General features: G+C 61.3%; 3 protein-coding genes across 4 annotated transcripts; all 3 read left to right on the top strand.

Moving 5' to 3' along the window:
- Positions 1–15,994: 15,994 nt before the first annotated feature.
- TNNI1 (troponin I1, slow skeletal type) lies at positions 15,995–26,397 on the top strand. The gene is made up of 8 exons (XM_065873066.1): positions 15,995–15,998; positions 19,089–19,118; positions 19,837–19,840; positions 21,533–21,574; positions 22,386–22,517; positions 24,538–24,627; positions 25,875–26,051; positions 26,287–26,397. Exons 2-8 carry the CDS (start codon positions 19,108–19,110, stop codon positions 26,392–26,394), a joined length of 564 nt encoding a protein of 187 aa, XP_065729138.1. The 5' UTR covers positions 15,995–15,998; positions 19,089–19,107; the 3' UTR covers positions 26,395–26,397.
- A 9,925-nt stretch (positions 26,398–36,322) lies between these two features.
- Positions 36,323–50,975, top strand: LAD1 (ladinin 1). The gene is made up of 13 exons (XM_065872031.1): positions 36,323–36,360; positions 43,120–43,257; positions 44,348–45,149; positions 45,601–45,705; positions 46,448–46,491; positions 47,537–47,609; positions 47,697–47,834; positions 48,105–48,191; positions 48,426–48,497; positions 49,032–49,207; positions 50,031–50,374; positions 50,471–50,622; positions 50,874–50,975. The coding sequence occupies exons 1-13, from the start codon at positions 36,323–36,325 to the stop codon at positions 50,973–50,975; spliced, it is 2,271 nt and encodes a 756-aa protein (XP_065728103.1).
- Positions 50,976–55,913: 4,938 nt separating this feature from the next.
- Positions 55,914–66,770, top strand: TNNT2 (troponin T2, cardiac type). Of its 2 annotated transcripts, XM_065887636.1 has the most exons (15): positions 55,914–55,951; positions 56,732–56,742; positions 58,837–58,861; positions 60,654–60,724; positions 61,082–61,114; positions 61,920–61,953; positions 63,061–63,121; positions 63,315–63,431; positions 63,815–63,892; positions 64,346–64,456; positions 65,194–65,199; positions 65,450–65,559; positions 65,950–66,040; positions 66,417–66,457; positions 66,725–66,770. In XM_065887636.1, exons 1-15 carry the CDS (start codon positions 55,914–55,916, stop codon positions 66,768–66,770), a joined length of 873 nt encoding a protein of 290 aa, XP_065743708.1. The 2 variants fall into 2 exon arrangements, with proteins under 2 accessions (XP_065743708.1, XP_065743715.1); XM_065887643.1 differs by lacking the exon at positions 58,837–58,861 and having other exon boundaries at positions 60,659–60,724.
- The last annotated feature ends 924 nt before the right edge of the window (positions 66,771–67,694 follow it).

Raw genomic sequence — 67,694 nt, 5'->3', positions numbered from 1 at the left:
CTGTGCAGCCCTTCCTCCTTGGCCCTCACGATGGCCCTGGGCACAAAGGGGAGGGAGGCTTAGGCCCACCTTACAGATGAGAAAACAGAGTTCAGAGAGGTGGAAGGCTCTACCCGAGGCCACCCTGGGGTTCACGCCAGCGCTGCTGTGGGGACAGGACCTGGGTGCCTGTCTGAGTGTATCCAGAGGCGCAGGCCATCTGAAGGGTGGGGAGGAAGCCCTCCTCCCATCCATGGCTCCACCTTCCCTCTGCTTCCCCTGCCGCCTCCACCTGGCCAGGCTCGGCCTCTGGGGCCCAGGCTGAGCCTGCAACATCCCGGAGAGGGGGCCAGGGTCCCAGCCAGACAGCTCTCATTTACTCAGCTTTTCCTTGAAATTCCACACACTCTGGGCGTTTGGCGGGAGCCTGGAATGCTCTTCATCTGAACAATCTGTCTTTCAGGGCGCCTGCATCAATCACCCCATTGTTCCTCCCATTTCCTGGACCGCTCAGGCTGGGGGGCACCCGGCGCTGGCGAGGGGGGCGCCCCCTGGTGTCCCCATCTGGAGGCCCTCATTGCAGTGCCGGAGCTGAGCTGGTGACAGCGGCCTGAGGGCATCTTCCGACCTCTGGGAGGGGAGAACCCACGACGCAGGCGGTCAGGCACTTCATGAAGAAGGGGTGCAGCTGTGAGAAAGGACACTCCCCGGGTCCAGGGCCAGGGTTCAGCCTGAACTGCCCCCAACATCTGTGCGGCCTTAGGTGACTCGGCATCCTCTCTGGGCCTCGGGGGCCTTAGCCATAAATGAGAAGCTATCCCGGGGCTGGCGCACACGGTGCCGCAGTCGTGGGCGGGGCCCGGAGACAGTGCACATGGGGCTGCAGTGGTGGGCGGGGCCTGGGGCTGGTACACACGGTGCCGCAGTCGTGGCTGGTCTGAATCCCCGCTCTGCCACTTGTTGGTCAGGTGTGGCCGTTTGCCTGGATGAGCCTCAGTTTCTTGCTCTGTAAAGTGAGCTTACTAACAGCCACTGCTCATTATTTGTGGAAGCCGTATTCGCAGATCAGCCCCCTTGCTAAAATTTATTTGTAACCCCTGATCACTGCTCACGGGGCCTTTATGGTCACTCACGTGCAGGGGGGTGAAAAGTGTCACCTGCGGCACATGTTCCCAGCTGGCATTAAGCAAGACGACGTCTGCCTTCAGGTTTCCGTCTCATACTGTAAACAAGTATCTGGTGCCGCGTTTTTTGCATATTTGGGATTTTGTCGGTGATTCCAGTGTTTAAAATGGTCCCCAAGCTGATGCTGCAGGGCTCTCTGGTGTTCTGAGCTCAAGGAAGCTGGGACGTGATTTTTGGAGAAAACACGTTAGATGGGCTTCGTTCAGGTGTAAGATCTAGGGCTGTTGGCCACGAGTTCAATGTTAATGAGTCTTCGGTACATATTAGATAAAGTGTCTTTAAACAGAAATATACATAAAACAAGGTCATGTGTTGACAGGTTGGTGAAAACGCTGTGACCAGAGGCCCCCAGGAGCCCAGCCCTGTGTGTCCCAGGCACCGTGGCTCAGGGTTTGTCAGGTGAGAGTTCGGTGATGCTGGAACAAAACCTCGAACGACAGGGATCGATGGCACTGGTCGCGCAGGTCCCGGAAGCCCTGAGGCTTGGCTGCATCCAGTTGGCCAGTAGCTCTGCAGTTATTCCTGCTCCATGACGCTGGAGTCCACAGGTCCTTCTCCTGACCTCTGAGCCTCCTGTGGGGTCAGCTGCCTAGACGTGGGACCACCCGCCTCCCACTGCCAAGGGCACACGTGGGACCTCACCGCCGGCTTCACTCAGGCCTGGAGCTTCCAGGCAGTGCTTACTCCATCTGGTTTCAGCACGAGGCCCTCGGAACCCTCGATGCCCACAAAGGCTCTCCTCGGACGTTATCTCATTTCATTCTCGCGACAACCCGTGATGGCAGCCTTTTTAAAAAAAATTATTTATTTTTACTTTTGGCTGCGTTGGGTCTTCGTTGCTGTGCGCGGGCTTTCTCTAGTTGCGGTGAGCGGGGGCTACTCTTCGTTGCGGTGCACGGGCTTCTCTTTGCGGTGGCTTCTCTTGTTGTGGAGCATGGGCTCTAGGCACGTGGGCTCAGTGGTTGTGGCACATGGACTCAGTAGTTGTGGCTCACAGGCTCTAGAACGCAGGCTCAGTAGTTGCGGCACATGGGCTTAGTTGCTCCGTGGCATGTGGGATCTTCCCGGACCAGGGCTCGAACCCGTGTCCCCTGGATTGGCAGGTGGATTCTTAACCACTGCGCCACCAGGGAAGCCCCCGTGATGGCAGCTTTGCAGTCCCACTTTACAGACGAGCCTGAAGTTCACGGAGCCTAAGTGGCCCGTCCAGGGTCACCTGGTCGGTGGGTCAGTTCTGCAGAGTCAGGAAGTTCCCTCCTCCAGGCTCCCCTGTTAAGACTTCAATGTTCTGTGCATGGTCAGGGCCACACCTGCTCACTGACACTTTAGTGACAATGAAGGCATTGAGGTCCCCAGGAAACTGGCAGAGAGCCACGAGATAAACGTCTGAGCACCCCTCCTTATGCCTCTGCCTCCGCCCCGGGCAGCGGGCTTACAGCTCACCCAGGGCACCCCACGACTCTGCCTACCCTTTGCCTGTAGTCCTGGTGGGCTGAGTCTCCAGCCCCACGGTCACCGTGGTTACCTTCCTACACGTGATGTATAACCCCCCTCCCCCCTCCCACCCGTCCCTCCCACCCACGCCTTCTCAGTGAGTTTAGTTTTTATCTGGTTAAATTAAAAGTCTTTACATAATTTGACCATGTAAATACTTTTCACAGCAGAGCCGGAATTATGATTAATATTAATATTATGATTAATATCCCCTTTTTCCAGCACCATGATTTTCTCTGAAGCTTAGTTCTGCCTTGTTTACATTTGCTGGGTTGTCTGTGCGTTCACGACTCAACGGGCTTCCGTTTTTCTGGTGGCAGAGAGAACTCAGTTCATCGGAACCCACGGGGGATCTGGGACAGTTTCCTGCTCCCCTCTCCCTCCTTTCTTTTCTTCCATGACTCCCCCGCCCCGCCCCTGCTCTAACCTGTGCTGGTCATGCTGGTCCTTGGCCACAGCTGCTGGTCACTGGGTACTTCCTCCCTACCGACCTGGGACTTCCCTTTGCCTCTGCCCTAGTGACTCCCTGTTCCTGGCACCAAGCCCTCCCCTTCTGTGGGTTGTCCCTTCATTTTGGTGAAACCCAGCCTCCAGCAGCTTCTTGAGAAAACAGACAGGAGAACTCGGAAGCTTCACATATTTAAAAACATCTTTCCTCCACCCTCCAGGTCAGTTGATGGTTTGGCTGGGCACCTGAGGCATTCTAGTTGGAAATCTCCCATAGGATTTTGGAGGCATTTCCTATTGTATCCTGGTTTCTGGTACTGCTACTGAGAGGCCTGTAGCTGCCCGAGTTTTCAGGCTTTTGTGTGTGACCACTTTTCCCTCCGGAAGCTGGTCTGGTCCTCGGGTTTTTGGCCCTCATGGAGCTGGGCTCATCGCTTCAGTTCTGAGAGGTGTGGGCTCAGCGTCTCTGGTGACTGACTCCTAGGCTGTCTGACCCTCCATAGCTCCAAGTAGTAAAATACTGGGCCCCTTGGATGGGCCTTTAATTTTCTTACCCTTCCTGATCAATTTCTTTTTGTACTTTCTGGAAGATTTCTTCCACTTTCCCATCCAGCCCGTCTACTGAATGCTTTATGGTTGCTATCGTGTTGCTGACTTCCGAGGGTTCTTTTTACTTTCCGAGTGTTCCTTTCCTTTTTTCTATAGCATTCTCTCCCATTTCATGGGCACGGCATCTCCTCCATCTGGTTTTGAAGTTTTGTTCCGTTCCTTGCATTTTGTGCTTTCCCCAGATTAGTTTTGAATGTTTTAGTTCCCTTCAAGTCAGCCGTTTTTCTCAAATATCTGGCCGTCCCTCAATGTTCATGTATACAAAGGAATCGGAAGCACTGAAAGGCCGTTGGAAGCTCTGTGTGTGGGTGCGGCTGGGGTCCTGCGGTCTAACTCCAGGGGTCCCGCGGCCTCACTGCAGGCCTGTCAGACTTCAGTGCTTTCCTCGGGATGGTTGCTTTTCCTGGATCCGAATCTCCACCCTCTTGCCAGGGCGTCTGAGGCTGGCTGCCAGCGTTTCCGGAGCAGAAGTGGGAGGGGTGGCTATTACCCCTCCGTCTGTGAACTTTGCTCCATCCTCTTGTTTTCAGTGTGATGCCCGTATCCTGAGCTATGCCTGCGCCTGTGTCATTGACTGTGCCGACACCCGCTGTCTTCCCTGCCTTCTAGGGTATCCTGCTGATCTCGTTCTACCCACATCTCTTTATCTCCTCCTCTGAATTCCTTCCCCTGCCTGCCTTTGCACGTCCGACCCCTCGGGGTGTCATCCTCCCCCTGTCTCCCCCCTCCCCCTCTTCTCCTATCCCCACACCCTGCCCGTATTCTCCAGGCCTTCGCTGGATGCACTGGTGATTCCCAGTCTGCCTGTCCAGGTACCATGTCACCCTGGAGCTCTGCACTGGGATATCCACCTCCCACCCCCCACCCCCAGCTACCGGCCAGGCTGCTGGTCCATCCCCTGAGCATCTTGGGTGCCGTCTGTCCAGTGTGGACCTCGTCAGCTTCCTCCCAAACCAGCTCTTCCTCTGTGATGTACTTCTGCTTCCAGTTTAAGGCACCATCCTGTCGACTGAGCCGATTGGTCTAGATTCTTTCCTTCACCCCCCACTGCCTCTGCCCCTCACCTCCCAGCACACAGCGTCAACAGCTAGAGCTGAAGACCATCCTCCGGACGGCCTCTTGGATCTGTTTTGCTCATAAAAAAATGTTGTCTGCCATTCCGGTAACAGCAGCCCCTGCAGCCGGGCCCCCATGCTGCGCCCTGAGGGGACTCAGGATGGAGCAAAACAGGATACCGGCCCTAGAGAGCTGAGATGCCTATCTCAGGAATAATTTCAGTGAGCCCAGACTCTGGCATCTTCCCATCCATAGAAAGGTCCCCAAATATAACGTAACTCATAACTTTTAGGTCGTGAGGTTTTCCTCGGTCGAAGTCTCGTCTGTTTCACGGCACTGCTGCTGCCTTAACTCAGGTCCTCCTCAGCAGCCACCCTTATTATTATTATTGCACTGTTGTATTTTATATGACTTATAGTTAAATCTTTCTATATTTGTTTATTATCATTATTATTGTAATTGCCTCTGAACTGGTCGCTTGGTCTCCAATTCTTCCACCCTCGGATCCAGCTTTTATTCTGCAGTCTGCATGAACTTTCTAAAATTCACATCTTCCTGTGTCACCTGGAAGTTCTACAGCCCTTTAACAGACCTCTAGTAAATGCACGGAGTCCAGGCTCCTTGGCACCTGGGGCGCAGACCAGGTTTGGGGACTTGTCATCACCCCACAGCCACTCCCACATCACCTCCTGCTTGTCCCAGCTTAGTCCTTTACACTCTAGCGAGAGCAAGCTGCCTATATCCCCCCCCCCATGCATTTTCCTGCCACCGTGTCTGCTCGGACCACCCTGGGTCTGTAATGCCCTTTCTCCTTGGTTGCCTGACAAACTCCGATGTTTCCTAAAAACCCTGGTCTCCTCTCAGAGAATTCATCACACCTCATCAGAACTACGATGACGCACATATGGTTATTACGATTGTTTGGGGAGCTTTTTATATATTTGTGTGGACAGCAAAGCAGGAGGTGAAGGCTCCCGTCTGTCTAGATTTTAGTCTGAATCATGAAGAATTCACATTTATGGAGGTCGGGGAGAGGATAATAGGTGAGGTGTAGCAAGTGTGTACTTCACCCCGGGTGGGACCCCCTGAATTGTTGTGAGGCGATTGTCCATGGGGGAAGGTGTTGGTGAGAATGAATATCATTTTGTCACAGGCTCTGAAATACCGTGGTTCCCTGGCCTCCATGCTGCTCTGGAACCTTAATATCCTTAGTGTAAAAGCAGCAGGAAGTTTCTTCATACCTTTGCGTCTTAGGCATCAGAAAACGCCCACTCCCTGCAGACCCCGCTCAGCAGCGCCCTCTAGTGCCGGCCCTTCCCCTGCAGCCCTTTCTCAACATCACCCGGTCACCCCAGAGAGGAGCCGGGCGCAAGAGTCCCCTCTCTGGAAGGATTGTGAGTCCTTGGGGACAGCTGTGTACACACGACTGGATCGGACCCCCCCCCCTCCGTGTGTCCTTGACTGGGTTTCGGAGGGTCTTGGAGCCCCCAGCCTTGGTGTGCCTGTGAACGTGGATGACTTCCGAATGACGTGTGTGAATGTTACGGATTGCAAAACTTTCCAAAGGAAGTTCTAAGTCCCCCCAAAATAAAGAACCCCTTAACCACTTAGATCCTCAGGGGGACTAAGACGCAGGTACCCTCACGTTAAGGAAGGTAAACAACCACTGTCAAAGCAGCTACATGGGGGTCACAGTAACTGCACTGCAAACGTGTCTACCATAAGCTGTGTTTGTTGGTCTCCGGGTTTAGCGCTGGGCTCAGCCCAGCTCACCTGTGTGGACACGTGTGGACAGCAGGGAAGGCTGAGCGGGTGATGGATTCGGACCCGACTGGGGACGCCTGACTGTATCAGCGGGGTAGGTGGGTGGGGAGGGATGAAGTGTAGAGAAGTAACACAAACGACCGTGTGTACGTGGTCGCTGGGTCACGAGTAAGTCACACACACACACACACGCGCACGCGCACACACACACACACACACACACACACACACACACACACACGTCCCGTTGCGCCCTCTGGTGGCGAGGATGAGAACTAGAATTTAGGCAGTTTTCTCGCCCAGAAGGACTGAAGTGAAAATCCCAGTTTCAAGCTGTTCCTTATCAAAGTCTCCCTAACTTTAAGGCACATTTTGTGAAACCACAAAGCCACAAAATCCCCAGGTTAGCCATGGCCAATCCACACACAATAACTTGGCTGTTAAGAATTTCTTAATTATTCCTGTTTTTGGCTGCCACTAGACAGGAGCGAAAATCATACTTCACTTTTTGTTGATCATTTTTCTATTTTTAAGCTTTATTTGATAGATGAAATAAATTAATCAGGATAATAATAATCTGCTAAAAACAGAACAGTGGTTCTCACACTTTGGGGGCTCAAGACCCCTTTACTTTACTGAGGGCTCTAAAAATCTTTTGTCGGTCATGATTACCAATATTTACCATATTAGAAATGGAAATGGAAAAGAATTTCAATATTGATTGAGTTATTTAATAATCAGAATAATAAGCCCATCTTACATCTTATTATGTAAGCCCAAATAGGTTTACATAATAAGCCTGTGTAACATAAAATATTTTAAATAATGTTATAAATAACAAATGTATAAATACAAATAAAATACATTATCATTAGTTACTATAAATAATAGTTTTAATAATAAAATTACAAAGCAAAAATATCTAATAAGGGACTTCCCTGGTGGTCCAGTAGTAAATAATCCACCTTACGACGTCAGGGGACGAGGGAACTAAGATTCCACATGCCACGGGGCAACTAAGCCCGCGTGCCGCAACTACTGAGCTCGCGCCTCAACTAGAGCCCGCGTGCCGCAAACTACAGAGCCCACACGCTCTGGAGCCCGCGCGCCACAACTAAAGAGAAGCCCGCACGGTGCAGTGAAAGATCCCGCATGCTGCAACTAAGACCCCACGCAGCCAAAAATAAATAAAATAAAGAAATAATAAATAAATCTTAAAATATATATATCTAATAAAAAGAGTGGCACTGTTTTACACTTTGACAAATCCCTTTAATGTCTGGCTCAATAGAAGACAGCTAGGTTCTCATATCTGCTTCTGAAGCCAATCTGCTGTAATATGTTTTGTTTGAAGTTCACAAACAGTATTCAGACTTACACAGATAGGTAGTCGGAAAAGAGAGAAGTAGAATATTTGAATCATCTTTTCAGAGTGCTGTGAATACTCTTCTTGGGTTTCTGCATCAAAACTCAACAGGCGGGAGTTTCCTGAAGGTTAGTTCCGACGTGGAATCTGAAACCATATCAATGAAGTCTTCATTCTTCAACGAAGTTGCACGAAAACCCCCGTTTATCCTGCACTTTGAATGGATCTCTTACCGGGGTGATTCTCTAACGCTGCTCATTGGTCACTTGGAAGACATGCAGATCTTCCCAATGTGAACACGGTTCACACATTACACCGTGAGTCTGTAAAACTTTCGTTCTTTGACATCACTGCCAATCTTATCAGAGAGGTTTACGTGCTTGGGAAACTGTCCAGCTCACAACGGCAGATACAGATTTTCCCAGATTTGCGTTTTCTCCTGAAAGCTTGAATTTTTTAATTGGCAGCTGTTTCCCTCGAGGTGACAGGCCCACTGTATTCCCTTTTGAGAAACAATCTACCAACATTGAAGTCCGACTAAATACAGTTTTCAGTCAAGTGAAAATGACACGCGAAAGTGGCGGCTTCCACGTCCTCACACCTGCAGGCAGGCAGAGGACCAGCTCCCCGTGTACCAGCTGGATTCAACAGAGCTCCCTGAGCGCTGTCTTCTGCCTCATCAAGGGCGCTGTCACGTGAAACTGGCTTTTCCCCAGTGAGCGCGTCGCCGGCAAACAGTCTGCTGCCGCCACCCTGATTCCTGCTGTGACATCAGCAGGTTTGTCTGCTGCCGCGACCTTGATTCCTGCTGTGACATCAGCAGGTTTACCTGTGTCTGCCTTTGCTCCCGTTCAAAAGTCCATGACGGGGAAGAGGTGGGTCTGCCGGCAGGATCAGGTTCATCTCTGCCCTGCTGGTTTCCTCAGCCTCCATCGGGGTGCAGTTCTGTGTCTGCAGCATCGTGTCCCCTGCTGGACCAGCCAGGAGCAAGGCGAGGGCAGGACTCCGGGCTGTGGACCCTCCTACACACAACCCCTCTGACAAGGAGAGGAGACGTGGGTGGAGGCTGTGAGCGGACCTTTGGCTGGGTGTCTGCACTGGCGGGGGGAGGGACACACACAGAAGGGGCCTCCGCTTTCCCGAGGCCGCTCCCACCCCTCTGCCCCAGTGTGGAATGTATGGGACCCCCGAAGCCGGCCCCAGAAGGAGGTGCGGGGCTCTGGAGAGGTCATCTCACTCTGGCTAGGTTTTGAGGGAACTTCCTGTAGAACCCCTGATCTTGAGAAGGCCCCTCTCTAGCCAGCTCCGCCCCAAGGTGCCTGCAAAATCCTCCTGGGGTGAGAGTGGTGGACAGAGAGAGTGCACGGCCCTCTGCTGCGTTGGCACCCGTGTCCCCCTGGCACTCCTGGCCCCGGCCTGGACGCGAGATGGAGGGGGGTGGACATAGCCCACGGTGACCTCTGAGGGCTCAGTTTCACATCCACAAAGGCCCAGCTGCCCAGCTGCTGTCTCTATGTCTGTCTGAGCTCATTGTTGGAGGGGAAAACGGTTCATCACCTGTGTCAACGTCAGCGAGAGTTTGCGGCTGCTCCTCCCTGGGGGAGGGGGCAGCTGGGGCCTGGACACTCCAAGTGCCAAGAGCATGAACGAGAAGCTTCCCAGCCGACCCTTCCCCCAGGCCCCTGGCCATGGGCACCCCGACCATATTCCAGGACCCCAGGAAATAGCAGGATCCCTCCTGAGTCCTAAGAGGCGAGTTCCTGCACTGTCTTTGGTCAGAAGGCTCCTCTCCGTGTTCCCATCGGTCCTCTCCTTTGCTCCATGAGCACTGAGTAAGCACCTACTGTGTGTCAGGCACCGTGCCGGGCGCTGAGTATACAAACAGGAGTGTGACGTGGGGCTGACACTCAGGTTTCTCCAGGTGATGAAACAGATGACGTCAACGGGCTAAGTGCAGGGAAAGACGGATGCACCGGGGCCTGGACGAGGGCTCCTAGTCCGGTCAGGGTGGTCAGGGCAGGCTTCCTCGAAGAGGCAATGTTCCACTGATACTTAGAGGGGGGTGGGGTGAGAGAAGGGCCTTCCGAGAAGCATCTGTGGCTCCAGGAGCTTTGAGGAGAGGGTGTGTGGAGGTGGGGAGGCTGAGAGGAGGCCACAAAGGGCGGGCGAGCCCCCTGCGGGGTTTCTGTTTCATCCTTGAGGCCACAGCTGGAGGAACTGGGGACGGGACCGTGTCCTCATTTTAGGAGGGTGGTTCAGGTGGCCGCAGGATCCCGGAGAGGTTGCAACAAAGTTGGCAAAGTGGGGTGGCTGAGCAGAGACGGCAGAGGGCAGATGGGGGACTCCAGGCAGGGAGCAGGGCAGAGCTCGGAGCTCCGCTGACTGTGGGGCGGGGGCGGGGGATGGCCCTCAGGTTTCTGGTCTGGCGCCTGGGTGTGGCGATGCCATTTTCTGTGGCGTGGTGACCAGAGGAGGGGCAGGGGCCAAGGGGACGTGTGGAATGGCCGCTGGGCACACGGGCCACACCTCGGGGCCCTCGGGCAGGAGACACAGATTTAGTGCCAGGGAGGCTGGAACTCTGTCCCCACTGACTCATCCTCCCCTCTTAGCTCCAGGACTAAGTTCGTCCCTCTGACGAAGACGAAAATCATTTCTGGGAAGAAGGACCAGAGTGAAAGCGGTGAGGGGGGTGTCAGGGCACCCAACAGCACCCTCTAGGCCAGGCTTGCTATGGAACCCCAGGCCTGGGTCAGTGCCTGGGATGCAGGGGGCCTCCCGCAGGTATAATGAAGGAATCAACGAGCGAACGATGGCGGGGAGTGTGGGCGCCCCCAGAGTTCAGGCTTTGGAGAGTTGGGGGCAAAGGCAGGCGATGGGTCAGGGCAGTTCCTGGCTGGGCTGTCTGTGCCCGGCTCACGGGCTCTGTGGCGGGTGGCAGGCGGACAGCACAGGCTATTGTCCAGACCTCCAGCCCCAGGGTTGAGTCTGCCGGGGGGTGAGGTTGGGGGTGCCGACTTGGTTTACCTACAGGGGTTCTTCAAGTGTGGTCCCCAGACCTGCAGCTGTAGTAATATCACCGAGACCTTGTTAGAAATGCAAACTTCCAGGCTCTACCCCGGACCTGATGAATCAGGAGCTCTGGGCCAGGGACCCCAAATCTGCATTGACCAAGCCCTGCAGGAGTTCTGAGGCCCTCAATCCACTGGGCCAGCGGAGGCCCGGGCTGCTGTACACCACGCTGTGCCCTGAGGGACAGAGAGAGGTTAGAAGCCCCATCACTGGGGAGGGAGTTGGGTGTGGGGAGGTGACATGGCGGGTGCAGGCTTTGGAGGAGAGAGTGAGGAATGCTGACGTCCAGCTGAGCAGGGACTCACCCCCTATCTCCCGGCCCGTCACCGGCCCCCCCAGGCCTCCCGGGAGGGGAGGGAAGGGCCCCTTCTCAGGCGTCTCAGCACTGAAAACTCTAAAACAAACCTCCTACAATTTGGTAGGAAGAGGATCAGTGGGTAATTCGGGACATCACTTGTGGTTTTCGTGCAGGGATGAATTATACGGGGCTTGGGAGCCCAGGGCTGGTCTGCTGCAGCCAGCACACTGGCTGGGGACAACACATGAAGGCAGTGACGGTGGCTCCTGTCTATTGCCGGACGTCGCAGGGTGGGGCTGGCGAGGGAGCACAGAGGCCTGGGTGCTGGTCTCAGCTCTGCTTCCGCTTCGCTCTGGGGCCTTAAGTGAGTTGCTCAACCATCCTGGGCCCCGTCTCGTCATCAATAAGATGGAGCTCATCGCAGCCCCTGCCTCAGGCCGTTCCTGGGGGGCTGCTGTGAGAACGTCCCGGCTGACTGCTGACGTTTGTTAAGCGTTGGCGAGGCCCTCTGTACAGGTGGCCTCATTACGCCTTGCAGGGACCCCCGAGGTGGACGCTTTACCCCCATTTCCCAGGTGAGGAAACGAGGTGCAGACGCTACCCTGATGGGCATCCATGTGAGTGGCAGAGCCGTCTGCCTCTGCGTTGCCCGTCCACTCACTGTGTCTCCAGTGCCTTGGGGTGGAGCCTGGTCTGCGGCAGAAAATTGAGGGGCGACTCCTTTTCAGTTCTTCGTTCCTTCTGCCTCACCTCCTCTGGGCTGGCCTTGGGCCAGCGCGTGGGCTCAAGACAGGGGTGGGGGTGGGTGGAGGAGCCAGGAGGGGCTTGCGGGCTGTCCCTGAGGGGCCCCTGGCAGCAGGGAGGCAGGTGGGCCGGGCCTCGGCCCTTGCTAAGCTGGGTTCCTCCGCCTTGCAGACCAGAGCCTGGCTGACGGGTGTCGGCCATTGAGGTGGGGGGGGGCCATGGCCCCCAACCACGGCCTCACCGAGCTTTGCTCCCCTGGTCAGACACTTCCTTCCTCGCCTTGTGGCCTCCCACCCTGGGGGACAACAGCGACACTGGAAGCCCGCGGACCGAGGCTGCACCCCCTGCGGGTCACCTCCCTCCCCCCAACCCCGAGTGGCCCCTCCCCCTGGTCCTCAGCCCTTTGGTCTGACAGTTGAGCCGCCAAGTCACAGGTCTGAGAGGACCCCGGTCACACAGGCCCGGCTTCTGGTCGTGGCTGCCGCCGACTCCCCCTGGACTTTAAAAAGAGGCCCAGGGGAGGCTGCCAGCCTCACCCCGAGGCTGCCAGGCCTGGTCCGGTCACCGTACATGGTGAACCCAGTTTATGGATGAGGAAGCAGGGGGTCGGGGGACCCCGTGCAGCTGGGTTTTAAGGTGCGGTGTGGACGGCCTGCAGCTGCGGGTGGGGTGAATGTTGGGGGGGGGCTGAGGCCAGCCCCCTACCCCGGGCCCAAGCAGGGGCTGTTGATGAGGCTGGAGTAGGCACAGGATAAGCTCTGTTTCAGCATCTCACACAAAACAGCACAAAATGGATTTCTAGAGGGCAAGGGGCCGCCTCGGGAGACCAACAGAGGGACGAGGTTCTAGGGGTCAGGGCTGGGGCTGCGGTGTAGACGTGTGGATTACTCACCTTACGGAACAACCGGGCAGGCCTGAGAGGGGCCGAAACGCTGGGTACTGGGCGCGGGGTGGGGGTGGGGGGCGGGCGGGATGCTGCATCCGCAGGGAGGGGTCTGTGGGCCGTGGAGTCAGTCAGGTTACTGTGTCAGGGTTAGGGTGGTGCTTGGGTCAGAATTGGGCTAGAGTTCAGGTCCAGAAGTGACCGGCTTTGGGGCAGTGTGACAGGAGCCTGGGGCTGGGGGTTGGAAGGCCTGGCCCCCGCCACGCAGCCTCTTTTCTCTGGGCCGCTGTCCGTCTCGGGCACAGTGACCGGGCTGGACGGTCTTCCATCCTACGATCCTCTCGGAGGTACCAGAGCTGGCCAGGGGAGGCCAGGCCCTGCGGGGGGAGCTGGATTCTGGCTGGGAACATGGGAAGTCACTGGGCCTGGGTAGGCTCTGCTGTCTGAGCTCCCCGAGCCCGCCTGAACCGTGACCACGGGCCCTGCCCAGCATCCCAGAGGGTATTCATTTCCTATTTCCAAAGCTACACAAATTTAGTGTCTCACATTTCTGGAGGTCAGCAGCCCGAAGTCATTCTCACTGGGTGAAAGATAAGGCGTCGCCGGGCTGCTCCCTCTGGAGGCTCTGAGTGAGAATTTGTTTCCTGCCCACCTGGGCTGCGGCCCCTTCCCGCTCACACCAGCATCCTCCCTTCTCTGGCCTCTGCCTCTTCCGTCATCCCCCACCGCTGACCCTGATGCTCATGCTTTGTCTCCTAAGGACCCGTGTGGTTAAGTGGGGCCCCTATGGACGATCCAGGAGAATCTCCCCGACTCAAGCTCCTTATTTAATCTGATTTGCCAAGTCCCTTTTGCCTCGAAGGTGACATAGTCCCATTTTCATTAGGACATGACATTATGGTTTTTGGGGGGCGGGTGGTGCACTGTTCAGCCGACCACGGGGAATTCTGCCTGCGCCTCTCCAGGTCACAGACCCTGATTGTGGCTCTGTGTCTGGGGAGGCGTGTCTGTGCCAGACTTGGCCTCATAGCCCCAGGGACAGCTCCTGTCCGCAGGCAGGATGGGAGGGGATTGACCTGGCCCCTGGGCAGATGAGTTCTGAGGTGGGGGGACCTTTTGAGGACAATTTTAAGCAAGCGCAGGGGACAGGCTGCAGAGGCACTGGGACAGACAGCGGAGTCTTGGGGCTGCTACTTCCAGTGGGGGGCCTCACAGCTGGGTGTGGGCAGCCTGCAGCCGGAGATCGCGGGCCTGCGGGTGGGCTCCGGGGCCTCTGCGCCCACCCCACACAGAGGAGCAGGTGCTAGGGCAACAGGTCCTAACAGCCCCATGTTTGAAGGCCATCTCTGGGCAGAGAGCAGGAGAGGCCCGGGAGAGGTGGGTGGGCGTGAGGGTACGGGCTTCCTTCCATCTGTGGCTGAGCGGGGCTGCAGGCCCGTGTGGGTCTGAGGGTGGAGGCAGGTGGGGTGAGGGAGGTGTGGGCGGAGTCAGGACACGGGGGCCTGGGACAGGGGTCCCCATGCAGCCTGAGGATGAATCGAGCCCCGCTGAGGCCGCGGTTCCTGGTGGTCCCTGCGGAGGGGAGTGTCCGCTGGGAGGGTCCCAGTCACCATGTCTTTCTGAGATCATCTGCTCGCCTACTTTTTAGGTCCTTTTGCCCCTATTTCACTCTTCTATTTGTCAATCTGTTCTCTTTGTTTTTCCTTTTCAAAAAGCGGGATAATCCACGCAGACGATTCATTTTGTTTTTGCACATATTAAGGTTTTGTATGAAAGTTATTGCAAAAGTTATAAACCTAATAAACCAGCGCAATTAACTCCCATAGACTCATCCCCAGCCCCCAGATTCCTTCTCTGATCCCCAGCTGCTCCTCTGGTTTCCATCCCAGCCCATCCGCCTGGGATCCTGTACCGCCCCCCAGCACCCCCCGCCCCCCATATAACCTCCCAGACCCCGTTCTCCCTCCCTGGCAGCCTTCTTGCATGGAGGCTTCCCAAAGGTGACCTGACCAACGCAAAATCAGAGCAACTTCTGCTGGCCCAGAGGGAGGCGCCTCTACCACTCCCTGGCACTTGGGTATGTCCCCAGAGGACAGCCCTGTCCACGAGCTCTGTTCCCACCCGACTGACACTTGGCTAGAGCTCCCCAGCTTCTTGCTGCTGACAAGACCTTTCCTGGCCTCCGAGAGGGGTCAGCGTCCTGCTTGTCCTGCCCTAGCCTGGGCTCCCGGCCCATGAGATGACTAACAATAATAGCCGCTGGATTAACATAGCAGGCATTGTCTTCCTCTGACCATAGGGTGGGTATTAGGTGTTCATCCATCATCCTAAAAATAGCCAGTGAACAGGTGCAGCCCCTGCACACCAGCCCCCCGGATGCTGTTGGCATGTGGCCGTGACAGAGGGTGGGTCAGGGGACAGAGGGAGTTAGTTTCACCAAGTTCCAGGCACGGTGTGTGGGGCGCCGTTTGGAACCTGGGAAACCCACCAGGAGAGGGTGCAGAGCAACTGTGGACCCTCAGACGCCATGAGCTTGAAGGTCAGCTTAGCCCCAGGACCCTCACTGGACCCCCTCAGCACTGTTTACGTCACCCCCAGGTCCAGGAGTCTCCCTGGCGCACGTGTAGCAGAGCCTCAGAAGATGCCCGAATGTCAAGCCTTTTGCCCTCTTGGAGCCTGGTTCCCGCATTCCCTTGCGAGAGATGCAGGGCCAGCGAGACGGCCCCCTTTCCCCCAGGCCTCCCGGTGCCCTGGCGCCACCCCTGCTTGGAGCCCCATCCAGTCGGCTATCCATTCCCCCTTTCCGGGGCTGCCGTCTCCTAGGTGGTGGCCGCTGTGTGCAGAGGCGCCGTGTCCTCCTGAGCCGGGCACACGTGTGTCTTCAAGCCCGCCGGCTGCTGTGCCTGCTGCGGTGTCCCCTTCGCGAGGCGTGTGTGTGGTGGGCGGGGTTGGGGGGAGCGGGGAGGCGGGAGGGGCTGCGTCTGTTCTATTTTTACCCGCCAGTTGCTGTGGGCCGTAGTTTTCATAGCTTCCCCTCCACTTGCCCCCTACAGTCTGCAGTCAACCGCAAGGCGAGACCATCTCACCCACGGAGACCCAGGAAGGTGAGTGTCCACCGCCCGGGCAGTGGAGCTGGGGCTCCAGACTCAGGAGCAAGTGAGGGCTCGGATGGCGAAGAAGATGGTCTTGCCTGTGCCACTGGGTTTGTTGGTGGACGGTCCTGACAGTCCCACAGCGTTCAGTCCGTAGGGCGGCCTCTGCCCTGCAAGACTGTGGCTGGAGGTGAGCCCCCTGCCCGTTCGGAGCCGCGAGCAGGATTTCCCAGGCTGCCCAGGGGGCCGCCGGCAGGGCCTCGAGGATCGTTTTCACACCGCAGCCCAGCCGTCCCAGGAGGGAGAGGGGCGCGTTGGGGACCAGAGGGGGCAGAGGGGCTGTATTTGGAAGTTGAGGGGGAGCTTGGTGAGCAGTGCAGGGGGTTGACGCCCGGGTCAGAGGAGAAGGAGGGAGCGGGGGCAGGACTCGGGGGCTGGAAGGCTGCACCTACGCCCGCGCCACCGACCAAGGAAGCCGTCCTGCCTCTTTGTTCTTTGTCTTTGACAGCTCGCTTGGCGCCCTTTGCTGTCTGCACAGTGGACAGCAGGTGCGGGCAGAGCGCCAGCCAGCCTCCTGGCTCTGGCGCAGAAGGGGGGCTCTTGGGGGAAGGCAGGGGGGACAGCACTGGGATGGGAGCTCGAGAGCCTGTGAGCACATCAGTGAGGACCCGAGGCGGGGGTGGGGGGGTGGAGGGGGAGGGTGTCGGGCGGGGTGGGCTCTCTAACGGGGGGGCGGGGCCGGGAGACTGTCCCCAGCAGCTGTAGGCGGGCTTTCCTGTTCAGAGCTCAGGGTGCTGGGGGGTCCACAACTGCAGCCTTGGGAGCACAAGCCTTGTCAGCAGTCAGTCAGGGAGGACCGAGATGCCCTTGAACTGAGGTCCAAGATGGGGGTGCGAGGAACACAAGCCTGAGTAGCAGTTTGTGGTCCCTTCCCTGCTCACACGCAGTCACGTACACACTCACGCTTACACACACAGGCCCACACACAGCCTCAGTCTCGGTCTCACGGCCTGGCTGGCCTGTCCCACCCATGGGGCCTGGGGGAGGGTAGCCCAGGGACCCCCACCTCCCACTGTGGGTCCCGTTATCTCCCTCTTGCTGTTGGGGGCCGGGAGCGCGGCTCTCCCACCCTCTGAGCTGTCCGCTCCATCCTGAGTTATTATCTTGTCTCTGCTTGTCTTCCAGGGGACCTGTCGAGGGGTCCCGTCTGGTGGGTGTCAGCGCAAGGCTGGGACCCCTTGGCCTGGTGATTGTCAGCGGCCGGGCCGGGGGCGGGCCCGGAGCTCGGCAGGACGCCTGGCCTGGCCGGACAGGTAGCGGCTGTCTAGGGGGTGTGGACACGGCCGGAGGCCCCACCCCCCAGCCCCCAACCCCGCCCCCGACCGAGGACGAGTACGTCCCTCCTCAGTGAGATCTGTGCCCCCGGGGACCGTGCTGCGGGGGCTGGGGGTGGGGAGGGCTCTTCCCCAGCTGCCCTTCCTCTCTGGACCTCCTCGGTGTCTTCAGAGGAGTGCGGCCCTAGAATAAACAGCTGGCGATAAAATCTAATTGCAGCCAAGCATCTCGGGAATGTGTGGACTGTTTCTACTCCCCTCTGTGCCCCAGGGTGACAGCTGAAGCTCTGGGTCACACTCCCTCCACCGGGCCTCGCCCTCCCCCCACCCCCGAGGCAGCGGCAGATGGGGCGTGGTTAAGGCTTTCGCGTGGGAGATTCAGGCGGGGTGGCTGAGCCCCACCCAGGCTTCCCAGCAGGAGGGGAAAGGGTGGCGTCGCGGCAGAGGCGGAGGCGGCTCTGGAGGAGGTGACGGCGGCCACTTTGCACTTGTCCTTCAGGATCAGCCTGCCCCACCCACACCAGGCTCTGGACCAGATCCAAACCCCTGGCTCTGTGCTCAGCTCTCCCCTGGCTCCATCCCCTCCCTGATCCTTCACTTCATAACCCAGCTCGGGCTCCCAACCCCCCGCCCACACACCGGCTCCCACCCCAGCCGTGCCCCTCCCTCCCCGTGTCGTTGGCCCAGTGCCCACCCCCTGCACTGGAATGCTGTCCAGCCGGGGCCAGAGGGTGGTCAGGCCTGGCTGTGGACCCCTCTACGGCTCGAGGCCCTCCTCCTCCGTCTGAGCCCCAGACTCTCGGACTAAAAGGGGTCCCAGGGTCACACAGGTCAGGGGGCTTCATACTGTGCTCCACGGGCGCAGGACCTCACGGAGGAGCACGGGGGTCCTGGGCTAACGCCCCTTCCACCAGGGCCAGCCGCTCTATTGATTGGACTTGCTTTGAACAAAGGGTTCAAGACCAAATATTAAATGGAAAACAAGTCCTCTAACCCCCGATTTTGCAGAGGGAAAAGCTGGCCCGGGGAGGGTTAGGGTGAAGACCAGAGTGGGACACGGGGTTTTGCCCTGACTCCTGGCCTGACCCCCCTCAGGGCCCCTCACGGACCTGTCCCAGCTCATCGCCATCCACGTGAACGGCGCCCCCTGGCGGTGTGCCGTGTGGTGGCTTCCTGTGGCCTGTGCTCACTGTTCCAGACCCTGCCCTCTCAGACCTTCATGACCACCCACTGCCCACAGGACAGTCTGTCTCACCCTGTCATTCGAGGCCCCGTGAGCGAGCACCCACCCCCCAACTCCAAACGCATTTTCTGTGTATCCCACAGGTGTCGGCAAATGTTTTCTGGAAAGGGCCAGCTAGGAAATATTTTAGGCTTTGCAGGTTACATAAGGTTCTGTCACATCTTTTCTTTGCTTTACCGTCTTTTAAGCGAACAGTCCAGTCCTGGCCTGTGGGCTGTAGTCTGCAGATCCTGGTCCTACACACCTGCCCAGCAGAACCACTTTTGATTCTCATCTTGTTTCTTTGCCTTTGTAAGGTTTCTCTCCCCTGTGAATGAGTGAGTAAATGAATGGAGAGAAAAAAGAGTAAACGGACAAGTATTTACCCCATCCTGACCCACTGGAAGGCGATACGTCTGATTTCTCCTTTCTGCTATCGGACCTTCTTTCCCAGGCTGGGCGGCTGACACAGCCCCACGGCCCAGACAGTTCGGGGTGAGGGCAGGAACTGTAACTCTCCCTCATCCATGGTTCCTTCTGCCCCAGGTGCCGCCCCACCGCCGCCATGCCGGAAGTGTAAGTAGTATTGCCTCCCCCCCTCCCCGCCCCCGGCCCCGGCCCTCCCCGCCCCGCCCCGGGGCCCACCTCCCCGCCACCCCGACCCCGCCCCGGGGCCCAGGAAGGCATGCGCCGTTGCTGCAGATTTCAGACCATCTGTTCGGTCCCTGAAGCAGTTCCCTGGGAGACCAGATCCTAAAACAGGCACAGTCCTGAGAGCCGGGGTCCCTAGGGTCCACGTGTCCTCCCAGGCTTTGGGCAGAACTGGCTCCCAGTTTGTTGCTGGAAGACCCTCTTGGCCTGTGTCTCAGAGTTTGTTTGCACTGATCAAATAGATGGATCAAAAGTCCCAGGCCATGATTTAACGTTACCCAGTAGATGAACAAGCTTTGGGGAGGTACCTACTCGCCCGGGAAGGAAGTTTTCACAGCCTGGGACCCCACCTTGAGGGTTCCATCCTCCCCAGTGTACAGTGGTTCGTGTCTCCCAAAAGGGCCCCCAGTAGCCCACAGGGCCTGAGGGTTTCTATTCTATTCTGCTTGTGCTCGAACTGGCCCCCCTGCACGATGTCTGTCTGCTTTCTTTCTGGTGTGCTGTCACCGCGCCCCTCCCCCAGCCTGTCCACACGGTCTGCTGTCGCATGGATGCTATGCGTTGTTCACACTCACTCTGTCTTCTGCTCTCCCCCCCCCCCGCCCCCCGCCCACCCTGGCCTTCCTGTGATGGATGCCTGCAGCGAGGTAAGACTGGGGGTGTCTCTGTCCTGGCGGACGTTAGACAGGTGGCGGTAGGGTGGGCATTTGAGGAGAGAGAGTTTGGGTCAAGGCCTGGGGAGGGGTGCTCAGTGGCTGAGCAAATTCCCTGGAGAATATAAACCTTGGGGGAAGATTCTGGACGTGGGGCTCCTCAAGGTCCAGGGAGGGGGGCGCCCCAGTGCATCACGTCCCTGGAAGGTGGTCCTGGGGTTGGGACCAGACAGAGGCGGTGCGACTCTGCACCCATGCTGACCACCGAGCAGTTCTCCCTCACCGGGTCTGAGAGCGCGTCCAGCTCTGGGGGGCCGTCCTGTCCTTGCAGATCTACATTGGAAAGGTGGGAGGGAATCATCCGTGGGTTATTCCAGCCCCGCCCACCACCGGACACTGAGGGAGGAGCAACGGGATTCTTGCCCTCCCCTCGGGTCTTAGACGGCCCCGCCCCCGATACAGCCCAGGTCTGTTTAGACTGCTGAGATCACACACAGCCTGTGTCCCGCCTCGCCCGGGGTGGGGACTGCAGCTGGGGAGCTGTGGACTCAGGGCTGGCAGGCTGGGAGTTCGCAGCACGGATGGAGGAGACACTCGGCAGAGATTCTGTTTTTCCATAGTCGTGTGAATCTCTAAGTTTCACTGAGGCTCATATGAAAGTGAGTCCCTGGTGACTGATGGGCAACGAGGTGGCCAAAATCTCCCCCGGTTGGTGGGGAGATGGTGAGACATCTCCGCGGGTGCATGACAGTGTAAACCGCGGCTGGTGACGCACATAGCAACAGGCCATTCCCTGGCAACCACGCGGACCGGACACGCGGCAAAACCCTTGGCTTTCGGAGAGGAAAAGACAGAGCACCCTGAATAGCTGGATTAGAAGCAGGTTCCAGGCACGAGAGCCCCTTCATTTTCTCCCACAGGGACGGCTCAGAGCTGATTGCTTCTACTTTACGCACAAGAATAGCAAACCCAAGCTGTGGCCGGGGCTCCGCAGAGTAGCTGCAGGTGGTGGGGGGGGGCGTTCACCAGTAGCTCGAGAAGTGACCACCTGTGTCCAGGAGGAGACAGGAGCCCTCGGAGTTAGGGATGGAGCAGACCCCTCTCGCTTCCCTGGGGGACGCTGCCACAGGGCCAAGACCTATTAGGACATATCTAGTCAGCAAGAGATGTCAAGCATTTTTAATAAGAAGAGAAAATACTGTCTTCATAACTGAGAGCAATTTATATGGATGGTGTTGACATCAAGAAAAGTTTTGACGTCTAAAGAGATGGAGCTTCTTTATTGAGGGAACTCAGGGCTTACTTCTCTGGTGACACAACATTGCCCCAGCGTGCCAGGCCGTGTGCCTCATGCACGCTGTTCAAAGCCGGTGCTCACGCACGATCTCATTCTGTCTGTAGTCCGTCTGTGGACCGGGTTAGGTGGGTCTCAGCATCCTGACTCACAGATGAGGAAGGGAGTGCCCAGACCCTGTGACCTACGCAGTGTCTTGCAGGATTCAGCCCCTCGGTCAGGGAGCTGAGTCTCTGAATCTGAGGGGTGCAATCACAAGATGAGCTTTTAAGGGACCCTGAGGTGAGGATTCTGGGTTAGGATGGTGACAGGCAGGCGCTCATCCCGGCCTGGTCCAGATTTCTGGTTCTATAGCCGCCACCTCACCCATCTCTCCTCCTCTTTCTCCTCAGAGAAAACCCAAGATTACTGCCTCCCGCAAACTCCTGCTGAAGGTGAGCGGGGTCCTGGCTCTGGGGAGGTGTTCGGGGAGGTAGAGGGGTGCAGTGCACCTCTGGGGGGGAGGGTCATGGGAGGTCAAAGAGGAGGGAGACCAGAGTGGGGAGGAGGTGGAGGATGAGAGGGGATGGAGGAGGAGGGGATGGAGGATGAGGGGATGGAGGACGAGGGGGGATGGAGGACGAGAGGGCATGGAGGATGAATGGGGATGGAGGAGGAGGGGAAGGAGGAGGAGGAGATGGAGGAGGAGGGGATGGAGGAGGAGGGGATGGAGGATGAGAGGGGATGGAGGACGAGGGGATGGAGGACGAGGGGATGGAGGACGAGGGGGGATGGAGGACGAGAGGGGATGGAGGACGAGAGGGGATGGAGGAGGACGCGGCAGAGGGAGTGTGGCCAGAGCCCGGAGCCTGTGGTCAGAGGGTGGGAACCTGGAATTCTGGTCCTGGCACCTTCCCAGGGCTTGGCAGGAGGCGGGGCCATGTTCACGGTGGGACCCCTGGTGGGGGCAGAGGGCTTGCTTTATTTTGGTAAGAGATTCTTTCTTAGGAGCCCTGGGGCCCAAAAAGATGAGAAATGGTAAGAGGAAGATTGAAGGACAGTAAGGCCCGGGGTCCAAGAGCGCGGGTGCTGGTGTGTGGTCCCCCGGGCTTTGGCGTCACGTGGCCGCGCACACACTCCCACTCTTGGCAGCTGCCTGAGCTGGGCCTCGTCCGGGGCCGGGCTGGCGGTCGGGGGCCCGCCTCCCCTTCAGGCCTCGCTGCCGTGGGGGGCCGGGGCCGCGCTCACCGGGCGTGTCCTGCGCAGAGCCTGATGCTGGCCAAGGCCAAGGAGTGCTGGGAGCAAGAGCACGAGGCGCGGGAGGCCGAGAAGAGTCGCTACCTGGCCGAGCGCATCCCCGCGCTGCAGACCCGAGGCCTGTCGCTCAGCGCCCTGCAGGTGGGCATGGGGGAGGGGCTCCCGAAGCGGCGCGCAGCCCCGCCGCAGGGACTCGGACTGGCTCGGCCGCAAGCTCTCTCATTAGTCTTCACAGCCCCGTGGCGCGGGGTCGGGCAGGGGTGGGGCGTTGGGTCCCATTTTACGAGCGGGAAGGGAGCCTCAGCAGGGAGGAGGGGCTTGCTTGCGGGGGGTGCGGGGGGCTGAGCAGGGGCTAGGTCGCGTATTGGAGCAGCGTGACGGTGCAGAGCCGGGAGCTGGCCAACGCTTGGGAGGGCCCACTTCTCCAGACCTGCCCGTCCTTCCCCTGCAAATAGGCCTTTAATGTTTTTATAACATTGATAAGAGTTTAAACACCAGCGACTGCAGAGTGAAGGGCCCGGAAGGAGATACAGATCTCCTTTGACTTACGATGGGGTTAAGTCCCAAGAAGCCCATCGTCAGGTGAAACTGTCGTAGGGCCAAAGTGTACTGTCTACGCCTCACCCAGCGTACATCACAGCTCACCTGGCCCAGCTTAACCGTGTGAGGACCCCACTCACGGTAGCTGAAAGTTGGGCGAAATCAACTAACAGAAAAGCCTATTTTATAATAAAGAGTTGAATATCTCGTGTAATTTACTGACAATGAAAAAGCAGATGGTTGTCTGGTACAGAATGGTTTTACGTGTGTGGGTGGCCACCCTCACGAGCGTGGGGCTGCCTGGGAGCTGGGGCTGCACTGCCCAGCACCGAACATCACTAGCGGGAAGGGTTAAAATTCAAACTTCCAAGGATGGTTTCTACTGAATTTCTATTGCTCTCTCACCATCATAAAGGCAAAAAAGATCATAAGCTGAGCCATCGTAAGTCAGGGACCATTTTTTTAAAAAGACATTTATTTACTTATTTTGTCTGTGCCAGGTCTCAGTTGTGGCATGCAGACTTCTTAGTTGTGGCATGTATGTGGGATCTAGTTCCCCGACCAGGGATGGAACCCAGGCCCCCTGCATCGGGAACTCGGAGTCTTACCCACTGGACCGCCAGGGAAGTCCCACCATTTGTAGACCAACATGTCACCGATGGTTACCTCCAGGCGGTAACCTATGTTATTACTGCCTGGTGGTAATAATTCCTATTTTATTATTAATTAAATAATAATAATTAGTATCACTAATTATTCCTATTTTATTAGTAGTAGTATTTTTTTGTTTGTTTAGGCTGTACCGTGCGGCATGCGGGGTCTTAGTTCCATCGAACCCGTGTCCCCTGTATTGGGAGCTCAGAGTCTTTTTTTTTTTTTTTTTTTTTTTTTTTGCGGTACACGGGCCTCTCACTGTTGTGGCCTCTCCCGTTGCGGAGCACAGGCTCCGGACGCGCAGGCTCAGCGGCCATGGCTCACGGGCCCAGCCGCTCCGCGGCATGTGGGATCTTCCCGGACCGGGGCACGAACCCGTGTCCCCTGCATCGGCAGGCGGACGCTCAACCACTGCGCCACCAGGGAAGCCCGGGAGCTCAGAGTCTTAATCACTGGACCGCTAGGGAAGTCCCCTTGTTTTATTATTTTTGCTTAATACATAATTTTCAAAATTTCTACAATTAACTTACATTCTTTTTTTTTTTTTTTTTGCGGTACGCGGGCCTCTCACCGCTGTGGCCTCACCCGCTGCAGAGCACAGGCTCCGGACGCGCAGGCCCAGCGGCCATAGCTCACGAGCCCAACCGCTCCGCGGCATGCGGGATCCTCCCGGACCGGGACACGAACCCATGTCCCCTGCCTCGGCAGGCGGACTCTCAACCACTGCGCCACCAGGGAAGCCCCAACTTACATTCTTTTTATCATAAGAAAACTTTTTAGCGATAAGTACATTCGGAAAGGAAAACAAAGGACTTCCATTCAGAGCGAAGGGGTCTATCAGCCCCTTCCACAGCTCAGGTCTTGCCGAGGTGGAGGAGGGGCCGGGCACCCGGCCGGGAGGTGGAAAAGCGGGGCTGGGGGCTGAGCGGCTCCCTCATCTCCCTTCCTGACTCCCCTGCTTCCGCAGGACCTGTGCCGGGACCTGCACGCCAAGGTGGAGGTGGTGGACGAGGAGAGATATGACATCGAGGCCAAATGCCTGCATAACACCAGGGAGGTGAGCCGGGGCTGGGGGGTGGCAACACCTGGGAGGTGAGCCGGGGATGGGAGGTGGCAACACCTGGGAGGTGAGCCAGGGATGGGAGGTGGCAGGGGCACAGCTGGAGCAGGCTGGCTGGCTGGGACAGGGTGGTGTGTGAGAAGGTGGGCGCAGCCAGTGCAGGTCAGGTGGGTGGCGGGTGACGTCTGGGGGTGTCGGGTGGGCACTGACGTGGCAGTTGTGGACCAGGTCCCCCTCCCACTGCTGGGTCTGGGGAGTGGCACTTAGAAAGCTCTGGTCCCTGCACTCCATCCCCCAGGGCTGGAGTTGGGCAGAGAGAAGGTGATGCTTTTCACACAGATGAAAAGCACAGACTTCATCCAACCTGTAAGGTGGGCTCTTCAGTGGAAGAGAATCCACCCCTTTTATTCACCCACACAAATAATCATAGCCTGTTAATAACACCTTACCTTGCAAACGGCTTTCATGTGCATTGTCCCTTTGATCCTCCCTGCACGCCTGTGGACGAAGTGGGTGCTTTTATCTGCACCTGACAGATGAGGACACAGGTTCAGAGAGGCTGAGAAACTCGGCCCAGGTCACACAGCGGTGGACCTAGGATGGGCCTGGCCTCTGACCCTCACTCCAGTCACTTAGCACTCCCCCAGCATGGGGCGCGGGGCGTCACCTCCACCCAGACCCAGCTCTGGTGCGGTGGGCAGAATGCGGAGGGGCAGGGCTCCTGCTGCTGGAGTGGGCACCTGTTCCAGCAGAGGGGTGGGGAGGGACTGGAGCCACTTCCCTCCTTCCCACTTCTCCCCAGCAGGAATGACGATCTGTGGGTTCAGGGATCCCCCCAGAATTTCCTCCTGAGGTTGCACCCTGGAAATCCCCCAGGGGGCTCAGACATGGGGTTTATCCATCCTGCTGGACCAGGGCTGTGCCCTCAATGACCTGCTCTGAAGGCTCACTGGGAAGGGACTGGTTAGAAGCGGGAATAAGAGGAAGTGGCCCGTCCCACTGCAAGCAGGGCTTCCGAATGACACTTCTGTCTCTTCCCTGCATGGCCGCCATGGCCGCCACGGCTAACCGAGTTCCCTCTCGGAGTCCCACTCACCCCTGTACCAATTGAATAGGATAGAACGGAGGTGGCTGTTTGCAAGGTGACAGATAGTGGGTCTGGGCGTCCCCGAGGGCCTGGCCTGGAGCCTGGAGAAGTGGGGCCTGGCTGGGGCCCGGAGCCCTGAGCTGCCCCCTCCCCGCAGATCAAGGACCTGAAGCTCAAGGTGCTGGACCTGCGCGGGAAGTTCAAGCGCCCCCCCCTGCGGCGCGTCCGCGTCTCGGCCGACGCCATGCTGCGCGCCCTGCTGGGCTCCAAGCACAAGGTGTCCATGGACCTGCGCGCCAACCTCAAGTCTGTGAAAAAGGAGGACACGGAGAAGGTGAGCCCCCGACCTCACTCGACGCGGCCTCGGCCAGCCCTACGCCCCCCACATGAGCCCCGCCAGCCGGCGGCACGCTCCAGGACCCCTGGGAGACCAGGAGAGGCCTCACCACCCTGTTCTGGGAGGAGGGCTGGGATGTCCCACTTCTTAGGGGAGGCTGACTTCCCATCACCCAGCCGCTCCTGTGCAGGGAGGGCCTGGTGCTAAGTGTCCCCTGTGTGGCCGCCCACAGGAGCGGCCCGTGGAGGTGGGCGACTGGAGGAAGAACGTGGAGGCCATGTCCGGGATGGAGGGCCGCAAGAAGATGTTCGATGCTGCCAAGTCCCCGACCTCCCAGTAGAGGTAGGCAGAGCCAGCTCCCCGCTCCCAGGCCCCAGTTGACAGGGCAGCAGGGACGCCAGGACGGCGGCTGGCGGGCTGGGCAGGGTGGGCGGGGAAGAGGAGCCCTGAGGTGGCTCAGTCCTGGTCCCCTGAGACTGTAGGCACATCATCCCTGCTTCGGGGCCCTTCACTCCCTCACCTGCAGCATGGGGGTTGCGTCAGCTCCGTGATCCCCCAGGTGTATCACCTGGGGCGCAGATGATCTGGCCCCTCCCAGGCCTGCTGGATCCGAGCCTCTGGGGTGGGATCAGCCCCTAGGTGACTCTGATGCCAGAGCTTAGAACCCCTGGATTCCATGACCCCCAGGGCCTTCCAGCTCTGACTTTCCAAAAGTCTAAACCACTTTTAACTGCCTCCTGGGGAATCCTGCAAAGTGCCCAGCACTGGTCGGGGGGCTTCCATTCAGAGGAGACAAGGCCACCCACTCTCCGAGGAAGCTGCTGGAGAAAGCAGAATGTTAGGACACGTGAAGCCCTCTGTGGGCATGCGGAGGGCACGTGCAACAGGGCAGGGTCTGTCCGACAGCCCTGTCCATCTGAGAAGCCTCCTGGAGGGGCAAGCTCTCCGAGGATGTGATGGGGTTGTGGACGCAGGAGGGCGTGTCAGGGGCTGATGGTGCAACCAGAGCTCAGAGGTGGGGATTGGCCACGCGTGGGAGGATGCCCAGGCGGACAGGTGCGAGGAGCCCCGTGGGGAGGAGGGTGGGGAGAGCTGAGGCTCGTAGGAGCCCCTGTGGACAGCAGTCCAGCCTGGGTGCCGGGGTGAGAAGGCCTGGGAACTGAGGGCTGCTGCCTCTCTGTCCCGCAGGCAGCTGGCCAAACTGTGCTCCGGGTGCCCTGCCTGCTCCTTCCTGCAGCCCCGCCCGCCGGCCTCTCAGCATACCCCCCTGCACTGCAGAGCGCGCCCCCTCCTCCCACGTCTCCCTTCCAGCCTGAGCGCCTTCCGGCGGGACTGGGATTAACAGACACAAGAGGGGAGGAACGGCAGCGTCTGAAGACGGCGCCTGGCTGGCGGGTGGGCTCCCTGGGGCTCCCTGGGGCTCCGGCCGCTGTGGGGCAACCAGGCCTCGAGGAGGCATGCACCCTCCACTCTGTATGTCAAGCGCCCGTGGGCGTCACAGCCTCTCCATTAAAACCAGTGTCCTGCTCACTTCTGCAGCTCCGGCTGTGAGCACCTGGGGGAGGGGGAAGGCAGGGAGCCTGTGAGGGAGGCTGTGCTGGGCTTCAGGCAGCAGCTCGGGGCAGCATGGAGGGTCACCTGCTCAGGTCCCCCTGGCCCCCCTGCCATCTGGTCCGGTGACACCACACAGCACAGCCTCACCCCCAGGGTACTCAGCCTGACCCGCAGCTGCCAAGGGGCCCCTCCATTCCCAGCCCCTGGTCCTGCTGCTCTCACGGGGCCGTTCCCCCGGCTCCCCTCTCCCGGGTGCCCTGGTGTGCCTGACCCTCGGGGTGAGCAGTCAGGTCGGTGTCCTGGCCCAGCCAGGGGGATGCCCTGCAGTTCCACCCCGGCCACCAGGCAGCTCCTTGGTCACGCCTGCCCTGGGCTCTCCCATCGGGTCCCGGGCCAGCCCTGTCCACCTGTCTTTCCTTCACACTCCTGACGGACCATGTCCCCCAGGACTGATTCTGTCCCAAGGTGTGGCAGTCAGTTGTGTGTCCTCCAGGTCAGGTCCTTTCTCCATCCCGCTGACATCTGGGCCAAAGCCCGGTGAGGGGTGCAAGTCTGCTGGGGTGGAATGGGGGGCCTGGGGGCACCCCTCCACACACATGGAGGGCAGCGGCTCCCGTGACTCCTGAGATATGCCTACGAGGAAGCAGCTGGTCCCCGGCCCGGCCCTTGGCTTTTTGGCCGCCCGGCACTGGCCCCAGGAGAGGCTGGGCTGTGTGAAGAGCCCTCCAGCTGCCTGTGAGTCCCTGTTCTGCCCTCTGCTCCCAGTGCATTATCTACCATAAATGCCAGAAGCTGGGAGCAAAGTGCAGCACCAGGGGCCCCTGGGCCGGGGTCTGGCTCCCGGCCACGCAGCCGGCCAGCCCCTGAAGGACCAGCAGCCCGAGGTGTGCTGGGGGAAGAGCAGTCTGCCTGGGTCCTTGCTGCAAACAGCTCAGTGGGCGGAGAGGTGGACGTGCTCAAAGAAAACAGCTCCTAGAAACACGGAAACTCTCAGGCGCAGACACACACAGACACACACACAGACACACACACACACACACACACACGCAGCTGGAAAGCCCGGCGGGGCTGGGCCAGGCACAGAGCCTGGCTTGGGTCTCACGCCCGGCAGCCACACACACGCCCCCTTCCCTGACGCACAGGTCACCGCGGCCGGCCTGGGTCCATAGCGTGGCCTCCCCCCTCTGCTTCCTCTCAGCCCTGGGAGATCCTGGCCCCGAGTTGCAAAGGCAGTGCTCGGTTCCGCCCCCCAACTATCGACCTGGGGCCCAGCACGCTGGGGCCCCCACCCTGCCTTGCAAAGCCAAGCCTGACTCAGAGCAAACGCCTGGCGCAGAGAGCCCGTGGGAGGAGGGCCCTCTGGGAAAGGGCCCCTGCCCCACCCAAAGCCCTCCGGGAGGATGTCCAGTCCGTTCTGCTTCCTGGCAGGGCCAGACCTAGCCTGCCCCCCGTGCAACGGAGCCCTGAGTGGTGACGGCCAGGGGGCTCTGTCACAGGGCTCCTTGGGGTGGCAGTGGGCGGGGCTGGCTTAGTTGTGGCCACAGCAGGGCCTGGGCGGGAGGCGTGGTCTCTGGAGAGAGAGAAGCAGGATTCCACCCGGTCCCCACTCACCACGCAGGGACCGAGCCTGGACACGAGCAGGGCAGAGCCGGGAGCTGGGTCCCACTGAAGCCCAGCAGCTGCAGCACTCACTCCCCTCCAGGTACTGCTCTCTGCACCTGAATGAGCTCATCTAAGCTTCGCGACACCCCCTGAGAGGGACCACAACCACTCCGGTTTCACAGATGGGAAAGCGAGGCACAGAGAGGTTAACACCTTTCCATGGCCACACGGTTGGTGAACGAGGGGCCAGGACCGAGCTCAGCTGGTCTGTTAGAGCCCGGACTCCTAGTCACGACCTAATAACATGCCTTACCAGAATCACATCATTACGTTCTCACCAAAACCGAAGGGGTACCTGTTATCGCAGATTCATTGACACGTGAGGAGACAGAGGCTGGGAGGGTTGAAGTCACTCACTACGTGTCAAGGGCTGTGACAGCTGCAGGCTGGGGACAGGGACCTGGGTCAACCTGCCTTGGCGGTCACCCTTTTCTGGGATCAGGCTTGCCTCAACAGAGCCCGACCTGTAACTTTCCAGAAGGGATGTGGCCGGGGACCAAGGGCAATGCATACGCACCTTGGAGTTCACCTGTCCCCAGAGAGGAGAAAACATTCAAATGAGATGCAAATGCACCCAAATGGGCAAAGGGGCCGACTTTCTCCAACAGCAGGGACACGGACCTATAGCTAGCGGCCGCTGGAGGGGGAGCTCCTGCCTCCTGGAAGGAACGACCAGGGCAGAAGGCCACCCGCTACACCCCTGCCTGCCCCAGAGCCTGAGGAGGCCAGCCGTCCCCCAGGTCTCTATATCCACGGGGCAGGAGGCCGAGCCCGCTGTCTGTCTGGGGCCCACCTCGCAGCAGGATGTCAGGGCAGGCCCAGGCTCAGGGCTGCGGGGACTGGAGTGTCCTGCCAAGGAGGGAGCCCGTTAAACATTAGCCCCAATGGCCCCCCACGAAGCAAGTCAGGCTCCCCGCAGGGCTCCCGGCCGGCCAGGTTTGTTCCAGGTGGGTGACCAAGCTGCCGAAGCCTGGGACAGGCCGCTGGGGCCAGTGCGGACGGCAGCCGCCTCTCCTGACCCCAGCAGGGCTCCCTCCTCAGCAACCCTAAAGCCGGCCAGCGGGCCCTCCGCTGGAGGTGAGTGACGGGCAGTCTATCCCGAGACACACTCCTAAGCGGGTCCCTGAGGCCACAGCTGAGCAGCGCGGCCCCCATCTGCCCGTGGGTCTGGTGCATAGGGCTGTAGCCGGCTTCTGGAGGCCCAGAGAGGGAGACTGAATTGCTCAAGGTCACAGCCCTACCAGGGGGACAGAACAGGGCCCTGGACTCCCTGTAGGTGGACAGAGCTCTGGTCTCCCGGCCAGAGGCAGTGGGCTGGGGGCCTGAGCGGGTGGCCCACCTCTGGCTCCGGGTCAGCACCCACCTGGCTCCACCGGTTGACACGGGCTGGGTGAGCCCCACCCTCGGCTCTGGGCTCAGGAGAGAAGTATGGCCACACCTAAATGCCAGGGCAGGTTTTCCAACCCGGGAGCCCTGGGAAGGAGTGTGTGTGTGTGTGTGTGTGCGTGCGTGTATGCACCCGTGGCCGTCCGTCGGAAGGGGTGAGCCTGGTGTGTGTGCCCGTGAGGGTGGTGGCTTGCTTGCCCTTGAGTGCGATGGATGCCCACATGGCCCTCGTTTTAGAATTTTCCAGATGCAATTCCCCTGATTGGATCTCTGTGACCCAACTTCCTACTGCTCCACTGCCCGCTGAGGAAACCGGGCTACTGCAGTGAAGTTTCCATAAAGCTACATGCATTCAGTGAAAAGGGTTCTCCTTTTCTCAAGTATGCATGCCTTAATTCTATTATTTTAGTATCAAGATACCCTGTACTTATGGGGTGGGAGCACAGGAAGTGGTCGTTGTTGTCTTCTAATTTCTTCAAAAAACAAAGTGGTGGGGCTTCCCTGGTGGCGCAGTGGTTGAGAGTCCGCCTGCTGATGCAGGGGACGCGGGTTCGTGTCCCGGTCCGGGAAGATCCCACATGCCGCGGAGCGGCTGGGCCCGTGAGCCATGGCCGCTGAGCCTGCGCGTCCGGAGCCTGTGCTCCGCAACGGGAGAGGCCACAGCGGTGAGAGGCCTGCGTACCGCAAACAAACAAACAAAAAACCAACAAAATGGTGGCAACACGATTTGTGTATTCATATTTTAAAAAGTATTATTAGTTGGTGAAACCCAAAGCCAGGGAACCACTGCCCTGGATTCTTTAGGGTGTGTGTCTTACCTCCCAGTCACAGTCAGGCTGTGACTTCCAGCCCCGCTGGCCTGGGGCCGGGGATCCCCTGGTCTCCACTCTGGCCTCTTTGGGGAAAAAGAAGCGGCCTTATGTCCTGTGTAGACAGGGGTTGGGGGCCGGGGACTCCAGAGCCCAATGTCTTCCTTGGGAGGGGAAGAGAGAGGGGCTTCCTCCTCTCACTGGCTGGGGAGTCAAAAACTCCCCTCCTGGACCAGGGGATTCCCAGGGTGCTAAGCCCTGCCTTCCTGGATTCTCCCCAGGGGAAGTGGCCAGCACAGGCTCATAGTTATTAACATATGTACACAATTATACGGTGAACACCTCCGTGTCAACCACTCATTTTAAGAACTAGGGAACTGCGATTCAATATCTTGTAATTATCTATAACAGAAAATAATCTGAAAATAAGGAAGTAAATAATTATATAAATATATATGTGTAACTGAATCACTTTGCTGTACATCTGAAACTAACACGATATTGTAAATTAACTGTACTTCGATGAAAACAAAAGAACTAGGTTATTGCAGATGCTTTTGAAGCCCCTGCACACCCCTCTCCAGCCATGACACTTCCCCTCCAGAGCGCCGAGCCTGCGCTCTAGAGCCCGCAAGCCACAACTACTGAGCCCACGTGCCACAACTACTGAAGCCCGTGCGCCTAGAGCCCGTGCTCCGCAACAAGAGAAGCCACCGCAATGAGAAGCCCGCGCACCGCAACGAAGAGTAGCCCCCGCGCGCCGCAACTAGAGAAAGCCCGCATGCAGCAACGAAGACCCAACGCGGCCAAAACTAAATAAATTAATTAATTAAAAAAATTTGCTTACCACTCCTCCACTTGCGAATAGACTTGAGACAGTAGGTGTGGTTGCAGTTGGAGAGGATCCCGAGGTGGCGCTCGCTGGGGCTGGCAACGGGAGAGGCCACAGCAGAGAGAGGCCCGCGTACCTGTGAGAAATAGGCCACCTCCATGCAGATCCCACACACCATGTCCTTGCTGCACTGAACGGCAGACGAGAGCTCCCTGTCCTTCTCATGGGCCTCGAAATGCATGCTTCTGCTTTGAAGTTCATTAGAGGTGAAGATTGCAAAATTCACCCCTGTGAAAGAACGACGTGATGAAATACCACCACTTACTCACCTTTTTCCTGTGAATAGGCCTCTGGCTGGTTTCTGGAGTTTTGCTACTATAACCAGTGCTACCGGGGATGTTCTGAGCTCCTGCTCGGTGCCCGTGGTCAAGGTGCCGGGCCGTCCGCACTTGCTGGTTTCCAAGTACACTCCTGCAGCCATCTACCATCAGGGTGACCCAGATCCTGGAGAAGAAGGGTCCGAGACGCTGAGAGGCTCCGACCCAGCCTCCCAGGTGACACAGAGGGGATCTCAGGCTGTCTGGGGTTTCCTGTTCTCCTTCCCAAAGCAAGTTACTGCAATTCTGTAAACCTATCACGCCAAGTGCTAGTGTAGACACGGGGGTGAATGAAACACTCCCGCTCTCCCCAAGATGCTTGGGGCGTTGAAACACGGGCACGGATGCCCTGAGCACCGCCCCTGCCCTTGTGATTGTCCCCTTCTCCCGCCCGCCCTGCACAAGCCCTCAGGTGCTGTGGAAAATGCAGGCCAGGCTGTCCTGGGCCCCGCCCCGACGTCCAGCCATGTGCTGGACAGCTCCCCGGGCTGTCCTTGGGGCCCTCACATTCCAGTGGCTGAGGCCAGGGGTGCTGCTGACCACCTCACAGGGTGCAGACAGCCCCACACCAAGAGCTCTCAGGCCCCAGGGGTCAATACTGAGGCTGAGGCCCCTCGGGCTAAGGTCACCGGCCTTAGCCTTCACTGGCCCCTCAAGGTAGCAAGTGGGCGTCACCTGGCCTTCTCCCCTCCACCCAGCAGCCGGCCCCATGACCACTCGGCCTTCCAGACCTCCGGCCAACCCCTCCTCCCCCTCCTCTGTGCTCAAGTCCTTTTTTTTTTTTTTTTTGCGGTACGCGGGCCTCTCACTGTTGTGGCCTCTCCTGTTGCGGAGCACAGGCTCCGGAGGCGCAGGCTCAGCGGCCATGGCTCACGGGCCCAGCCGCTCCGCGGCATGTGGGATCTTCCCGGACCGGGGCACGAACCCGCGTCCCCTGCATCGGCAGGCGGACTCTCAACCACTGCGCCACCAGGGAAGCCCAAGTCCTTCTTTTTTTATGGACGTAAAAGTAGTCCCCTCGGTGGTGGTCTCCCCCTGAAGCCTGGTCAGTGTTGCTTTCAAAGTCTCGGGGGTCTTCCCACTCAGAGGCCATTTGCCTCGTCATTTTCAGCTATCGGGCAGGGTCATGGCCAAGTCCTCAGCTCAGGGCAGCATGAGGACCCCTTTCCTGGTGCCGTGACGGGCACACGAGCCCTCTCCTTGCGGAACCACCGTCCACTCAAGACCCCACATCTCCGTTCACGCACCATCCTGTAGCGGGTCCCTCGCCCCCTTCTCTGATGAGTGAATTCCACTCAACGTTCAAGCCCAACCCAGATGCTCCCTCCCCTTGCAGGCATCCCCAGTCCCTCCACTAGAATTAATTTCTCCTGATGACAGTTTCAGTTTTCATCGCAGCCTGTCTTGAACACGGCTTGTATGTAAGGACGCTTAGGAGTGCCTGTGTGTACCTACGCTTGTGCACACGCGTGTGTACATATGATTAGGAGCACATGTGGATGTGCACCAGCACGTGTGTGCCTCCACTGCCAAACTGGGACTGTCTTGGGGTCAGGATCTGAGTCCCCACCATCTTGGTGTCATTAAAAGTCAGCGCTGTTTGCTGATTGTAGCAGGTAGAATTAGGTTCCCGCACAAAAAAAATAGTCAATCTAGGGCTTCCCTGGTGGCGCAGTGGTTGAGAGTCTGCCTGCCGATGCAGGGGACACGGGTTCGTGCCCCGGTCCGGGAAAATCCCACATGCCGCGGAGCGGCTGGGCCTGTGAGCCATGGCTGCTGGAGCCTGAGCGTCTGGCGCGTGTGCTCCGCAACGGGAGAGGCCACAGCAGTGAGAGGCCCGCATACCGGAAAAAAAAAAAAAACAAAAAAGAACCTAAGCCCTGGTAGCTGTGAATGTGACCTCACTGGGAAATCGGGTCTTTGCAGATGTGATCAAATTTAAATGTGGTTGTATTGGATCAGGGTGGGGCTGTAATGCAAGGACTGATGTCTTGATAAGAAGAGGGAACTTTGGACGCGGGCACAGAGACACCGGGAAGGTTCCCTGGGACTCTGAAGGCAGAGGTGGAGTCACGTGGCGGCAGGCCCAGGGTTGCCACCAGCAGCAGCAGGACGACAGACGCAAAGAAAGGTCCTGCCCTAGAGCCTCTGGAGGGAGCACGGCTCTGCTGACGGACTTCTAGCCTTCAGAACTGTGGGAAAATAAATATCTGTTGTTTTTAAGCCACCTAGTTGGTGACACTTTGTCACCGCGGCCCTGACATAGCACCAAGCACAGTGCCCGGCACGCAGGAAGGGTCTAGTGAATATACAATGCCTGCCCTCAAGGAACTTTTGGGGCACTAACACGCACATAATTCACTTTTCCTTAGCCCCATCTCCAGGCTCCCAGTCCAGCTCTCATTCCTTGAACCTCAATCCTCACCTCCTTTGGCCAAGAAGGAAGGCTCCCTGGAGGAGGGGGCATTTGGGGACGGAGATGCCTTAGCAGGCTAGCTGTGTGTGTGTGTCCCAGCTTCTGCTTAGCGGCTGGCTTGCCCTTTACTGGGAGATCTCAGAGCTGGAGGGTATTGTAGAGACCACCAGCTCTGGATCAGTGCCACAGGGAGGCCAGGCTGGTCAGCGAGACCCAGCAGGGCAGACGCTGTCAGTTCCGCCTCCCTCTTCTCCTGCTGGTGCCTGGGGCTGCACCAGTTCTGATGCGTCGGGAAGATAAGACTCCGTGCGACTTGGGGACTGACCATCCCTGGTCTCCCTGAGGCCGGCTCCCGGGCGGGCAGCGCGAGTGGCACAGGCAGCCGGATGCGCACTTAAAGGGAGCCAGGTGGTGCCTCACTTGCTCCAAAACTCCACTGCTAGTTCCCTGTCCACTGCTCCCTTCCGGGGAAAGCCGAGCTTCCCCCGCCTGGTTCCACACCCAGCCCCTCCAGCCCAAAGTCCAGACCAGCCTGCGAGGAGACGCCTCCGACGTCTTGGCTTTTTCAGAGCCGGAGGCACTCCAGGGTGTGCAGAATGGAACCCAGGCTCTCCTTTCGGGAGGGGTGGGCTTTGCCCCGGGCGTGCCTGCGGTTTTGCGCGCGGCGCAGAGGAAGCGCGCCCCGCGCTCTCCCGGGGTCTCGGAGAGCGGGCCGGAGCGCAGGGCCGGGAGGGCTCTCCAGACCTCAGACGCGCGCCGGCTCCCACCTACCCGCCCGCCTCCCGTCTGGGATTCTCGGGGCCGAGCCGGTTGGCGGGCGGAGAGCGGGTCCGTCCCCGGGCCCCGGCCCCGGGCCGCGGCACTTGCGGGAGGGAGGGGCCGGGCGGGCTGGTCGGACAGGTCCCGAGCAGGAAGTCCCCACCCCCGCCCCGCACCGCACCGCCCCGCGCGGCCCGGGCTCTCGTCCACCCGTCCGTCCGTCGGAGCATAGGTGCGGCGGCCCGTCCTGGGCGCGCGGCCGGGTGGCCGGGGCGGGGACCGGGGCGGCTCCTTCTGCGACGCGCCTACCCACAGGCCAATCCGGGGCAGCAGGCGGTGCGCGGCTGCGCGGGACGCAGGCCGGGGGGGATAAGAGGCCAGGTGAGCCTACCTGCGCCGGCGGCGGGCGGGTTGCGCGCGGGGAGGCGCCGAGCGGACACGACGCACGCGGCGGGCGCCCGGGCTCCGGCGGCATGTCAGTCAGCAGGAGGAACTGGGCCACGCTGTCCAGGTGAGCCCGGGGGCCTGGCCGCCCCTGGGGGCCACAGAGTCGGGGCCACACCTGGCAGCTCGCAGGTGTTCCGCCTGCCCCACCGCCTCCTTCCTCCCCTTGGGAGCTGAGGCACAAGCAGGGTGCCTGGGGTGGGCTGCCGGCCCCTAGAGGCCGGTTCGGGGCACTGGGGAAGCGTTCTGGAGTTATGGCCCAGCCTCATTTCCCGAGAAGCCCCCCTGACGGCCCGCGTTTCTCTGTAGAGAGTTTGAGGGGCCCCGCCCGGGGAGGAGCAGGGGGCGCCGTGCCAGGAGCGGGGCAGCACCACCGGGAAGCGTTGGTGAACAGCGCCGGGGGCTGAGTACGGGGGACAGATGCCCTCCCACTGATGAGGCTCGCGTTCCGAGCGTGGCGTTTCGGGGTGGGGTCTGGGCTGGGTGACCTCACCACAGCTTCTGCCCCCCTCTGGGCTTCATTCTTTATTTGTGAGCTTATCCTCCCCAGAGCCTGGGCACTGGGTGTCGTATCCCTGCCTGCGGGACATCTGTCAGGGTCAGAGAAGCCTGGGGGCGTGTCCGGAAGGCAGCCCCCCTCATGTGGTTGGTGACCCCTGAACCCCTTGGGGCCACCCTGCACCTCCCCCCAGAGGTGCTTCCATGAGCATCTTCACCTGCGACCCCCCCCCCCACACACTGCCCCCTCAGGAGACTGAGGCCCACGTAGTAGATGGGAGCCCGGAAGGTTCTACTGGGTAGAAGCCGACCCCTCTCAGGGGGGCGTGTGGGTGGAGGCCCAGGCTGCCCTTATAGGCACGGAGCAGCATCCCAGGCCTTCCCCAGCAAGGCCTCTGGCTCTCCCCACCCCCTTCACAAGGGCTCCAGAGCTTCTCCAGGGCCGGGGGCCTCCCAGACCCTCAGACCTCACTGCTCTGAAGCACAGTTGCCCGGTCACCACGCTGCAGAGGGGCCCGCGGGGTCTAGAGAGGGGAAGGATACGCCCCAAGAAAGGAGGAGCTCGGTGCCCTAGACAGGGGCCCGGCCGCCTCAGAGGCTGGACACACCCAGGGAGGGTCTGTACTGCGGGTGGAGCTGGGGGTCAAGGTCTCGGACTCTGCTGTGGGTCACGGTGCGGTGCCGGCGTTGACGTGGGAGCGACTCTGCTTCCAGGCGGGGCCTGTCTGTTGGGGTGTGTAGTGTGGACACGTCTGGGTGGATGGTATGTTCTGACGTTGCCGAGTTTGGGCCTTGGGAGTCCGAGCCCATTTGGATGTCCATTGAAGACCACAGCGCAGGGCGTTGGGCTAAAAACACAAAGCAGGGCTTCCCTGGTGGCGCAGTGGTTGAGAGTCCGCCTGCCGATGCAGGGGACGCGGGTTCGTGCCCCGGTCCGGGAAGGTCCCACATGCCGCGGGGCGGCTGGGCCCGTGAGCCATGGCCGCTGAGCCTGCGCGTCCGGACCTGGTGCTCCGCAACGGGAGAGGCCACAGCGGTGAGAGGCCCTAGTACCGCAAAAAAACAACAACAACAAAAAAACCAAACACAAAGCAGACATGGCTGAGTCAGGAGCCCCCGGTCTGCTGGGATGTGTGTGACTTTGTGTCTGAGACATGCCCGGATGTGTGTCAGGGTGTGCGCCAGGTGGCAGTGGGGCGCTGGAACTTTTAAAGTGCGAGCAGGGTCTGGTCTTAGCTGGTCCCCTGCTCAGATGGCCCCGGTCTCCCCTGGCTGCAGGGGGGGCCGGGGGGCGGGGGAGGCGATTGCCAGGCAGCGGGAAGCCCCGGGGACCAGCCCCGGCCCCGCCCCCCGGCCCTCCCCAGCCCTGTGGGCAGACACAGCTGTGGCCGCCGACGCTCGCCCCTGAGGCAGCTGGAGCCGAGGACCCTCCCGCCCTACTGCTCCCTGGCGAACAAGCCTCAGCTGGCAGGAGGGAAGGGCCGTGAGTCACTGTCAGCGGAGCCTCCCGGGCTCGGGGTTGGGGGGGCGCTGAGGAGGGCGCGAGGAGCGTGGCCCCAGACGGGGCCAAGGTGGGCAGCTGAGGGCCAGCCTGCCGCCCGTCCTTGGCGAGTAGAAATTCAGACGCTCTAGCCCCGGGGCGGGGCAGTGGTGAGCTGCCTGGCTGGGTGCCCTGGTCAGCAGCCTTGCCCTCTCCTCCCTGGGCTGGCCTGGTGAGGGTGAGGCTGGGCGGGCTCGTCGGGGGGGGGGCCCAGGGGTGGGTCTGGAGCAGCGAGGGCGGGGGGAAATTAATCATCTCCCTGCCTGGGTCTTGAGCAGCCCTGCCACCTCCCGAGCTGCTCAGTTCTCCCTGACACCTCTCCCTAGACCAGCAGGGCTAGAAGGGACCTCATGGACCACCCAGCGTGGCCCCTCGTCGCGTGGAAGGCCTGTCCCCCCTCAGGGTCTGTAGACTGGCCCAAGGTCACGCAGCTAATCAGAGCTGCATCTCTCAGGCCGGTGCCAGGCCTGAGCTCCCTTTTCTCCTTCCAAGTTCTGCAAATCCTTGCTCTTTGAGCCCCAGGCTTCCACAGAATGCTCTGGGGCAGCCTTCACACCCTTCCCCTGCTTTAACCAGGGCAGCTGAGCCTCGGTCTGTCGTATAATGGGCTGTCGTATAAAAGGCGATTCAATTGGGGAGAGAACGGTTCTCCTGGTAGAGCTGCCAGCACTTACACCCCTGCACTCAGCTGCTGCAGACTGCGAGGATAGAGCTCAGGAAGGGTGGCCCTTGGGAGGGAGCAGAGCCAGCTCTGGCCTGAGCAGCAGGGCAGAAGGTCTTCCGGAACTAGTTAAGGGAGAAGGAGGTCCCTTGCCCTGAGAATGGAGCCGGTGAGGTCCGGAGTAGGGCGGCTAGCAGTCCTACCTGGAGGCAAAGAGAGGGATGTGTGTCCCCAGAGGAGGGCCAGGAGGTGGAGGAAAGGGCTGTTGAGAGGGAGCTGGTGGCGGGACGGCCGCCCAGGGCTGCGGCATCAGCTGGTGACAGTGGCTGGGACTCCCTGGGGTGCGGGACCTACACGGTCCACCCTGGCCTGGCCCTGGCGCCCGAGAGGGCGACGTGTTGGCGGCTGGGTTTCCTCAACCCTGCTTCCCCAGGCTGCGCCACGAGCTCAGGCCTGCGCTGGGCTGGAGGGTCCCACACCTTCCGAGGCCCTCCCGGACACCCCTTGCTCCCCCTGCCTCTTCAGCTGCTGGGCTCCTGAGAAGGTGGCAGGGCATCCTTCCCGGCCTTTAACCTTGTGCTGAAGAGGCTAGCCTATGTTGGAAGCTTCGTTCCTTCTTTTACTGGCTGGCCTGTCCTGGGGACGTTATTGACCCCCATGAGCCTCAAGGTCCTCACCTGCAGAATGGGGGTGAGCCGCCCGTCCCTCAGGGTTGCCGGGGGCCTCTTATCAGAGGTATCTGGGAGCCGCAGCCCGCGCTTCTGCCTTTATTTATTGATTGGTTGGTCACTGTAGTCAACAAATACTTGTTTGCTCCTGAATGAAGCCCTTAGTTGCTCTTTGTTTATTCCTGGGGCTCCTGTGGAGCCGCCCAGAAGCCTGGCCTTCACCCCTCCTGCCCTCTCCTCCCCGTTTTCTCCTCTTTAGAGGAGGAGCTCTTTGCTTGGTGGAGATAACGTTTCTCCTGGGGTGGGGGTGAGGTGCGACCACGTCACCTGGGTGAGCGGCGGGGTCTTGGGGCAAAGCTGGGGGTCACTGGAGGATGGGCCCCGAGACCCTCAGGGCGAGGACCCGCCTGGGGTGAGTCGCTTCCCGAGACCAGGCTCTGACAGATCACACACCGACTTGTTCCAGGTCCCACAAACAAACAGGTGGCTCCCCCGAGGGCTGAGCGGCCTGTGCTCAGGCCCAAGGAATCCTGGGAGCTCCAGCCCAGATGCGCCTGTCGGGGGAGGCGCCCCCGCTCGGGGGGCCGGTCTCCCTCGGGGCGGTGGGGTCCCTCAGCTTTGCAGGGCACAGCTGACCCCAAACTGTGCACTCAGTTCGGTGGGTCCAGAGGAAAGCCAGCTGAAGTGGACCTTTCTCATCTGGACCCGGGCAGCGAGGAAGGGGTGGGGCATTGGGGCCTGGCCGGAAGGAACCATGGGTTCCCGTGGAGTGAGTGAGTGAATGAATGAATGATCACGGAGGCCTTGGGGAACCCGGTTTAAACCCCGTGGTCAAGGCCGTGGGTCCTAGATTGGAGCCCTGCCCCATCCCCACGCAGGTGGAGTACAGACCTGAGGAGCAGGAGGAACTGAGGTTTTCACCAAGAGCTACCCTGACACCAGAATTGGGCGCTTCTGGAAGGTTGCCTGGGGCGATTGGGCAGATTGCCGTTCGGGGGTGCCTAGGATTTGCTCCCCCTTTGCGCTCTTGCTTATCAAGGCAGAGATCTGGTGGACCGCCCCCCCCCCCCAACCAGGGAGGAGGAACGCCCTGCCCTCTGAGGTTGACACTTGCACTCGGTTCCACATTTGGTGGCGCCTGTGCGTTCCGGGTGCCGTGGTGGATGCGCCCCGTCCTGTGGTCTTTTCTCTCCCTGCAGGGCAACTTCTTCACACTTTCTTTTCAAACCTTTCATACCCTCTCCGCTCTGCCTCATTTGCCCATCTTGAAAAAGAAAACATGACTTAAGATCTGTGTGTTTATTGTACGTAAATGACACCTCAGTTAAGACAGCAATCTTGGCGTCCACGTCCTCCTCCAGGTACCGTCTCATCTTGGTGGCTTTTCTTCTCGTTCAACCTTCTCAGCAGAGTTGCCGGCCGTCACCAGCTCCTCTTTCTCGGGTCCCCTTCTCCCCTTACTTGTCCAGTCGGGCTCTTTCTAAGGGTCCGGAAGCCTCTGTGCTAAACACTGCCTCCTGGTGGTCTTGCCCTTCCAGCGGTGTGGACAGGGCTGGCTCCTCTCCAGCTCAGCTCCTCCCGGGTTTCCTCCCGCGGACATCTCGCCAAACGCCTTCCTCCCTGATGGTCCCCAGCCTTCTAACAGCAGGCACCAGGAACTGCTCAGGCCAGAAAATCTAGTTTTCCTTGATTTTTCTCATTTCCTCGCCCCTCATCCCCATCCAGCCCATCAGCAAACCCAGTTGGCTCTGTCTTCAAAATGTGTCCCGAATCCATCACTTTTCCCATCTCACTGTCACCACCCCAGGTAACATCACCGTAGCTCGCGCCCTGGCGAGGGCCCCCCACCCCCACGCCCGGCCCAGTCCCTCTCCTCTGCCTTCCGCAGTCCTGTCACCATACAGCAGCTGGAGAGGTTTAAAATAGTGACCATAATAAGTCTTACCATGTCCCCCTCGCTGTGAAACTGTCCAGTGTCTTCCCACACCCTGGAATAAACCCACGCTCTCACCCGGCCCCTGAGCACAGCCATCCGGCCGAGGCCTGGGCTGTGCTACCCCCTCACCCTGGAATGCTGCCACCAGACCCAGCCCCTTTGGTCCTTGGGGCCCTCTCCCCTCCAGGTGCCTTCTCTCGTCCTCCGTCTCTTCCTGACGTTTTGTTCACGGGTGGGCTCCTTGCTCCCTGTCTGACTCCCCCACCTGGCACGCGCCCCAAAGGGCAGAACCCCGTCGGGCTCCTTCCCAGTCCCCGGAACCTGCCTGCCTGTAGACAGTGCTCAAAACGTGTGAGTTTAGTGACGATCAGATCAGCAGATGTGATGCTGGACTTGGAATAAAAGATCAGGACCGTCGTGTGGGTGCTCCCTTTGGGGAGGAAAACGGAGGCAAGGAAGGGACCTGCCCGCGGGCAGGAGGGCCAAGCAGAGGCCCTCCTGACCGGTGCCCCAGACAGCACTGGGGGGCCACTCCCAGCCCTCATGGCCTAAGCTTCTCCTGCGGCTCTGGGTGAAGCACGGCCTCCCTGCCCTGCCAGCCCCCACCTCTGACCACCAGGCTTGCTCGTCCCTCCCTTCTGCCTGGGCCTCGAGTTTCTCCCGGCCCTGGCCTGTCCCCCTTCCTGAGATCCAGCCCACGTTCAGGCTCTGCTGGGGCCTCTGCTGACGCTGCGGCCCCAGTAACCCTTCCCTCCCTGCGCAGAGCTGGGGGGCTACTGGTGGACACACTTGTCTTTCTCAGTATTTGGCAGGTGTCTCCGAGGCAGGGGTCCTGCCCTGGTCTGTGAAGCCGCAGTTTCCGACGGGGCGCTGGCCCAGCACAGTTCCTTGGGGATATTTGCTCTTTGGTTGGGATGGAGGGTGGGGATGGGTTGGGGGGGGCGGGTAGGTGGATAAGGGTGACGGGTGGGCAGGGCGGTGGAGGTGATGGGGGAGGGCTGTTTGCAGGGACAGGAGGTTGGGTGGCTGTGTGATTGAAGGCGGGGATGGGTGGCTGGTAGGCCCTGTGATACAGGAACCAAAAGCAGGGTGTGGCCCCTGCCCCCGGCACCCGAGAGCTGGTTCTCGGGAGCCAAAGAGGCTGCCGGGGGCTCCTGGGAGGTGAAGGGAGTGATGCCGGGCCCTCCCCGGCTGTAACCGGTCTCAGTGGGGAGTCTCCCCCTCTGGAGAGCCGAGAAGTCCCACGGGGAGCTGTGTAGCTGAGGTCGTTTCTCTGCGATTGTCCACTGAGGGATGTCATCTAAGTCCCCGGACCAGAGAGAGAGGGCAGCTTGTCAGGTTCACCCACCTCCTTCAGGCAGAGCTGCGCCTGCCCTCCCACACCCCTGGGCGCCCCGGAGCAGGGGCCCCCATCCACCTCGGGGGTCCAGGGTGGAGTCCAGCCCAGCGCCCCCCTGGGGGGGTCGTTGCGCAGGCTGGGGTGGCGGGCCATGTGGGCTGCACTGACCCCTGTCCCCCCATAGCCTGGCCAGGCAGTGGACCCTGGAGGACGAAGAGGAACAGGAGAGGGAACGGCGGCGGCGACACCGGAGCCTGAGCTCCACCGTGGACGACGAGGTGGCCCAGCCGGCCCAGGACGGAGACGCGGCGGCCCCAGAGAGGTGCGGGGGCGGGGAGGCGGCGTCCTGGTCCCGGATGACGGGCGGGAACCAGGCTGGGCTTCCGTGGGTCCTACCCTCACCAGGACAGCCAGTGAGACCAGTGCTCATGAGACACGCAGCCTTTGCTGGACGTTTTGTGAGCGTAGCTCAGTCCTTCCAGGCTCCCGAGAGGGAGGGTCCTAACCCGTCTCACAGGTGGAGAGGCTGGTCAGAGAGCACACGGGTTGTCCACCTGGAGAGCGGGGGCCGCGGGTGTCGTCCACATCTGTCGGGCCCCGGGGCCAACTCTCTGCATTCAAGCCGGCTGCCTCCCTCTAACCCGGACCCTCCGTGGTCCGCCTCTGACCGCAGGAGCGCGGGGGCCGGTCTGGCCACCAGATCTGAGGGTCGAGAGGGGAAGGCGGAGAAGGGCCTTGTTCACCAGATGCTCCTGTCTGTCAGGACGGCGCCCGCACCTGCCATGAGTCTCCTCTCGCCTCCGAACAAGCCCAGTCTGCAGTCTGGGAAACAGGCTCAGACGGTGAACTCACCTGCTAACCTGCTCCAAGTCGCACGCGAGCAGGTGGTGGGGACGGAAGAGGCTCCTTTGCTGGAGGCTGAGGGCCTCTCATGTTGCCCTTGTTCCCCTGGGTCCCCCAGAGGAGGGGGCTGACAGGGGCCGGGAGGAACGTCAGAGGCCTGGGTTCTACTCCCAGCTCCACCGCCCATTAGCTGTGTGACCTGTGCCAGCTCCCTGGCTGTCTCTGGTCCTGATCTAAGCCGCAAGGGGCGGGGCCTGGCACAGATGAGGTCTTTGTTGATTGGGGCTGAGCATGGAATGGTCACACCTTTCAGGGGTTTATGCATTTCTTTGAAAAGCGTCATGTGCTTTGTTCAAAGGATACCTTAGAAGCCCGATGCGTAAAGCAGATAAAAGGGTTCCTGATTTAAGCGATGGTGGTTCCGGCGGGGGGGCCTCGGCCTTCCTTCCTCGCCCCTCCCACGTGGCCCCAGAGGCATCTTCACTGGGTCGGAGGGCACCCCAGGGTCTCTCCCACCTCTGCCGGCCTCTGACTCTGTCTCCCGCCCCATCTCCCATCTTTCGACTCAGACTGCCGAGCGTGGAGGAAATGGAGGTCTCCCCCCGACCACCCCTAGACTCCAGCGGTGAGGACGTGTGGGCCGTCCTCAGGGCACGGCAGGAGCGGAGGCAGAGGCAGCGGGAGGCGGAGGTCGCACAGGCCCCCGTCCGGGAGCAGCTGGACACAGAGGAGGAGGATGGCGCGGGCACTGGGCAGGCCGGGCAGCTGCCCCCAGCGCCCGAGAAGGAGCTGGGGCTGCTGCTTCGCCGGAGACTGAGCCGGGAGCAGCGGAGCTCCTGGGTCCGGGAGGAGGAGAGCTTGGTGGGCAGGGAGCCGGGAAGCAGCAGGAAGGGGGGCTCAGAGAAGCCCTCTGCCCCAGAGAAGACATTAGCGCCCGAAAAGAGCCTGGACTCCAAGGAAGTCTCCACCTCCGGGAAGACTGCCAGCCCTGAGACAGTGTCTGTGTCCCAGAAGATTGCGGTGTTGGAGAAAAGAACCATCTCGGGAAAGACGGTTCTGGAAAAAAAAAGTGTCTTGGAGAAGCTGCCGTCCCCAGGGAAGACGTCGGACTCAGAAAAGAGACTGACGTCTGAGAAAGCAGCAGTCTTTGAGAAGACCCCGGCCCCTGAGACGCGGCTGGCCCCAGCGAGGGCGGCGGCCCCAGGGCAGCCCCGGGCCCAGGAGCTGCCAGCCTCTGCGCAGAGCCCGTCCACCCCCAAGGGGCAGGGGAGGGCCAGCCCCAAGCAGGAGCCCCCGTCCTCGGCGGGGCTGTGGGGGCAGGGGGCAGAGCGTCCGGCTGGGACTTGCCACCTCCCACCCATCACTCTGCAGGTTGGCGGTGCCCCTGCCCTCGCGCCCCCCGCCCTCCGCCCTCCCTTCTAGTCCTGTCCTCCCGCCTCTAGGCCGGCCTCGGCAGTTCCCTCTCCCTACCTGCTCCACCACGGTCAGGATAGCAGACCCGGGGGCGGGGGCATCAGCTGTGCAGCGGGGAGCACCTGGTACCCCATACCACATCCTCAGCCAGGGCCCAGACTGCAGGCCCTCATGGACCCGTGGGAAGCCTCAGATCCTTCTAGAAGTCCCCCTGGAAAGCCCTGCCTGGTGGCCTGGCCCCGGGACTGGGTCCGCCATCCCCACAGCAGAGGGGCAGGAGGCACGGGACTGTCTTGCTACCTGCCTCCCCCTGCAGCTCCTGGGATGGGCCAGGCCAGTGGTGCCCCCGTGGCAGCTCGGGATTGGGGTGCCCTGGCCTTCCGTGTGATACTCCCTCTTCTCCATCCAGATGAAAATCCCCAGCAAGGAGGACAAGGAGGACACACCCTCGCCCACCCAGGCCACCTACAGCAGCTCCCTGAAGCGCTCCAGCCCCAGGACCATCTCCTTTCGGGTGAGGCCCGGGTCCCTTTGTCTCCCATTCGCTGGAGGGCATGCCGAGGAAAGCAGCCCCCGTTACGGCCCAGGGCCCTGGGTTAGACACCAGGGACGTTGTATGCAGGCACAGGGCTTTTGGGTGCCCGAGGGTGGCCGAGAGCAGATGGGGTTGGATCGAGTGAAGCACCGGTTAATGTCTGGAGGCGGGTGTGGACGAGACCCAGCAGCCCCAGGTGGTGGGCACAGCTAGCCTGCAGGAGGGCGGCGCAGGTGGACTGCGGGGAGAGCCATGGGCTGTCCCGGTGCCCGCCGCCCTGCCTTGCCCCAGGAGTACAAATCACGTGGACCGGGGCTGGTCCTGTCACTTTACACCAGGATTTACTCCTGGTTTCTCTGTTTACTGGGTCACTCACTCACTTTTTGACCGTGCGCTGTGCCAGGCCCTGGGGAGAGGCAGGAGACCTGCTGCCGGCCGGTGCCTGTCCCTGCCCTTGCCCTACGGGGCTCGGGGCGGTGGGGAAGCAGGCAGGAGGCAGGTGGTCGCAGCCTCCCCAAGAAGACCTGGGGGCGTCAAGGAGGGGCCGCTGACCCGGCCTGGTGGGTGGGGCCGTGTCCCAGACCCTTTAATGGGGGTTGGACTGGGGGTTGAACGGAGGTGGGTGGGAGGCCCCAGGAGGGGGATGTGTTCTGACAGCTGAGCCCTCCCTTGAGGAGGCCGCGGCTGACCCCACTCATGGGCACCTTCCCTCTCGTTTCAGATGAGCCCCCGGAGAGACCACTCAGAGGCGGCCTTAACCCGCAGGTCAGGGGCCCGGAGGCTCTGTCCTCTCCGCTTGTGCCTCAGGGTTAGCAGGAGGGACTGAGGCCCGAGATGTGGCGCAAGGGAAGGGATGGGGGGAGCTGCTTGGAGGAGGCGGGGCTTGGGCGGGGCTGTCCTGAAGCACAGGGGTGCGGAGGGAGACTGACCAGTGCAGGAAGGGATGAAGCCGCTTCAGCAGGGGCGCGGGCGCCCGGGACTCTGCAAGCTTGACGAGCGCTTCCACCTCCCCCCTCCCCCTGCCTCCGCCCACAGCGTCCATGCAAGCAGCTGGAGGACTGTGTGTTTTTCTAAACAACAACAACAACAACAAATGGGGTCTGAAGAGTAGCTGTGCACATGCATTGCATCCGTCTGCCCCCAGACTATCTCTAGGGCAGCAGTGCTGGGCGAGGACTCGGGGTGGGGATGGGTGCTGGGGCGCAAGGTGGATGAGACCTGCTGCTGCCCTCGAGCAGCTCACATCAGACATGAAATGTGCAAGAGCCCCGCAGCACGGAGGTGCCGGGATGGGCATGGGAACTGACGGCTGGAGCCCCTCATGGCTGTGGGAGCTCGGCCCTCGAGAGCTGGGGGCTCTGTCCCAGAGCGATTGGCATCTGAAAGGACTTGAACTAGAGGGAGATTTCCCAGCGGAAGGAAGCTTTGAATCGAGGGGCCAGCACGAGGAGGCATGGAGTATGACCCACACGGTGTCCGGTTGGCCGGCTCCTCGGCGTGGTGTCAGGAGGGCAGGCACCGCCAGGTCATGAGTCTTGTACGCTCGTCCGGTGGCCTGAGGACAGGTTGGGGTTGGTCGGGGGTGGGGCAACCTGGTGGCTGGTGTCCGGCTGAATGGACTGTTTCTAGGGAGGACCGGGGAGTCCCCGGAGTCTGTAGATCGTCACCTTGGCCAAGTCATTATGGTCTCACTCGGTGACTGAGGCCACTTTCTCTTTGCCGAAGCACTGGGGGTGTGGGTGCAGGCCCGGTCTCCCTTGGGGCGGGGGGTCTCACCTGGCTTGTCTTGTCCTACCTTTCCGTCCCACAGCAGCAGCGTGAGGATCCCAGCCAGCTCCTTCACACTGGGCCAGAAGCTGGAGAGATACCACACAGCCGTACAGGTGGGTGGGGCCGGGCGCCTGCCCTGCGTGGTGGGCGTGGTCGGCGCCCACCCTCAAGGCTCAACGGCTTGTGCTCTCTGCTCCCAGAGATCAGAGTCAGTCAGGTCTCCGGGCCCCTCCCGCGCTGAGTTCTTGGTGGCTCCCGTGGACGTGGCCAGCAAGCGCCACCTCTTTGAGAAGGAGCTGGTGGGCCAGGGCCGGGAAGGAGCAGCCTCCGGCCGGAAGGTGAGTGGCTCAGGCCGATGAGGCTGGGTGTCTGCAAATCCCGGCCCCTGGCCTGGGCAGCGCCAGACAGCTCTGCGTCTTCGTGCGTCAGTTTGGGAGAACCTGCCGCTGACTTGAGTTCCCCGCCACTCGTGAGCCCCCGTCCCCCTGGCTGTGCGCACAGCCCCAGTGCGGGGGGGCGGGCCCGGCGCCCTGGGCTGGATGGGTGTGGGCAAGGTACAGGCCTCCGGAGATGCCCACCCGACCCCGACACGGAAGCTCTCTTTTCAGGAGAATTTGCGGCTCTCGGGGGTTGTGACATCGAGGCTCAACCTGTGGATCAGCAAGACGCAGGAGTCAGGAGATGGGGACCCGCAGGTACCTCCTGAGGCCTCACCACGGGCCCTTTCGTGGCAGAATGACCTGCCAGAGGAGGGGCAGCCCCAGAAGTAGTGGACGTATTCTGGGCGTGGGGACGGCGTTGGATAAGCCTGCGGGCCGGAAGGCAGAGAGGAGGAGGGTCTGGGGTCCTCCCTCGGGAGGGGGAGGGGTCTGGGGACCCCTGTGCCGTAAGCCTGAGCCTCTGGTCTCCGCCCTGATGCCTGCAACCAGGAGGTGCAGAAGGAGTCGGCAGCCGCCAGGAGGATCCAGTGGAGGAAGAAAGTGGACTCCCTGGATGCCAAGGTGAGGGCAGGGGTGGCCGCCCCGCGGAGACGCCACACGCCCAGCGCCACGCACACCGACTGGCCTGTGTTTGCACAGCCCCGTTCTCAGGCTGGGTTGTCGCAACCTGCGGAGGGCTGGCTGCACCCTCGTCTGGCTTCGCTTCCCCACAGCTGTGCGAGCCCCTACCCCCCTCAGCCAGCAGATCTGGGGCCTCTGGCCCAGTGTGGGCGCGGGGCTTGGGGAAAGGGGTGCTCCCTGTCCAGCACTAGGAACCCGTCTTGTGCTAATAGCCCTTTGCCCCGTAGGTGTGAGAAGCCTTGTCTCATCACCCCGCTCCCTTTCTGCCTTGGACCTGGGACCAGGAACGTCGGGGGCGCTCAGCCAGCTCCTTCTCTGCCCAGCCTCTGGGGCAGGTGTGCCTGGCCCCTTGTCCTGCTGTGGGCACAGCAGATCCTGGGCCGCAGCGCCGGCCTAGGCACAGCACGACTCTTGTCCGCACCTCAGGCCTCGGCGTCCTGTCCGGAGACGGCTTTTCCTGCTGGCCCTTTCCAGGGACAGGGGCACCGTCCTGCAAGAAGCCCCGGGTCCCTGCCTGGTCTGAGCCCAGCAGGTGTCTCCGTGTACCTCTCAGAGGCCGGCCAGGCTGGAAGCATCGCACTGTCTTCCCAGGCCCCGTCCCCTGCTTTGTTCTCCCTCACACCCCCACCTGCTGCTCTGGCCAAGCCATCGTGTGCTCCCCTCCCGCTGTTCTCAGGAAAGAGGTGATAAACTCATTCACTCTCAGGTGTAAGTGACTGATAATACTTTAAAAACGCTTCCTTCCCGGAAGCTTTGCTGTTAACGGGGACCTCCCGCAGTGTGCGGGGAGGGCTGTTTGGCTGCGGGCGTGCAGGCGGGAGGCGTTGCCCTCATCACTTGTCCTCATGTTTAAGGGGGTTGCTACCCAGTTGTCTAGCACGGTGACTTGAAGGGGGGCAGAACTGCCACAAACAGTGCCAGGCCTGCAGTCACATCCCAACACACACGATCCCCAAATCCGGTCCTCTGTTCCTCTAACGTCATGGCTCCTGTGGACTCGGCGGACACTGGGCCAGCTGAGAATCTAGGCCAAAGCCAACTCAGAAAGCCTGGGGCCTGTCAAAGCCCTTTGTGCTGTAGTGACAAAGGTAGACGTGTGCGGGTATGTGTGCACACAAGCGTACGTGTGTGTGTGTGTGTGTGTGTGTACGTACACACACGTGTATGTATTTTCTTTTAATCGTTAGAACTAAATTAGAACTCCGTTCCCAAGTGCCCCGGAGCCAGCTGCGGGAACACAGGTGCAGAGCCCACGCCCCCTCTACCCCCGGCCCAGGCCCACCTGGGAAACCCCAGGGCTCCTCAGAGCACAGCTGGAAGGGTCACCAGGCCCCCCAGCCTGTGGGGCAGACACGCCAGCCTTGTCCAGCCTCTGTGATTCTGAGTGAGGCTCCTGCCTTGCATCCTGGGGTCCAGGGCACAGGAGGCCCTCGGGGTCCTGTCCGTGACCCCAGGCTGGCCCGCCTCCCACAGGTGGGCTTCCTGTGGCCGGCCCTGTGCCTGCCCGGAGCCGGGGGTCAGCAGGACCTGGAGGGCCTGCCTGGGATGCCCGCACCCGCTACCGACTCGAGTTCCAGGACGAAGCCGGGGGCGGGGCAAACACTGCCCAGAGACGCGGGCCCTGCCAGGCGGGCCCTGCCAGGAGCTCGGGGTTCAGACAGGCGACCTGCAGGATTTTGAACGCTCTCGTTCTAAACTTGGGAAAGTCCCAGCAGGGGAATTTGTCCAGCACAACCGTCCTCTAAACCCTCCCTCCAGCGTGGAGACCCGAGAGCGGGCCGAGGGGCTCCGCTTGGTCCTGGGGATCTGGGTGTCCGGTAGCTGTTGCCCTCGGGGGTGGAGCCCTTGGTGCCCGCACCCGCGCACTGGGGTGCCCGTCAAGGGCTGACTGCCGGGCAGGGTGTGGGGGACAGCACCCCACGACTCCTGCCCCCTTGCACTCGTGCATCCCGCACACGAGGACCCTGCACGCACCCTTATCGCGGGATGGATGCACGCCCAGGATGACTTCAGCTGGCGGCAGTGTGAGGACAGAGTGTGCAGCCTGGGGGTGGCTGGGCGACAGGTGGGGGGAGGCCCCTCGAGGAGGTGACAGCCCACTCCCTCCAGGGACAGAACAGGCCCCCACCCTCCCACCCACACCCTGCCCGGAGACCCGGGACCTCACAAGCAGCCTCTCCTCCTGCGGGTCCTCAAATGTGCAAGCACCATACCAGCATCTGCTTCTTCCAGTCAAATCCTGGCCAAGCACCATCTGTTTTCTCTTCGTTCCCCTCTACCATTAGCACGAGGAGGTGACGTTACGTCTGTTTGCAGGGACGGGGCGTCCACGGCAGGTCGGATGTGGTGGCTGGTGGGTGGCTAGACTCACCGGCTGAGCGACTGCCGCCCACGGTCCGAGTCAAGTTCCCACCTTAGGACACTTACTGAGGGCCTCACACAGTTAGTCCACAGATGCCGAGAACCTACCAGCTTTTCCCCGTGGGGATCCAGGTGGCCAGATGTCTGTCCCAGGCATCCGTGCAAGCAAATTACGTCCCACTTGAAGGACGGTTGCGCTCACAAGGAACCCACTGAAGTAGCTCGAGTTAAGGGAGGACTTAGGAAAAGCGATTCCTAAATTCCAGGAGATCCCAGGCCAGGACACAAGGCGAGGCTAAGGTCCTGGTCGGCTGTACCAGGACAGCGGGGGATGGGGGGTCCCCCCCTGTTTCCCAACAGCTTGGCTGCGCTCACCGTTCCTCCCTGATGCCCGGGAAGCCGGCAGCAGGCTTGTGGCTTCAGCCTGCCCCGCCTCGGATCTGCCGGCAGTGTAAAGGGCCACATGGCAGGGATTGAGCCTGGAGGTGGGGAATCAGACCGCTGGGCTCGGAGGCCACCGGGGACCATGGAAGGACAGTTTCAGCTGAATGACGCGGCAAGTCTGATGGGGAGTGGGGGCGGGGCATGCGGAGGACCCTTTCAAGGGCGTCGGTGGTGGACGCGGCACGTGGCTCCCGAGGCAGCCACGTACGTGCGGGCAAACCCCAAAGCCCTGGACGCTGGCCTCAAGGACCTTGTGATCTCGTGGGGTTAGCAGACGATAGTCCCGTGTGGCCTCACTTTAAAGCCATAGTGGCGTGAACTTCCACCGTCTTCCCCGCCCCTCCACTCAACCAGCTGCCCCTTCGAGGAGAACCCTCATCCTCGGCTGGATGTCCGACCTTGAACCTGACCTCCGGTATTGGGTTTAACCCCTGCGCAGTAAGGAGGGCTTGCCACGTGGCTTGGGGGGTCAAGGAGCAGACCCACTCTGCAGATGTGCTCGCTGAGGCCAGCCCAGCCTGCCTCCCCCACAAGGCTGCTCGTCCTGTTAGAAGCGGCCAGTCGCCTGGAAGGCGCCTTCACCCGCAGCATCACTCCAGTCGAGCTGCAGACAAGCCCTGCCTCTGCTCCCGAGACCCCCGCCCAGAGACTGACCAAGTGCCTTGTGCCCCCGGCCCCGCCCCCAGCCTGCCACCCCGTCGCTGGCATCCACTGTATTGGGATTCTCAGGAGGGACAGCTGGTTTGTGTTACATGCCTGCTGCCTCCTGTCCCCTGCCTATCTGTCCTGGTTTTAAATAGCTTATCTGAGCAGCTGGATGACCACATGGGCTTATATGGCCTGGGGTGCCTGTTCCCTCAGCCCTGTCCCCGGCACCTGCCAAAGTAACAGCCAGCGCCCCGCTCCCCCTGCCCCCGCCGCCCCCCCCAGGGTGTCTCCCGCGCACATTCCTCCACCGCGGGGCTTGGCTCCCGGCCGACCGCGTGTCTGCTTAAAGCCCTCTCCATCCCCTGCCCTCGTCCAGACCCTGCGAGGCCGCGGACACCGCAGGACCCGTCTTCGGCAGCTCCTGCTCTGGGTAAGGCTCGGGCAGACTCTGGAGAGCGGATGGGAGAGTCCCCGAGTCCTCTCTGAGAGGGTGTCGGGGCTGGGGGAGGCCCCGTTCCCCTGGGTGCTTCCGAGGAGGTGTTGCAGGGACAGGACTCTGAGACTAGTTTAAAGGGCCCTCAGGGAGAGGTTGGAGGCTTGGGTTTGAGTCTGGGATCTGTCAACGAAGGGTGGTTTTGCTGGAAAGTCTTGGATGAGCGGCTTTCCTTCCCCGGGCCTCAGCTTCCTCATTGGTAGAAGGGATAGATAATTGCCAGGCCTCTGAATACATGGTGCTCCAACCCATGGGGACTCCCCCTCCAGGCAGAGGGCCCCTGAGGCTTCCCAGGGAAGGGGTCCCTCTCGATCCCCAGAGAGCAGAGCGAGGCCTTGTTCTCATCAGTCAGAACAGTCCTTGTGGCCGAATTCTCTTTTCCCGGAATTCAGACACTGTCCTGAGGCAGCGGGGGCCCCTGGAGGCCCCTCCAGGCAGACACGGGGTTCATCCGCCCTCCCAGACCCAGGACTGCACCCCTCCCCAGGCAGGGCACGGGCTGAGCAATGGGGAGAGACCCCCTTGGGAGACCCCTTCATGGGGGGGGTGAACCCAGCTCACTGGGTTAGAGGGTTAACCCTGAGTCCAGCTGCCCCCCACCACAGGGTCCCTGCGAGTGTGACCCTTGCCCCATCCACCTCCATACACCCCGGGGAGAGCGCTTGCTCTAAGCTCCTCCGGAGGGAGAGCCATTCCCTCTTCTCCTGGGCAGGCTGAAGACAGACTGGGAAAGGGGCTGCCTGGAGCGTGGGGAATTTCAAAGCCCATTCCTGTCCTAGTGCAGCTGGGAAGCACCTGACCTCCTGAATTCCTCCTCTGACCCGGGTCTTGGGTCTTATAGGGCAAGGCCTCGTTCTCTCCTGGCAGAAGAGGAATCTGAGAGGATCAAGTTGCCCACTGCCCCTGGCCTAGCTCTGCTGGTGGGCTAACAGCTGCAGGCTTAGGAAGGTTCCAGTTGAATGCTGGGGACAAGGGCTGAGGGATGGGACCCCCATCCCTCTGTTTTATAGACAGGTTAACTGAGGTCCAGAGAGGTTAAGTGACTTAACTAAGGTCACACAGCAAAAACTGGGTTTTAAACCCAGCTCTTTTGACCGCCTGGCCAGCATTCTCTCTGCCTTCTATCATTTTTGCTTTACTCCCCAAGAAATGTGCCCCCACTCTCTTGGCTGTGAGGGAGACCGGCTAGAAATCAGTCTGCGGTGGCAGGTGGGGGCCCGGGCGTGGGCATCCTGGTAACTCACCTGCCGGGTTCTCAACTGCCTCCAAGCTGGAGCCCCGCCCGGGCCCATCGCCTTCCTGTCACCAGTCCCCTGAACAATTGTCTTGGCTGTGTCCTCTGCTGAAAGCCCCCCTCCCACCCCCCATAGCCGGCAGGCTATTTTTAGGAGCTGGATAGCGCTCATAGGAGCAGGGGGCAGTCTCCGGGGCCGTGCCCGATGGCTCTGAGCCGGTGGGCGCGGTTGGGCAGGAGAGGAGAGAGAGACCCCAAGCCCCAGTCTGGCCACGCACCTTCCCTGGGAAACCTCCCTGCGCCAAGGTGACAGATTCCACCCGGGGTTCAGGGAGGGGCTCCCCAGTTCTCGGGCCACTGATTCTGGCTACTTCCCTGGGGCTCCAGGCAGTGCTTCATCTGCCAGACCCCCACCCCCTCTGGGCTGGGGGCTCTTCCCCTGCCACTCTCCCCGCAAGGCCCCATTTGAAGACCCTCTGGGGTATGTCTTCTCAGGATACCCTACACATCTGACATCTCTTCTTCTCACCCACTGCCACCCTCACCCCGGGGGAGCCAGCTTCTGTGCAGAACTCCCTGTGCCTGGCCCCGCCCTCACTGCCCCACCGACTCCAGCGAGGGGAGCTGGCGAGGGGGGCTGGCTCGCTGCAGCGCTCGCCCTGACCCAGCAGGACTGGACGAACTGAGCCAGGTTCAAAAGAGCAGCCGGTCCGAGGCTGCGGCGGTCTTCCGCCAGAGGGCCCTCGGGGCAGAGGCTCCTTCAGAACTTCTCGGCCTCAGAGGGGCTGCCTCGCAGTGGACGTCACGCCACCCGCCAGAGTCGTGGCTCACTGCGTGCCCGCAGATGGGTGCCTGGGGCGGGTCTCGGCCGGGACAGTGGGGTGTGCAGGGACAGGTGGTGTGGGTGTGAGCACCGCTCTCCGTGCCACTGTCACCGCAGGCTGAGTGGGAAGCTGGTGGCTGCTGCGCCGGGGGCCAGTGGGGCAGGGTCAGGAGCAGCCTGGCATCACCCCTTCGGGGAAAAGGGGACTGAGGTGTAGGGAGGTCAATGACCTTTCCAAGGTCACAGGCAAATGTGAGGTGGAGCCAGCGTTCAAAGCCAGGTCAGCCTCCCAGTCCGTGCGGGCAGTCTCCACCGCTCCCTTGGCTTCTCCCCGTCGTTGTGGGGAAGGGACGGTAAAACGCTTTCCTCGGTGTCAGCGTGGTCCTCACAGACCTCTGGGCCGGGCAGCCAGGATGCGGCCACTCTGTCTGCGCTTTGGGAAGACTTGCCCCAATGCTCAGCTGACAGGAGAGTCTCTTGATTTTCTGTTGCTAGTGCAGTGGGGGGAGAATCTCAAAACGAGAGCTTCCCCAGAGAAACTCCATTGAGCTGGACTTTTTCTTGAGCCGGTGTAGATAAACACGCTGCCGTGAGAAATGATGTAGACCCACACCCACTTCCCAGTGTCCCCCGCGGTAACACTTGCACAGCCAGGACCAAATCACAGCGGGACATGGAAGCACCATCCGTGATCTTACTCGGATTCCCCGCTCTCCTTCGACTTTGTGTGTGTGAGTGCGAGTGTGAAATTCCCGTCCGTTTTAGCCTGTGCAGGCCCGAGGACCCACCACCAGAGATACCGAGCAGTTCTAGAGCCACAGACGTCCCTCGTGTGCCTTTTCCTTCCACGCCCACCTCCCTCCCAGCCCCCGCAACGACCACCAATCTGTTCTCCATTTCTACAACTTTGCCGTTTCGAGAATGTTCCTTCTCTAGATGGAACCACATGCCTCGGCTTTTCCTCCCCCCAGGGAGAGTAATTCCCTGGAGGTTCGTCCGGGGTGTCGGCTGCACCCCCCGTTTGCTCCTTTCTGTTGCCTAGTTACCGTCCATGCCACGCTGGGCCACTCCCAGGGGAGACTGCGTGGATGGGGCAGAGCTTCTCCCCGGTCGCTGGGCAAGGCTGGCAAGGCTGGGGAGGCTTAGAGCTGGGGTTCAGACAGTCACCACGTGGTGCAGGGGTTGCTGTGCTCCCCGACAGAGGAGGCAGCGGGCTCTGCTGCCGTCGCGGGCGGATAAGGGGCGGGTGGTCAGCGTCTCGGGTGGACTGCGGGCCCAGCGTTCCTCGCAGAGCCGGGAGGCCGGCTCCCCGCCCGTGCTGACTGTTCTTCTCTCCGGAGGGAAGCGGAGACCATGTCGGACGCGGAGGAGGCGGTGGACAAGTCCGAGGGGTGAGTACTGGGGTCATGCTGGGGGGCCGTCCCCTCCGTGCACCTGGCCTGGGAGATGCCCGGTTGTGGGCCGGGGCCGCGCCCCTCTGGGGGCCCCGGGAGAGCCGCACCCCTTTGTTTCGAGCCCTGTGCCTCTGGGCTGGCCTGCGGGGTTGGCAGTAAAGAGCCCATTCCCGGGGCAGTGGGCTCCTGCTGGGAGCTGGGCCTCCCGAGAACGGACCAGAGAGGTTCCGTGAGGACCCCGAGGCCACAGAGCGACCGTGCCCCAGGAATCCACCTCAGAGCCCTTGTAATCACTGCCCCGGGCAGCCGCTGTTCCTGCGCTGCCCTGTCCCCGCGCTGTCCCGAGCGCCGGGGGGGGGGCACACACTGGCGGCCAATCAGTCACCTCCTTGCGGGGAGTGGGTGCACAGAGGGACACGAACGCCGGCACGGCTTGGAGCCCGCGGACCTCCCTCCTGGGCGCGGAGCGTGGAGGGCCTGGGGGGGCTGCGCCTCCTGCGTGGACTTGGACCCCGGGTGGAGGGGGTGGGCAGAGCGCAGGGGACCAGCAGCTGAGCCAGGTTTCCTGGTGGTGGTCAGAGGCGGCGGGACCGGAGGCTGGGCCAGACCAGGCTGTGCGGGTGGGCAGAGCGGGCAGACGCCAGCACCCAGGGCGGAGGGCAAAAACTGGGGTCATCTTCAGGAAAAGGCCAGGGTGTGGTGTGTGGGTGTGGGGGGTGTGTACACGTGTGTGCAGCGTGCCCTGTGCTCCTGACGGCATCTCCCCTCGCACCGCAGGGAGCAGGAAGGTAAGCGCATGCCCCACGCTCACTGGGCAGGACAGCCTGCTTTGAAACTGATGGTCTCTTCTCTCCTCTCTTGTGGCCGCGTCTCATCCCCGGAGCAGAAGGAACCATGGAAGGTATGGGGGATGGATGGCGGGCGAGGAGGGGTGGCGTGGAGGGAGCGCATGGTCCCCGCCTCTCACTCTTAGCTGAGCAAAGACCCTCCACCAATCCCAGCTCCTAGCTGGGATCAGCCCGAACCCTTGTGCTCAGGTCTTGGGGCAAAAGGTTTAAACCTGTCTCTATCGCCCACCAGGTGATTCACACGGAATCACTGCTTTTTTTTCCAATTAATTATTTTTGCTTTTTTTCTCTAATTTTTTTTTACCACGTAAAGTTTTAAATGCACATAAAAGTGGCAAAAATAGAATAATGCACCCCCCACGCACCCATCACTCAGTCAACAACCATCAACTTACAGCCCATCTTCTCTCACTTACTCTGTCTCTGCCCGGTATTTTAGAACAGACGAATCCTCCCCAGACATCGTAACATCACCCCACGCTTACATAGCTCAGTATGAATCTCTTAAAAAACATAGCCATAATAGCATGACCACACCTAAAAGCGTTCAGTTTGATGCTTTTTCAAATGAGATTATGAAGGTGTTCAGGTATCTGAGACACATCACGTGGATGTGAAGACCTTGTCAACTGGCGAGGGTCCACTCTGACCCTCGGATCTTTGCCCTTTTCCTACTTGTTGATCATTTTCATTATCATGGTCTCCTCAGCGTGGTGCCCCTTCTCCCTGCGAGCACCTAACCTTCCCTTCTTCCTGAGCACTTGACACATGCCGGTGGTCACGAGGCCTCTCTCTGTCCCTACAGTGCCCCCAGTTGGCCCAGCATGGCCCTCGGGCCCCTCAGGCTTCTGCCCCCGGGGAAGGGTGGATCCTGCCCCTTAGAGGCTCAGCAGATCCTCAAAATCATCATGTCAGCACATCGTGCATGGACACTAGGGGGAGGGTCTCTGGGAGGGAACCGGGGGCCTTGGGAGCTGACCCAAGTTCCCGAGTCTTCTGGGGAAAGTGGGGGCATCTTGCATTTGAGGCTGTTCCAGGGGTACCTGACAAAGAGGAGACACAGAGACACTCACAGGAGAACCGGGGCGGGGGGCCCTTGGGAGTCAGTTCTCAAGGAACACCACTCACATCAGAGGCTATTTGAATATTTTTTGAGTCAAAAATCTAGCTCCACCTTCAGTTGTGTTTCCTGCAGGGACTCTCCATACGGTGGGTTTTCCTTTGCTTTGGGGGATTTGCCAGCTCCTGGCAACAGGTTTTGGGGGGTGAGGTTTGAGCCATAGACTCTGGATTTGGTACCAATCTGCCTGCTACCCACAGCAGGACTTGGCTGTGAATTAACAAAATAATTCTCCACTGCGATGGGGGTCTGAGTCCCTGGAGCGTCCGCCTTGCTTGCAGTGAATGGACCACACCTGGCTCCCTGGTAGCTAAGTCCCCGGCTGCCAGCGACCAAGAGAGCGAGGTCTGGAAGGGTGTCACTAAGCCTACAGGATGGATAATCCCAGGACCTCTGCTTTCTTCAGGAGATAATAGCTCTACAGGCAGTCGGCCTTCCTAGAGAGGGAGTGTTGGGCCATGCTTCCTTGCATGGGGCAGCTTCCTTCCAAGTCTGCCCTGTGTCCGCCTCTCCTGGAAACTGGAGATGTCTCGCGGGTCCCTGAGAGGCTCCTTCAGGGGTCGAGGTGTGGAGGGGTCTGACAAGGGTGCGTTGTTCCCACTCTGGGGCCTCTGTCCCCGCGGGAGGGAGATGGGGGCCCTGGGGTCTGGAAGCAGGAGGTGGCCAGATACCCTGAGTGCCTCCGACGGCCTGGGCACAGCCAAGCATCACGGAGAAGGGAGTGCACTTATTTCCCCTTTGCCGACCCCTGAGGCTCAGGGAAGCCACCGGAGCGGGTCTAGGAGTTGGTGGGTCAGGGCCTGGGCTCCACAGCCCACACCCGTGCCACCATACGCCATCCACTGCTGCCCCGTCCTGCTCCCAGGCTAACCTGTCTCGCCTCTCCCCTCGCGGCTGCCGCTCCCCGACCTCAGAAGAGGAAGCCTGGAGAGAGGACGGGACAGCGGTGCAGCTTTGCCTGTCCCTGTGCTCCCACCCTGTCATCCCAAGTTGCCCCCATGAGGAGGGCCCTGCACCGGGGTGGGGACCTTGGTGGAGGGCCGGGACCACGCGCCTTTCCGTGCTTTCCGAGAGGGACCCAGGCTGGCCAGTCCCCCACCCGCTCCAAGTCCAGGATCCAGAGGGGACCGATGTCCGCCTCGCTGCGCACACACTGTTCTGTGCTGGCTCCTCCCTCTTAGGGGACAGCCCCTGGGCAGGGTGGCTGGGGTGGGAGGGGCCTGGGGACAGAATCCTGGGGAGAGCAGCTGGGGGACTGGAAATAGCCCCAGCAGAAAGGACGGGACGTCAGCTTGCAAGTGTGCATGGCTGCAGGTGGACGGGGTGCGGTGGGCGGGCACAGACTCGGACTGAATTTTAGCGGGAACTTTCTGGTAGTGACGTCTGAGGATGTGGGGGCACCTGGGGCGTTCCCCTTGCGGGTGTTGGGTGCCCACTGGGCGAGGTGGGAACTGAAACCTCAGACGGGGTGGGAGAGGTGTTAACAAGATGGCCTGAAGGTGGACCCCACACCTGGCCATGTCCTTGCTAGCCAGCCCTCCCCTCTCACCCCTTCTGGAAGGATCTTCTTTGAGGTAAGGGTCCTGCAGGGATCAAAGAAGAGGACTCTTCAGGCCTCAGAGAGGACTCAGACCTAGAACAAGAGTGGAAGCAGGGGGTGTGGAGGCCGGGGGTGGAGGCAGGAGGTGGAGGCAGGGAGTGGAGGCTGGGGGTGGAGGCCAGGGGTGGAGGCCGGGGGTGGAGGCAGGGGGTGGAGGCAGGGGGTGGAGGCAGGGGTTGGAGGCAGAGGGTAGAGGCAGGGAGTGGAGGCTGGGGGTGGAGGCGGGTGTGGAGGCCAGGGGTGGAGGCAGGGGGTGGAGGCCAGGGGTGGAGGCGAGTGTAGAGGCTGGGAGTGGAGGCAGGGGGTGTGGACATTTCCGTGCTGGCCTCACCCCCGCCCACCTCCAGGCTTTCCAGCCCCCCTGCCAGGAGTCCACCACATGCAGAGCCTCAGTCAGGGTCTTTATCAGCACCCGCTGCCGGCAGATCCCTGTGCCTGGCGCCATGCTGTCGAATGTGTCTACCCACTCGGAGTGCCTGACTGGGGCGGGGTCTATACCCTGCCAAGCAAGTGGATGAAAACAGAAATCCCCCTGACTCTTTGGACCGTACATACATCCACATGCAGGGCAGCTCCTTCACCCACACGCAGTCCTGCTTTGGTCTCTTTCAAATACAGATGAAGGGTCTCCAGGGCCTGAGCCCGGGACGGGCGCTCCCCTGACCCCTGTGGTGCCACATCGGGGGATGGGGTGGGGAAGGGGGCCTGAGTCGACAGAAAGAGCCCGGCAGACAGCCCCCACCCATTCCCTGGTGCCGCCCAGCACCCGCCTGGCCTTCCCAGAGGCCTCCAGGTGCAGAGCCGGTCTCCAGGACCCTGAGAAGGAGCTGATAGTAAATGTTTTAGGCTTTGTGGCCACCTGGTCTCTGTGGAAGCCACTCAACTCTGTTGTTGCGTGAAAGCAGCTTGGGCCGTGCTCCAATAAAACTTTATTTAGAAACAGTCTGGGGGCCAGATGGGGCCACAGTTTGTGGACTTCTGGTTTAAACCAAGAACAGAGTAGCCCCCGTCTTGTCACATCAGTCACCCCCAAATTCATGTGGAACCTGGATGTCGCTGGCCCCCTCCCCACACCTCCGCCCCGGGCTCTGCCGGCCGGCACGAGTGTGCCCACTGTGTCTGGTTCACTTCTCCAGAACAGGAGGAGGAAGTGGAAGAAGAGGCTGGAGGCGGGACTGACGCGGAGGAGACTAACGCCGAAGGTGAGGCTCCACCCGGGCTGAGGGTGCAAGGGGCTCTGTCCTGGAGCCCGGGGTGGCGAGAGCCCCAGAGCCACTCCTACAGCAGCAAGAAAACCGCCTGGACCGAGCTTTGCAGCCTGGGCGGCCACTCGTCCTGTCGGGGCTCAGCCCTCGGTCGCCCTGTCAGTAAACGCTGGCCACGTGCCCCTCTGGTGCCCGGTGGTCTTGGGCCCAGGGCAGGTGCAGACAGACAGCTCCGGGCTCTGGACCCCAGACCCCCACAGGGCACACTTGGCTGAGGACCTGTTGCGGGGAGGCTCTTGGCAGGGGTTTGAGCTCGCAACCAGGACCTTTACTGATTTCTCACGTTCTCTTTAGAAGGTGGAGAAGACGGAGATAAAGAGGCTGGAGGTGAGGCCCCCTGGGTGTTGGGAGGAGGCGCTGGGGGGCCGGGGAGCCCCTCCAGCAGTTTGGGGGAGACCCCAGGGAGGCGGGGGAGGGGCTGGGGAAGGCAGGACACAACTCGGTGACCATGCGTGTTTGGAGGTCGGGCTCCTCCTTGCAGAGAAGCTGGCCCGGTGGTGCCCAGGGGAGAGGGGTGATGTCCAAGGGCCCAGGCAGGGCAGGGCAGTGGTCACAGCCACGTCCACACACGAGGCGCCTGGAGCCCAGCTGAACCACTCGAGGGTGGGGAGTCTGGGGGAGGAGATCCCAGGCATGGATGGTCATGGGGTGGGTCACTGCTGCGGTCATTGTTGGCCGGCGGCCTTCCCCAGGGGCGCAGGTGGCCCCAGTCACGCCTCTGGAGGGGCGCAGCCAGTGGGTCTCAGGGTCACGCCCCATCAGCTTCCTGGTCCCGGGCCGCCAGGAGGTCTGGGGGCAACCGAGGAGACAGAGGCTCTGGAGGGGACTCTGGGGCCAGGACCCCCAGGGACCGTGCCCTGGACCCCTCTTCACCGTGAGGCCAGCACTGCTGAACGAGAGGGCTGTGCGTACGTGCGTCTCCCGAGGCTCCCCCGGGGAGCAGCCCCGAGAGGGAGTGTGGGGTTTGCAACCCTGCAGCTTATTTCTTTGGGTGTTCCTGCAACCCGGGGCCGGGAGGGACTCACAGGTGGATGGTGAAACGGAGGCCCACAGGTGCCCGGCTCATCAGGGGCAGAGTGGGACCAGATCCGGGCCTCCTGACCCCGTGGCCGTGTGCTTCCCTTCTCTCCAGATGGCCCAGTGGAGGAGTCCAAGCCCAAGCCCAGGTGCGTGGTGAGGCCCTGGGAGCAGAGGGCTCATGAGGGAGGACAGCTGGGGGACAGGACCGCAGTGCATGGTGGCACAGCCAGCACAGACCACCACGTATGGTTTTACAGGTTGTGCACTGCACAAGAGTCTCTGCCGTCTGCTGCCAGGGTGTGTGGGGTCGGCGGGGGATGGGGGCTGAAATCCTCCCACACTCCATCACCAGTTCCGCGCCCTGCCCCCGTCAGCACCGTGTCCATCTAGAGGAAAATGACGAACTAGCTGTGGCCCTGGGTGGACACCTTGTCCGACCCTACAGGAGAGCTAGGACTCCATCCTCAGTGGCTGAGGTGGGGCCGGGGGGAAGAGGGAGGACAATTCGGGGAAGCCAAGCAGTGAGTGTGTGTCAGCCTCGGCGTGTGGTTCAGAGCGTCACCGAGGGCCACACAGGGCAACTTGTTGCCACACACGTGACACTGCCTGGGAGCTCTGGGTGCTGGGTGGGATGGGGGTTTTGGGAACGCCAAGGCCGCCAGCTGACGGGACCTCAGCACACGCAGGCGTCTCCCTGCGGTGCCTTCCGGCTCGAGTGGATGGTCTGAAACTAGCCCGGCCCGGAAGTCCAGCCCCTTCCCGGTTCCCCCGCTGCTGTGAGCGCTGCAGCGTCTCGGTTCAGCCCCACACAGATGAGGCAGACGGGAAACCCAGGCCCAGCGCCCGGGGCCTGGAGTCCCACGCGAGTGTGGGAGGGGGTGGGGACCAGCGTGGCCTCCTGGGCTCCTGGGGAGGTCCCGTGGGTCAGCCAAGCTGTCTGTCACCTGTGCATCTTCTCTACTTCCTGGCTGGTGGTTTTGAGCCAGGCGCTATGTCTCGGAGTCTCGGCTTCCTTGAGTGAGATGAGTGGTTCCTACTCTGTGGGTAAACGGGAGGGCACGTGCAGGTGCCGTGGGACCCTGGTGCTGAGCGGCCCGGGGGCTCCTGTGTGCACGCCATGCTGGAGTCACCGTGCTGGTGGCTGCGCAGCGGCGGCCGCGTTTCTGCAGGGGTGAGAGGACCTTGGCCGCCCAAGCACCGCAGCCCCTTGGTCCAGAGAAGGCTTGGTGCTCACGCCTCCTTCTGCCCACCAGGCCGTTCATGCCCAACCTGGTGCCGCCCAAGATCCCCGAAGGAGAGAGAGTGGACTTTGACGTGAGTGGGGGCTTGGGGAGGGCAGGCCCCCTGGGAGAGAGCTCAGGACCTCCTGGCGGAGGGGAGGTCACGGGCGGGGGGCACACAGTGCCCGACAGTGTCCTGGGTCCGGCTCCAGCTGCTCTCCTGGACCCAGGCCCCTCCCCCCTGGCATGGGGGCGGTGGGCAGCCTCTGAGCCCCGCCCCCCCGCAGGACATCCACCGGAAGCGCATGGAGAAGGACCTGAACGAGCTGCAGACGCTGATTGAGGCGCATTTCGAGAACCGCAAGAAAGAGGAACAGGAGCTGGTCTCCCTCAAAGACAGGATCGTGGGTGTCGGGCGCCTCCCGGGGCCGGGGGTGGTCCAGCAAGAGCCCCTGGGGCCCCAGCACCCTCCCGCCGAGGGCTGGAGCCGAGTCATCATCTCTGCCCCCCCCCCCGCTCCCCCCGGCCCCCCCCCCCGCCCCGCCACTCACGGAGGGAAGATGCGGTGACCTCCGGGATCCCAAAACATTTTCCGGGGGACAAGAGGCTGTTCGCCTTCCTTTCTCCCCTCTACCTCCCGTGCTGCTTGGCCGACGGCAGGACGTGGCCTCTGCCTCCAGCACAGGGCAGCGGCCGGGGCGGGGGGGGACACTCAGGGGACACGGAGAAGCCCACCGACACTTTGCAGGCGTTGACGTCAGTCCCACAGCGGGCGCTCCCTCCGCAGGAGGAACGGCGGGCAGAACGGGCGGAGCAGCAGCGGATCCGGGCGCAGCGAGACAGAGAGCGGCAGAGCCGCCTGGCCGTGAGCGACCCCGCCCTGGCCCTCCGCGCGCGCAGACTGGGACTCGGTCCGGGGCGAGCACCCACGCGGCGCTGGGCGTTGCGTGCGCGACTAGACAGAAAGGCCCTGAGTGGTTAAGGCACCCCCCTCCTCCCTGCACAGCGCGCCCCCTGGGAGCTGAGGTGCCGCGGCCCCCGTCCTGTGCTGCTACTGCCGGTGCCCCGCCCCAGGGATGCAGCTCACCCCTGGGGCTTCCTATCCCTGGCCTGGGTGCGGGGACCCTCACTGTCAGGAGCTGGGACCCCGCTCGCTCAGTCCCGTGTCCCCGGCCAACAAACTCCAGCACCAGGCTCCATGCCCGAGTGCCCTCAATCCCCAGGACAGTGTGCTTGGCCACAAGGACCGCCAGCGCCAGCCCAGAATCAGGGTGTCCGGCCCCCACCCCTAATCCACTCCCTCCCTGCCGGAAACCAGGAGGAGAGGGCCCGCCGAGAGGAGGAGGAGAGCCGGAGGAAGGCTGAGGATGAGGCCCGGAAGAAGAAGGCTCTGTCTAACATGATGCATTTTGGAGGCTACATCCAGAAGGTGGGGGGCCTCCGGGCGTCCTGTGTCGTGAGGAGTGACTGTGCGCGGGATCCCGGGAAGACATGTCCAGCCGCTGTTGCGAGACTGAGTTCTCATGCCAGACCGGAAGCTGGCCCTCGCAGCAGCTGGCTTTCCCCGGGAGGGGCTGCTGGGACGAGCGCTGTGAGCAGAGCCCAGAGCGCCACTGCCCCTCCCAGCCCTAGCCCCACGCCGGCTGGTGGAGCCGGCAGGCCCTGTGCCCCGTCTCACATCCACCGTGTGTGGCCTTCTCAGTCCACTCATCTGTAAAATGGGGTTAATGTCCACCCTGCCTGCTCTGAGAGGGTCAGACGAGCTACCCTGGAGTGCGGCTAAGGGCTGCCCGGATGCAGGCTGGTTTGCTGCTGGGAGCTCACCCCCACCAGATACCCCATTCCCAGGGGCGGAGAGATGGGAAGTTGAACTTCTCTGTGCAGGGGACACATCAGAACATTTTCTTAGATGTCCAAGTCCCCAGCTCAGAACTGGGCCAGCCTCCTGGCCCCTGCGCCCCACGGCGACCCTACGAGCGGGGCCCTGCTGTCAAACATCCCCACCCCACCCCGGACGCACGTCCAGTAACTAAGGTGGCCCGCAGCACGGCTGAACCCTCTCCTTCCTGTGTCTCTGCCTGTGTCCCTGTGCCCTCCTCTCTCCCTGTCTCTGTCACTGTTGCATCTTTCTCTCTGGGTCTTCCTCTTGCTGTCCTGGCTCTGCAGGCCCAGGTGGGTGCCAGTCCTCAAACCCTCCTCCTCCTTGTAGTCTGGGGAGCCCCAGGAGGGGAAGGCATTGGGCTGGGGGGAGATGTGGGGAGGTAGGGGTCCGGGGAGCCCCCACCTGTCTGTTTCCTGGGGAGCCCAGGCAGTTGCTGGCCTGGGGGTTGCAAGGCTGAGCCTCTGTCCCCGCTGGGGTTGGGGGTGTGGGGATAGGAGGGGGTGTTCACTAACCCATTCCCCTGCTTCTCACCCCCTCCAGACGGAGCGTAAAACTGGGAAGAGGCAGACGGAGCGGGAGAAGAAGAAGAAGATTCTGGCCGAGAGGAGGAAAGTGCTGGCCATCGATCACCTGAACGAAGACCAGCTGAGGTGGCTGCCCGCACGCTGGGGCTGTACCCGCGAGGGAGGGGCGTCGGGCCGAGGGCAGGGGCACCGGCTCGCCTGAGCCGCCAGGGGGCGCTCCGCCCCAGTTATTCCGTCGGCGGCTTGGGCGGGACCGCGACGGGCTGGCCGGGGCGGCAGAGCCCCGCTCCCCTTCCCCACCTGCGCACGATGTTGGTGCGACCCCCACCCCTCCACGCTTCGGGGCTGTGCCCTGGCGGCGCCGGTGCCCCGTCCTCAGTCCCGGGCACTGCAGTCAGCCGGGGTGGGGGGCTTTGGCAGGCCTGGAGGGCGGGGAGGCCGGGAAGGGGAGCGGTCCGGAGCAGCAGGGAGGCAGGTGAGGCCCCTCCTTACTGCCCCCGCCCACGGCCTGTGCAGGGAGAAGGCCAAGGAGCTGCGGCAGACCATCTACGACCTGGAAGCGGAGAAGTTCGACCTGCAGGAGAAGTTCAAGCAGCAGAAATACGAGGTGAGCCGTCGTGTGACCGTGTGCCTCGCTCGTGTGGCCGCTGGGCTGGCTGGTGCTTCTGGAGTCTGAGGGTTCGCTGTGGCTGAGCAGACACTTCCTGGCGTTCCAGCCCTGGGGTCTCCCCACTTCTGGCCTCGAGGCAGCAGCTCAGCCCACTGAGCACGCACGACGGGGGGGACCAGGATGCACCGGGCCAGGCCTCCCGGCGGAGGTGGTGGTGGGGACCTCACCGGGGACGCAGCTGCTTACTTCTCACCGTGATGGCCCGGGGCCCTAGTGTGGGGTCCCGGTCCTGCCCACCCCATCCCCAGGCCAGCAGGGCCCTGAGCCCAGTGGGTGCCGCGGGGTCACTCTCTCTTGCCTCCTTTTCTTACAGATCAACGTTCTCCGCAACAGGATCAATGACAACCAGAAAGTGTGAGCACCCCAGCTCCATCCCCCCCTGCCCCCTTCCCCATCCTTCCTGTTTCCCAGGCCTCCCGCCCCTTCCTCCTCTCCTGTAGGGTCCAAGAGCTCCCCCACCCCCCCCACCCCCCCCCAGGCTGCTGCCCTGTTGAGCCTCTGGAGGCAGCTCCAGGTGGCCCCCTGCCCCTCTCAGCCCTCAGCAGCCCCCCACGCCCCCCACCTACCCACCATGGAGGGCTGCCCCGCGTCCTGTCTGACTGGGCCCTGCTTCTCCTGCAGCTCCAAGACCCGCGGGAAGGCCAAAGTCACCGGGCGCTGGAAGTAGAGCTGCAGTCGCCTTCTCCCGGGATCTGCTCCTCGCGGTGTCCCCGCCCTGCACACCCCGGCTCCCGGGGTCCTCCAGCACCGGAGGCCCGCTCCCGCCGCAGACCAGGAGCTGGCCCAGCCAGAAGCCGCACTCGTGCCTGACCACGCCCCCACGCCCACGCTAGCCAGTAATAAAGGTCACCACGCACCCACGGCATCCTGTCACTTCTCTTTAGAGGGAGGGAAACTGAGGCGCACCCTGGCCTCGCAGGGACTCGGGGCGGACAGCAGCCCTCAGGGACACAGGCCCCTGGACCAGGGCTTTCGGCCCCTCCCGGTGGGGAGAGGGCGCGGCCCGGGAATGCCCACGCTTTCCCCAGCCTGGGCCGCAGGGCAGAGAGGCTGTGATGGGAGCCCCTGGCGGCACCTCACGGCCCCCAGGCTTCACGAGTGAGTCACTCCCGGGAACAATGAGGCCTCTGGGCACACCTGCTGTCCTCCTCTCTGTGCACACCTGCTGTCTTCCTCTCTGGGCACACCTGCTGACTTCCTCTCTGTGCACACCTGCTGTCTTCCTCCTCTCTGGGCACACCTGCTGTCCTCCTCTCTGTGCACACCTGCTGTCTCCCTCTCTGGGCACACCTGCTGACTTCCTCTCTGTGCACACCTGCTGTCTTCCTCTCTGGGCACACCTGCTGTCTTCCTCCTCTCTGGGCACACCTGCTGTCTTCCTCCTCTCTGTGCACACCTGCTGTCTTCCTCTCTGTGCACACCTGCTGTCTTCCTCTCTGGGCCAGGGTGCGAGAAGCAGGTGGAGGAAGGAGGCCAGTTTCATCAGGCGGCTTCTCACGCCTCAGAGGCCTGGGCCCGTCTGCGTGCCCCGGTTCCCCCCACCATCTGGAGGTCCCCTTGGGCTTGAACTGCGAGCCAGGGTCGCAGGGTC

The sequence above is a fragment of the Phocoena phocoena genome, chromosome 1 (assembly GCF_963924675.1).
Source record: "Phocoena phocoena chromosome 1, mPhoPho1.1, whole genome shotgun sequence".
NCBI lineage: Eukaryota > Metazoa > Chordata > Mammalia > Artiodactyla > Phocoenidae > Phocoena > Phocoena phocoena.
This window is presented reverse-complemented; position numbering and strand designations above follow the sequence as displayed.

Coding starts and splice junctions, on each gene's coding strand:
- LAD1 (XM_065872031.1), top strand. CDS start 36,323: ATGTCAGTCAGCAGGAGGAACTGGGCCACGCTGTCCAG. Junction 43,258..44,347: donor GACGCGGCGGCCCCAGAGAG/GTGCGGGGGCGG, acceptor CTTTCGACTCAG/ACTGCCGAGCGTGGAGGAAA. Junction 47,610..47,696: donor GATACCACACAGCCGTACAG/GTGGGTGGGGCC, acceptor CTCTGCTCCCAG/AGATCAGAGTCAGTCAGGTC.
- TNNT2 (XM_065887636.1), top strand. CDS start 55,914: ATGTCGGACGCGGAGGAGGCGGTGGACAAGTCCGAGGG. Junction 58,862..60,653: donor GAAGCCTGGAGAGAGGACGG/GACAGCGGTGCA, acceptor CTGGTTCACTTC/TCCAGAACAGGAGGAGGAAG. Junction 66,458..66,724: donor ATCAATGACAACCAGAAAGT/GTGAGCACCCCA, acceptor CTTCTCCTGCAG/CTCCAAGACCCGCGGGAAGG.
- TNNI1 (XM_065873066.1), top strand. Junction 22,518..24,537: donor TGTCGCTCAGCGCCCTGCAG/GTGGGCATGGGG, acceptor CTGCTTCCGCAG/GACCTGTGCCGGGACCTGCA. Junction 24,628..25,874: donor GCCTGCATAACACCAGGGAG/GTGAGCCGGGGC, acceptor CCCTCCCCGCAG/ATCAAGGACCTGAAGCTCAA.